The following is a 72,089-nucleotide window of genomic DNA, read 5'->3' on the forward strand; positions in this document are numbered from 1 at the left end:
AATGCGCGCGAACTATTGAACTTTCGATAATTATGTTGGTAGTGATGTTCTGACATTCGGCTCTTTATTCACCTAATGGTGGTATCAATGCTATCAAGTGTGTTGTACAATTCAGTTGGAAACTTTACTTTGTTGAGATACAATCGTTATAATTGGTGATTTGTTGAAAATTGTTAGTTCAAAAGTGGTGAATTTAATTAGTGAACTTCTTTTAAAAAAAAGGTAAGTGAACAATTGTCTACTTATAATTTGTTGGTTAGTTTTACACTGTTTTTTTCTCGCCAATCAACAACTATGAATAAAAAAACCTTTTTTTTATAAAACTTTTATCTTTTACATAGGCATAACATTTATGTCAGTTGTAAGTAGTTGTTACATTCCATCATATATCAATTTGTACACATGAGGTTATTAAATGTGTTATTTCATTTCAATGTTATCAGTCTTGAACTAATGCATCTAAGTACATGTTCCATTAGGGATAATTTTATCCTATTGTAAACCATCAGATCTATGATTATCTTTTATGCTCAAAATTTATTTATATTGAGAACAACCCACTTTCAATGAAAGGTTTGCTAGCTTAAAGTTGATTAATTTTGAGTCCCTATGTGTAAGTTAAAGTGCCATTACATTGCAATGACTTTGTTGATCTGCAAGATTTGAAATATAAGTCTAAAAATTTTGAATTTTTTCTCTTAAATATATTTCTGATTGTGTGCATAAAGCCATTTCAATGTAATGAGTCTGAAGTGATTTAAGGTAATTAATTTATACATATGTTTTGGTTCCGACAACTATTTTCTATATATTCTTTAGTAATATATATTTATAATAATTTCAATAATTATATAATAATACTATACTAAACTGGCCAATTTATAAGTATTTGCCATTTCAAATATAATATATTTTATCCTTAGTAATAAACTATATACAAATAATACACAATCAATGTTCATATAGTAACTTTCTTTTATATCATCTTTCAATCTCTCGATTCAATTTTTTTAGTTCTTTTTTCCATTTTAATTTAAAAACTATCATATTTTTGCACTTTCATTCATATATCTTAACTAAATTTTATTTTAAAACTTGTTGTCCAACGCTATCACACATTTAATTTCTTATTCACATACGGCCAATACTTTACATCAGCAAATTTTATGTTTTTTTTAAAAAATTGTTATAATTAGATTCCCCGGGATTATATAAGATTCACTAGCATCGTACTAAAAACAATTGTTTCCCAGATTTTGATATAGCTTAAGGTGTATTCTCTATCTCATAAAAATGTTTTTGAAAATTTTTCATCAACTTTTTATAAATAAAAATATTTAAAAACTCATTTCTCAAATGCTAGTTCCATTTGTTGAGAATTCTATAAATTTAACATTTGCCTTATTCTAGTTTAAGATTTCTTAATAATTTAGAATAAACTTTAGATATTTCTTGGAACTATATAATCATCAAGATAATGTTCTTAGAGTGCTGTTGAAACCTCACAAATAAATCTGCTTATTTATTCACTATTTTTAACTTGCTTTAGTGTCTCAATATAAACTTAGTAGAGGAACTGTTTCAATTTTAATAATCATTGCCATTGACACATATGATCTTGAAAAAAAATCTCATGAAAATGTTTTTGTAGTGTCATACTGCATTCTTTTAACAAATGCATCATGAAACGTGGTGTGATTATATTCTTCACATATCCTTAAATTTTCAATAATCACATCCAAAACACTGTTTTCCACTTCACATACCTTTGATTAACTTGGACCACAATTTGTGACAACAATTATTTAATTCTGTGTCTATACATATATAATTATATCACAATTACAACGAGAGTTGAATACTCCGTTTGTTTTATTTTAAAATCTAAAAACTCACAAACATTGGCAGTTTGTGTTGAAATTAAAAATGGATATATCCATTGAGAAATGGCTGTTCATCTATTTACAAAGGTTTTCAATTCCTCAAACCTGATCTCAAAATTTGTTTAGATGTAGTAAACTGGGATCAAACCGATTCTTGGCTTCGGGTAGATGATTTCTTCGTTTATATTAATATATAATTTACATAAACAGAGCCAATATATCATCACATTCAGCATCTGTGATGGTCTTTGTTTTTCTTTGATCCCTGAGACCAGGTTTGGGACTCAGTCAGTCAAACAGAGCTAATATGTCATCATTGGTCGTATTGTTTCCGTTGCTTGAGGCACCACTTGATGGAGGTGTATTTAGGTCTGGGGGATCTAGATATGACAAAAGTTCCATCGGGTCCACAACACTGTCAGGTAGCAACTGAAATTACACATTCTCATTAAGTTTTAGCCCAATAGCTCCTTATAGATTAAATATATTGATTAGGCTGGGGTTTTAAATTTGTTAGTTTTATATGCATTTGAGTCAGAAATAAAAGAGAAAAAAAAGAAAGATAGACTTCATAATATGAAGATAAGATTTTATAATATGAATATTTCTTTTCAAAATTAAAAAATGCCGCAAATAAAGAATACAAGTGTTCTTGTATTCATAAAAAGACAATTTGAATAAATAAAATGAAAAGTGACATTTTTTTAAATTATTGAATTTATTATATTAGTTTGTTTTTAGATTCTTCATATATGTTTAAATTATCCATATATAAGCACGATGGTGTATTTCAAAATAATTATTCACCATGCATAAAACAAAATTTTTTTACAAAAAACTTCAGTCTTTTTATAAAACAGTCTTGCTCAGATAATATATGAATAGGTACACATGAATAAGGTCTGGAGTTATAATCCAACTGCATTTTAAAAATGAAAAAACTCACTAAATGCCTTCAAACTTTAACTTTGAAATTGTAGTGTTTTTAACAATTTTTTGGAAATAATCTTGATATTTTTAAAATTTATGATTACCGTGGTTTGCATTAAAATGATTGTTGGAATATGAAAATTGTGTTGAAAGTAGGCCCTTATATTTATTCTACCCAGCACAATAATCATTACTTATACTTCACATGTACAAATGTACAATTACTTATAAATACTCACATTCAATCCTTCATTTGTTCCCTCGCCATCGATTACAGCAGCTGGATCAAAATTCAAATCTGACGGTATATCATCATTGAGCGTGTTATGATTACTAGCTGGACCTTGCTGCGTGACATTGTTTCCATTCACGCTACTTGGATTTCCATTGTTGCCAGAATTACTGCCAATCGAGTTGCTAATTATCGCTGAACTTCCATTATCACCAGACGCCGAGGATGAAGTTGAAGTTGTAGTGTTGTTTCCTCCCGCTGATTGTGGCGGGGGTACACTAGGCGGTCCCGAGTTACCGCCACCAGGCGTGTGCGCCGATCCTGGCGTTCCTCCTGGCGTGTGCGGCGTATGAGGTGTATGCGGCGTATGAGGGGTATGAGGCATCTGCAAGTTGAATAAAACCTATTAATACTATATTAATGCATGGTACATATCATCAGAATGATGATCAAAAATATTTTTGAAGGATTCGTAATGTACTATCTTATAATACACATAATATGAGAATCATAGAAATATCATCATAAGTTTTTTAAAGTGCAAAATAATGTCAAATACATGGAAGAATACTAGAGTTTAATATAATCAATCAAATGAAGTGAATTGTGAAAACCTACCTGATCATTCAGACTCTTTTCCATTGCATTCAGTGGATCTAAGGAATTCACAGAGTCGCTAAGATGAGACAGAGGTCCAGCACCTGCGGCGTATTCATTACTTCCAGGACCAGAACCAAAATCACCATAACCAGAAGATCCGGTGCTTTGATTCAAGCCATTTCTGTTCATCTGGCTCTGGTTGTAGGATGGTGGTCCAGTTTGGTTGTTCATCATTGATCCACTGGCTATTGAATTCATATCAGGTGGTATGTAGGGGGACATGGCTTGTGTCATATCCCAATTGTTCATGGTTGGTAATGTCATTGATCCAGGAGACATAGCTTTATTCATGCGTTGCTTTGCACCATTACAAGTGTCTCCACTATCATCTTCCGTCTATTAAAAATAAGAAAATAATCTTAAAATCCCAAATATTATATTACTACAAATAGTTTATATAATGATTATAATACTTACTTTAATGCCAGTAGACATATTTTTAGTTGTTTTCCAGTTAGCACTAGAATCAATTGTTACTTCATCAACATCAGATGAATTTAACGTATTCAATATACCCCACATATATTGGTCTACTTCCAGTCCTTCTAATTGGGCAGGTTTACTGAAAAGTTAAATGATTGTTTAACATTGGAGTAACCAATATTTAATTTGTATTTAACTAATCTATAAATTCAAGACAATTTTATAAAATTTATCCAAGCATTTTAAACTTACTTGCATACAGGGCATCTCCAAGAACCCCTCTCACAATTCAATTGTAAATAAGATTCCAGATCAAAACATTGAATGTGCTTGCAATCATGTCCTCTTGCTGGCAATGTTATTCTCTTAAAATTAATTGGGCATTTGAGTGATACCTTAAGAGCAGTAGTTTCGATATCGCGATCCCGATCATTAGATAATCCACCATTGGTATTCTGCGCCGTATTACTAAAGTTTCTTTTGATTTTGGATATGCACAATTCAGCATTTAAAAGCCTCTTGCGTAGAAGGCCCTGCAGCACACTTCGTACACTTGGCCTGTGCACTAATTGCAGTACAAACAGATGTGACTGAAAATTAATGAAGTTGAAAATAAATACCTAATTCTTATTGGATTTTTATATAGGCAATATAATGTGTTCTTCAAATATTATTTTGAACATTTAAAGCATACTTACACAGCAACAAGCTGACACTGTTATTTGTATGGTATTTCTGCCAGGTTGACAGACATCCTTGAGGTATAACGGTTTATGTGAAGTTTTATTTTCTCCTCGATCTATTATCAAAGGTGTTGCATTCACTGAAACTTGAACACTAGCAGGCCAATTTGTGTTCATTTGCCTATCCTCATGATGGAAACATTTCAGTTGTAATTCTAGATCGGATCTGAATCAAAAATAGGTTTATTATATTTTCATAAGAATCAATAGTCACATTCATTAATGTGAACTTTCAGGAATAAATAAAATTTCATTGCAACCACATACCTCCACATGAGAGTTTGATGTACGGTGGGTTTAAGTTGGAACACATGATTGCTCACTGCTAAGTTATGCTCAAGTCGGAAAGGAGCTAAGATGATCCCATCACGAACTGGGAATGTTAGCCTCAATTCATCATCTTCTGGAAGAGATACAAAATGATATAATATGAAATACAAGCTACAGTATCAATCACAATATGAATGTGTGAAAAGTCTTATCAATCATACTCACTTTGTATAGGTAGAGGAGGTTTTAAGTCATTAAATCCAGGTTTCGTATCCGCATTTGGACTAATATACGGTGGCATGCTTCCGGCAGGCGTAAGAGGAGGCGTTGGATTTCCCGGAATAGGACTATGCTGGTAATTCATACTCCTCATTCCGGATGAAACATCTTGCTGGAATCCGCCAGGTCCAGCTGCATATTGCCCTCCGGGATACTGTCCCGTTTGATGCGTGAATTGACCTCCATTGAAGTATTGCTGCTGCTGTTGTTGTACCGCTGATTGCGTTGGTTGGCCGCTATAAGGGGGTGTATTCTGACGCATCCCAGTGCGAGCCACGGGTCCTCCAAAACCAGGCCCAATGGTTTGCTGTTGAGCAGGATATTGACCAGGACTGAAACCAGGTCGACCATTTCCGCCATAGCCTGCTGCAAAACATGAAATAAGATTTATTTAATTATAGTTACAGGAATCAATATTATGTTTACATATTTATATATAATTTTAACAGCGCACTTACCAGGATACTGTGTGGCGGCAGGGTTAAATCCGGTGGGGTATCCAGCTTGCTGCTGCTGCTGTTGTTGCCTCTTCTGAGTCATGTGCACTGCGGGGGATGGATATGGTGCCAATCTCCTTGGATAACCTGCCATACCCGCCGCTTGTTGCTGCTGCATTGCTGCCATTTTGTTATTCATGCCGCCCATTGTTCCCATCATATTTCCTGGTTGCATTCCTTGCATACCACCCATCCCCAGACTAGCCATTTGAGCCATTGGATTCATGGAATTCATGGCCGCCATACTGGCCATTGGTCCACCCCGCTGCTGGCCGCCTGGTTGCTGCTGGGACCCATGACTCTGCCCATAACCGTTCATGCCATTATATTGTTGCTGATTTTGCTGTTGCATTACCATACTCTGCATCTATTTTGTAAAAATCATATTTACAAATCGAAAATAGATCAATGTAAAAATCGAATTAGATCAATGTAAAAATTATATGTAAAAATCGAATTAGATTTTAAAAATATTTAAATAGATAAATTACTAATTTTATTTTGAGTTCTAAGTAGTCACATAAAAACTTATTTTTATTGTTATAATTCAAAAATAACTTTTGGCAGTTAGAAGACAATTTACTGTTAGTTGCGTTAGAAATATTAATTGTGATACTAAATTAGTTTTGTAAAGAATTTCAAAGTTTTAATATTGTTCGTAAATGATTATTTTTTTACCTGACTAAATTCGTGACTTCCTTGCTGCATGGCCATCCCGGCGGCTGGTCCGTTTCCGGCGGCCACCATACTCGCGCTACCTGCTCCTCCTGAATGAAACTGTTGGCCGGATACAACCTGTTGTTGTTGGACTTGGCTAAGAGCCGCCTGAGCGTCAGTAACGCCGCCACCGTTCATTGCGACCACGCCGCCGCTACCGGACATTGCTCCATAGTTGCTGCTGTTAAAAAAAAACACTTTAAGTTAATAAATACATGAACACGTCAATAAATAAAAAATATTGTATTCTCAGACGTTAGTACATTTTTCATAATATACGTTTTTTATTTAAATTTTGTAACGAATCTAGTCTTAACAATTGATATAATATCTACATGTTGTTTAGTGTGCTTATTCTCGTGAAAGACACTTGCCTGTTTCACTATCTAGTTTACATTTTTTTTGTTTTACGCTTAATTAACGAATCAAATGAAATGCATTGTAAACTATGTTTATAACTGTATTGCTGCAAAATGCGACGCATGTAATTGAGCGGTAATAACATAAAAATACATGGCTGCTGATTGACCTACAGTGCTAACGGATACAACCTAGTATTACAGTGCAGAACTATTACAACTTTTGCATAGCGTATAATAAGCAATATGTACTTTCACAAAATTTATGGATGTATATACATACAAGCACACAGTTATATATATATATATATATATATATATATATATATGATTCTATTATACATATATTGTTTTTCTGCTTTTGTGAACATAGAAACTTCGAATGCAATCAACGATCTGATTATATTTGTAAAATATAACAGATCTGTATTGTTCTTTCAAAAACCTCATTTCACAATATCATTATTAAAACACAATCAATTAACTTCATGCTGGATAACAACAAGCGCTTGTTAAATAATATCTAGAAATTATTTATTAATGAGAAGTGTGTATATTTTTCCTTATCTATGGTGTATATCATATGATGTCGTTCTCAGATTTGATCAGATTGACCAAATATTTTTTAAAATGATTATATTTTGTTTGGCCAGGATAAGAATGCAAGACAAAAGACATTGTAACTGACTCTTACTGATATAGAAATATGTTGACTTAGCATTATATATTCCAATATGAATACAAATCTCTACGTACTTTTATACTCTATGAATTTACATAATTTGTTCGCGGCGATGTTAATATCGCTACGAGTAGACTGACATGTGTGAATTGCCGTAACAATAACAAACGGATTCACACGAGACGTTTTGCTCGTATTAAAATTATCCGCTTGTTTAAAATTGCAAGCAAAATTTTTTATTACAACTACTGCCGTTTTGCAAAAAAATCATCTATAGGCATCTTATTATTTCAGTTTTATATAAATATCCACTGAATAATTGATTTCTGTTTCGCCTCCCCAATTCATTTTGTCTGGCATGGTATATAATATTATTAGTTAACAACATACAATTCGTTTTAATTTTCCTACCGATATGGTCTTTGCAATTCAGAATTCATATAAATATGTGGGAGTAAAAATATACATCACATTTGCTCAACATCTTTTAATTGGTGGTAATAATTTAGTGACATTCATTTTTCTATAAAATCAACTTTCTTCAACAATAGTTGGTAATTTATTATGTATATACGTAATGATGTACACAAATGTGTTTTCGTGGTAAATAATCAAACTGCATATTTTTTTCGAAAATTCTCGCGTTTTCTAGTAAATGTGCAACATTCGTAAGACCAGAAGAAAGTCCAAATGAACACATAAATACTAGACTAAAGGGGCAATCCTATGCAATGAACAGGCTTTCGACAATTAAAATCGATCGTGCTATCAGTAGTGGAATACAATTTTACTTTATGCTATCGCCAATATTGGCTGATCGTATCGAGATCGCACAAACATAATGCTGCGTTGAAGATACTTTGCAACGCGAATAAAGTGAGCATATAACAGAACTAGTTGTTTTAACGGTTAAATGCTTCGATTCGAGTGCTACTAGAAATTGATAGCATTAGATATGTAGGTGATTTGACTTTATTGTTAGGTTCGATGGTTACTGACCTACTCATGGGACATGTGACGATATTAGAGTTGTTACCATAGATTTTCACGATCTTCCACGCACTTTTTCTAAGCACCATTTGTAATCATAAAAAATATCTCGGCTTACTCTTATTTAGCCTCTCAGTAACACCCTCTTCTTTTCCATTTCGAGGAGCATTCATCATTGAAAGCATTTCATAAACGCTTTTTATGATCTTAAATAGTTTTTATAATATCCACGTGCATCGCCTCAAAAATTATGAATGATTATATTTTATCCTATTCATCCTATCAAAATATACAATTAGTTGTTTTCATATTGAAAAAAATATATCTATATATAAATATAGAAATCGCCATGTAGAAGTCATATTCCGACTTTTTTCATATGCATGCACTTTATTCTGAAGAGAGGCATTCGAGCATTGAGCATCAAGCGGGTCAGGGCGAGGCATGCTTGCGTAGGGGACCCGCGTTAGCCTTCAACCTATCGTGTAAAGCCAGTCACACGCAACTCGAGTATGATTTGTTTGACACACGGCGTACATAAAGAGAAAATAATGAAATAAAATAATGATAGTGCGTAGCTTATTAAGCATTATCAAAACTGATAATGATTGTTCGAAACTCATTTAAACTAAATTACTTAACAAATTCAATTGCAATATTGCTTATGAATTCTTATTTTTAACTACATCTAAAAGTGTATTTTATTATTTAATGTATGCCTTAATTATCTGCACTTTTATTCATCTTGTAAAATATTTTTTTAAAAACAATCTAAGAAAATAATAATTGCAAAAACAGTTTGTATTACAATTTATATAAAAATACAATTTATACAAAAATATAACAATGAGTGACAGACACAATATTGCTTATGAATCTTTTTTTTATTTTAACAAAAGATTATCATTAACATACTCAAAAGTAACAAATCAAACGCTTTTATATGCCTACCAATTGTGTTTATCGATAAACGTATATTATAATAGCTTAATAAATCATAGGCAGTGTCTTATATCAACATGTTTATAAATTATATGTCTAATAAAAGTCTTATAATAAGTCTAATAAAACGACTTTAAATACTTGTATGTAAATTGATTGTTATATGTCATAAATGATTTGCAACATTTTTTTATGTCATTAATATTGCGAATAGGTTTATTGCCATTTTAAAATATCGTGCATGTATATTTTCCGCTTCAATTCAACATGTGGCATTTGATAAGAAGTGATAAGCGAATTTAGCAAATAATCAAATATCGTAGTTATTTATTGTTTTAAATTGGAGAAGGGAAAACTGAAACCCAACGGAACAAACAATTGAACAGATTTTTGCCATCAACTTCTATTTCATTTCCTATCCCAAGCGAAATTAACATTCAACTTCTATTAATAAGAATAAAAACAGAAATATTTAAAAAAAAGGTATAATAATTTTTATGGTTTAATTGTTTTTATTAAATTAACTACTCGTTGATTGTGAATAAGTTCGTAAAAATAAAGATTTTACTTCCGACAATTTCGAATAACCAAAATGAACTAAAAACAATGGTCCACTGGAAATAAATTCTTTATCTAATTTTTTAAATATCTGAAACTTTTTAATCATCCTACCACAATATCTTCAATTTTATATGTATATGTGTGCGTGTTTGTGTACGTAGAATTCGTCAATAGGTCAGATATCAATATCATAGAAATATTATAATTCAATTCTTGACCGCTATTGTGATGAATAAAATTGTTCGAACTACAATATTATCTTAATCAGAAGTATCTTTTCTGATAGTCATTACAGAACACTGAATCAATACGCTTGCTAATGGTTTGAAATGACATCAATCCGTTTGAAGCTCGGTGAGTTCGGGCTTCACCAAGAAATTACCCTAGTCAGCGTATAGCAGCACATCTATCGATTGTGCAGCTGGTATGTTAGTGTTTTGCAATCAGCGGTAGTGTGCCGCATAATAAAACGGGGTAGTTGCTTTAGACATGGCGCTAGTGTTCCAAATAGCTCTATTATTTGCGCTGTCAGTCAAAGCCGTCTGCTTTAAATTTCATGGTCATTTTTCTTTAGAAAATTCAAGAAAAAAGTAACCGAAAACGTAATACGTAATTAAATATAACAAACAAAATGATATATGTATAATCAATCATAAGTTTCTAAATTGCCAGTTATGGAGCATATTTTTGAATGGTATGTAAATCTAAATTTTCACGGATAAAATCAAATACTATTTTTTCTGATATGCTTGCAAATATATTGGCCCCCATGTATATACTACCTTACAAACTAACTCGAGCTTTCTCATTAAATGAACTATTCAAATATATATGTATTGTATTTATGACATATCACACATATTACTAGAAATATCCCATACAAATGCATATGCTTCAACTTGTACTTTCATGCATGCATAGACACACGCACGCTTATATATATAACTTTAAACATCACTCGATATGTCGCGTTCATGATTCTATCACATACTATTGAACGAGTTTAGGGTGTCAAGATGTTATTGATTTTTAAGCCATTTATTTAGTTCTATATTGACTTCAAAATAATGGTACACTTCACAAAGTGTAATATTTCTAGTGGAGTAATTTTTATTTAAATTGCTATATTTGCATTATTAGTAGCATTAGTGATAATATGAATATGAACATAAAATTTTTCTATGTATTGAAATCATGCTCAATTCTCTTTCAAAAGATATGAACTCTTTATAACTTTATGATGATGTATTTGTTAATATTAACACGCCAATCGCCACGATAATATCAGAAAAATTAATTATCAAAGAAAAAAAATGTTGCTAAAATTCCCGGAAAAACTCTATTTTTTATATCACACATATATGATTGATATGACCTTATATTGAAACTTTTCTTCTTCTACTACCAAATTGCGTACGTCTGACATGGCTCAAGCAGAACGTCTTAGCGTCAGACACATATGACTAACATGGGAATTAACGTGTTAACATCATTAGAAATTAGGGAACAACCATTATCAACTACTCCAGATTCAGTTATAGTATTTTAAGATCGGTATTTTACAGTGCGCATGCTGCCGATGAGTCGAGAGCTTTTTGAGGGTCTGATTTTGGTACGGAAGTTACAAAGCATGCGAACAAAAAGCTTCTCAGTGTGGGCTTGAATTCAACTTACGCGCTGTATATGCATAAATGTATTGTCGATATATGCATTAATATATATATATATATATATATATATATATATATATATATATCCCTTTCTGTATTACGAAACAGGGAAAAAGATTTCGCACGAAGGGTGTGCGATAAATCGGTGGGAAACCCCGCTGATTTGCGGAGGGCGCGAATACAGTGTTGCCCGAAGCTCCCGGATATATGCCCAAGCACCAAAATGTGGAATGAGGCTTAATGCGGCAACATTGGAATCTATTGACTACTAAATTCGGTTATTATTATCGGATGATTAATTGTAAATATACTAGAAAGTACACCATTTTATTCGTTAACCAATAACATTTTGTTGGAAATTTTAAATTAACGAGAAGCAAAAATAAGTTTGCTTCTTATTGCATAACAAATGTATTTAAAACAAGTCATATGAGCAGGCGCCAGTTATTTATATTATAGTCTTTAAAAAATAGTTATTTCGTTTAAAAATACCACGTTACATAACGCTATAGCCGTCGTTAGCCTCGGATATGGAAAATTTTCCGATTAAATAGACCTAATGTTTTAATAATGTAACGTACGTCACACTTTTGTTCAGTCTCTCTTCGAAGTCTGTTTACAATGGTCTTCCGTTCTTTTTTTAAACACGTGAACACCGTCGCTGATGGCCGGTTAAGATTGTACACTTTAATCATTTGTTTGTATAATGTATTCTAATAAATCGTGAGTACACACTGCCGCAATGCGCTGAGTTGTACAACATTATTATATCGGCAAAGAGATAAATGTCTTTTTATATAAAAAAGGTATTTAACGATCTATAATGAAATGTTTCCGTTTTGTGAACATTAAATCATAAATACTGCTATTCAATGTACTTATAATAAAAGCATGATAATTAGAATGATTTTTAAACATAAACAAACGCTATAAATGAAATGTTGGCAGTAAAAAAATCTGAAGTTATGTGCATTTTATTTTAAAAACATAACACATTGAATTTAAAATTTGTCTTAATATTTTGATAAAAGCAAACGAGGCATGTTCAACTGTTGATAAATCCAATGTGAACATCTTCCACCCGACTATGAAATACGTATAAATTTCCCACAGTTGGCCTGTCGACTAAGAGTATATATATATATATATATATATATATATATATATATATATATATATATATATATATCACAGGCGTCTATTGAGTGAACCTCTAATAATGTAGGGAGTAGCGCGGGAGCTTCTATTGTTTAGTCGCTTCAAAACCCTATTCATTTTTCCGTATATTTCATACCGGTACTAGTATAACCCCTAGTATAACATAAGTGTGACGCAACATAAGTCTCATGCACTGATACATAACATTGACGGTTAAGCTTTCCATTTTTATCGAAAAATTGATAGCCAACATAACTTTATATAGAAAAAATGTTTTTTTTTTGTAATAATAGATAACTGCTATTAACTTGCCTCAAATAGTATACACTTAAACAAAACTTCTCTATTTTAAGGTAACTCGGCACTTCTCAATATAAAAAATAATTCAATTAATAAGTAATTATCCATAAGTAAGCATACAGTTAAAAATCCTTCAAGAATGTTAACAAAAGCATGAAATGATTTATCATATCTCAATGCTCAATTGAAATCTTACAACTTGTTTCATTTTGAAACAAATAACTATTATTAACGAATATTTATACCATAATGCCATTAACTACTACCCAACTAACCAAATATAACTTGGAACAGTTCAATTCAATACCTCATCGTTAGTTCAACCGGGCATCGTATAAAGTAAATTGAATGATATCTCCCTTTAACTGTAACTCATACTCATCGAACCCTCCAGTGAATATATATTAATATTACAATGGGGGCGTTGAATACAAATTTGTACCAAAAACTGACCCTGTATTAGCATTACTGAACTTAGTGCGCATAATAACTTAGAGGGCTCGTACTACAAAATTCAGAATCCTACAGCCTAGCCAGCTCAATTTCCAATGCTATTTTCAAACAGTAAATAAAAAAGTGTATGACTTGTCATAAAGTAAAATTATTAATATCTCTAGATTATTGAATTTTTTTGAAAATTGAATAAATATCAAGATTGAAAAAACAATATATACACTTCGCCTTCGCCTAATTTGTACGTGCCTTGAGGGAATCTGACCAAATCTCAAGTTTTGTTTTCCTTTTTTTCTTAAATCGATGCGTATCTCTTTAGTATGTTATCATGTCTGTATTTGGATCTGGATCATAATTTAACGTTTAGACGACGCCAGTTTTCTTCAAAAACTCAATAGAGATAGAAAAAATACTACAAAAATATAAAAGAATGTTCACGCTAATTGTATCCGATCAAATTGAACCATTCCTCGCGATCCATACGCGCTCACGTCTCGCACGGCATGGCATACCTGCTCTCACCAGTGTGAGCGCTACGAACAAAACAACAAGTCGCCGAGAAAAAAAACTATAGGTACGTTTGAAAGATATCCAACAAACAACATCGTGTTGTATTTACGTTTTGCTTCTTCGATATCTTTTATCTTCATCTTCGATACCCATCGCACAAAAACAACGGAAGAAATTCTTTCACCTATTGACTATCCGCAGAAGATCAGAAATCGCTGCATTAGGTATGGATCTCCTAGAAATAGAATCAAGGATGGGAAGTACGCAAGTCGAAATAAGCAAAGAGTGTGTGGAATATGTGAAAGAACCACGTATTAAGAATTTATTGACTTTGTAATTAAATATTAAAAATAACAAACTCGAAACGCCAATGAAATATGACAAAATCGCCGTTTTATAAGTCAAATATAACTATGTAGCCAATTCTCCGATAAAATAGAAATGTTACGGCAACGCTATGTTACGGTCCTGTCTTCATATGAATTGGAAGCAAAAACTGTCAAATTGTTATGTATTTGCTGTGCGGTCAGGCGTTTTACACACAAAACCTAACTTCACGTATGTGTCTTCGACTTCGACGGCACTTCAGGAAGATGTACTTATGATAACATTGCGCGTTTTATAGGTTAGGTTTTATGTCTGAAAAGCCTAATCGCACCGCAAATAGAAAGCTTTTTGACAGTTTGTTACTACCAATTCAGGCGCAGATAGTACCGTAACATTGGCTCCATGTGTGTCTTCGGCTTAATTCATCTGCCATATCTTTTAAAGTTAAAACCACGAAAGCTCCTAGTAATATGATTCCATGTAATTACTGTTGAGCCATGTCGATGTCGATGTCGATGCCGATGCCGATGCCGGCAGAAATGAAAGGCGCCAAAGAGAGACGTTTTGTACTATCTAATTTTGTGGGACACTGACTCGTATCACATCGTGCTGCTTACACATGTATCTATGAACGAGCAAATGCAAAACAAAGTAATATAACAGACGGGAACAGAAGAAAACGCAATAACGCACCAATACCCACATAACCGAGTGCGCGAGCGCTGATTTTACACTGCTCGAGTATATCGATGATCTGTGCAGATCTGTCCCTCGGACGTTGTTCTCATTCGGACTGAATGAATAAACTTCATATCAGTGATTTTAATGCGCGCAAGAACATTATAAATAGATACGTTATAGACTAGTTTGAAGCTATTGATAGCTAATAATACGTAATAAATAAATATGCAATATTTATTCTCTTAACTATGCTAACTTTATTAGGAAAATCCTCATTAGAAAACAGATTTTTAATTATAATTATAATTTACCAGCAAAGTCGCTTGGGTATTATAATGAATTTTAAGCCAGGCAGCTCTAGTTACTGCAATAATATTTTCATAAATTTAGTGCATTACAAAAACTTCATTTTGGCAAAGGACTACATCCCATACGTCAGCTATCAAAATCTCTGATTATGGTCAGGAGATTTTGTATTTAAAGTCATTTTTTGAAGTCATTTTTTTACCCTACAATTTTACATGGTGGCCAATTCAGGACAGGTATAAAAATTGCTATACAATAAAGAAAAAAAATGACAAACTAAAGAACAAAAAAATCATCGAAAGTATGGCGTGGGCAACATTAGGATTTTTTCTCCAGAAATAGAGCGCGTGCGGGGCGTTAAATTCATAAGCAACCAAATAGTTTGTCGTTAATATTATATTACAAAGGTTGCATCACCGCTTATATTGTTATATATGATAATAAATATCACTTATATTTATTATGTTTTTTCGAACAGCCGCGGTTGATACATTGCAAAATGATTAGTTTATGTAACCTTTAGACAATGGAGGAATAGATTAGTTATGTATCTCCAGCGTTTTGCCAGGTTTGCTGTATTCTAATTATAATCATTATGCAATACCGGTTGCAAAATTATTAACTGCAGATGTTCTGTCGAAATTATCGTCACGATCAAATAATGAAATAATATGCTTGTGCGTCATTCACAAATAATCGTCAACTTAATAATAAGTAAGGCTTACTTGTTAACAACATATTAAAATTTAATTTTTTTAACGAACTGAATAAAAATTATTCGTGGCGGGCTTAGCTCAGTCAGTAGCATGTCCGACCCACACGCGTTCGATTCCTGACACTTTCTAAAAAAAAATAGAGATGTAAATATGGAAGATGTGTGGAGTAACCCAAAATCATGTAAAAGTTCGACAGATTTAGAAGTTAAGTAAAAGAAAAAGAAGATGGATCCAGAAAAGAAAATAACCCAGAAGAAAAAAGAATTAGTAAAAATTAAGCTAATTTGTATTAAGATACTATTGGATAGAAAAAGGATATAAAAATAAAAATAATTTATGTGGCTAAATGCTAGTGCAAAAAAAGGAAAAAAACTATTCAATAAACATTAAACGTTAAGGGGGTTGTTCTTTTTTTATTTTTATTTGTTTCGGTTTTGAGATTTTTTGATATTATGAAAGCTAAAAACCTTAGAATTATTTAAAAAAAAAAATCATCTCAATATCTATTTTTTTGACGAAGTTATAGATATATTTATCTCTATATGTATGATCCTCTGAAAGCGTTTTTTTATCGCTCCGCGAGCTATTGTATGCCAGCTGCCCCTTTTTCATTATAATACCTCATGCACATGACCGTTTTAATGTGTCAGCATCTTTGAACACCATGGTGTATTTCGTACATTGAATTAAATAGTGTATTTAGTACATTATATCAAAAACTTTAAATACGTTTTTCTCAAATTGACTTTTTTCAATGCGGTGCCACAAATTAAAAAAAATTACAAGTCGGATCGACTTGCATTTTTTTTAAATTTGTAAACCACTGCAATATCTAGTCCCCCTACCTCAAGCAACTTCATAACATTACGCAAAAAAAATTTGCGAAGCTTCTCGTCCCAAAAAAAGGCTCTTTGTAACACTTTTTTCTTAAAATAGCTGCCATTTTTTTTCTTCTTGCTTTTTTTCTTTCATTTTGGTAGGGGGACTGGATTCAAACTTCTTCTTCAACGTAGTTTCGTTTTTTTTTGTTTCAGGCGATGCGCAATGGATTTGTCTGTGGCACCGCAAAAGAGATCGATTTTGCAATGTGCACTTTGGCGCCCCCTGGTTAACAAATGACGGCGACAAAAAAAAAAATATAAAATTTCTTAATATTCTATGATTTTGTAATTTTTGTTTAAAAAAAACCGCACGTCTCTATAATAAATACATTTCGAGAAAAACAAAAACAAATATCTTGCATTTTTTGTGACAAAAAAAAGAACAACCCCCTTAATAATTTTAAATTATTTTACAAATAAAAATAAAATGTAATGTAAGTTATTTTTATTTTTTATAAGTTAGTTTCATACAAAACCTATTACCTGAGTTGATTGTTAAAAAAAATCATTACATTATCAATAATAATATAAAAAAAAGAAATTTATCAATTTCTTTTGTTAGCAGTTTATTTAAATTAAATTCAACAATCCAATTGAAAGAAGAATGTATAGTTAAGTTGCTCGATCGCTCCTGAGATCGACACAATAATCAACAAATTAGTGTTTCTCACAAAGAATGATTTTTTTTATGAAACGCTCAAAAGTGATGATTGAAGTGGTGATGCGATCTTCACAAAACTTCGTTTCGAGCCAGGAGGTTATACGATAGTACATTGAACGCGCGTGCCTCTATGCCGCCGAACAGTACAGGAAGTGAACGGGCTTACGATTCCATGCGAGAAGTGTGTATAGAGCGTGTACATATTGAAACTATATTCACTAATACATCAATTGCGCGGTTATAAATTGTTCACTGTGAACTATTCCTATATGATTCAAATATAACTGAAAGCACGATCATCAACATCAAGTAACAGAGGAAGACAAATTATGGATTAATCACACGGATTAGTACGCTCATTAGCCAAAATTATATTCATTCAATTGACAAATACCATTTTATTTCTGGCTCATGTAGCTCAATAACAACGTTAAATTGGAACGATCAGAGAAGGATAGATAATTTAAGTAAATAGTTGAATTTTAGGTAAGATAGAGCAGGGCTTAAAGGTCCACGGATAAAAAGGTCTACCACCGATATCTCAAAAACAAGTACAGATTTTTTTAACAACAATATTTGAAAGCAGAGGGAAAAATATGTATAACCAGCCATCACTTTGATATCGGGTAAAAACGACAAACTGAACCTTTACCTTGGCAAAGGAGTAAACAATAAGAAATAGTAACTAAAAAAGTAAATTAAGTAATTAAGCAATAATGGTACAGATGAGTTAAATTATTAGTTATTACAACTCTCTGATGATGATAATTCTAACGAAATACCACAACTCTGCTGATGAATAATTCTAACGAAATACCAGATGGAGGTTTATATACAGTTGCCCCTGTAAAAATGTACTCATGAAATTTATATTTCATGAATGTACCCATGAAATTTATATTTTGCATTGGTTGAATAATGTAACTATTATTTCGCTAAATCCCTTTAAAATTAAAAATATAACTAGGTAAGATAGAGCAGGGCTTAAAGGTCCACGGATAAAAAGGTCTACCACCGATATCTCAAAAACAAGTACAGATTTTTTTAACAACAATATTTGAAAGCAAAGGGAAAAATATGTATAACCAGCCATCACTTTGATATCGGGTAAAAACGACAAACTGAACCTTTACCTTGGCAAAGGAGTAAACAATAAGAAATAGTAACTAAAAAAGTAAATTAAGTCAATTAAGCAATAATGCAGATGAGTTAAATTATTAGTTATTACAACTCTGCTGATGAATAATTCTAACGAAATACCAGATGGAGGTTTATATACAGTTGCCCCTGTAAAAATGTACTCATGAAATTTATATTTTCATGAATGTACCCATGAAATTTATATTTTGCATTGGTTGAATAATGTAACTATTATTTCGCTAAATCCCTTTAACATTCGACCCCGCCTATGGGATAAAAAGAACCAGGTGACAAAATTTTGAAAAGCAGCAAAAAAACGCATTGCTACAGTGATGAATTAGCTGGTGACGAGTCACCTGTATAATTTAATTGAAAATAAGTTTTAAAATATAATTTAATAAATATATTGACTTTAATCAACATAAATATAGTAAATTTTGTGATTAGTAGGGTAGAGCGGGGCACTAGGGTTCAATTTGACTTTGAATAATTATATTATGAAAACCAAAGAATTTTTTTTACCTTGGCATTATAGCTATTTTTTACAATCATACATTATTCTCATAACAAGCCCTACGCATGGGAATCTAGCAAGTGAGCACACCACCTTATTGGCCGGGGACGTAATCATACATATACTTATTTATGTACACTCGATTTTATGTGATGTTGTTTGTAGACAAAGTTTGACTTGTGAGGCGAAGGAATGATCTGTCATGAGCCGTTATTACTTGAGGTTTTTGACTGAGAAAACACACTCAACGGTATCATATAGATGGCACAGTCTGTATAACAGCCAAGTAAAACGGTGTATGCGTCATAAAATTAAATTAAAAGTATATACCTAATGCGATTAAATGCGCGTTCAATTATTATTCAAACCTCATTTGGAATAACCGCTTTTTATGAAAACATATGTCATTTTCACACTTTAAAAGTTAAAAGTTAGGCATAAAATTTGGCTATATTATATATCTAAGTAAATTATATTTCATTTTTAAGGAAGAAATAAAGATAATAAAGCTTCACCAAACAACATGCAGTCAATGTAGTCATACTTATTTACTTACAAGAATATTAAGAACAAAAAACTAAATATTACTCATTGTTTATAATTCAATGCCTTCTTTGAACGCCGACGAAAAAGAGTTTTTGTTTTAATTACCATACAATAGTTGACAATGTCGTTCAGTTTCTCCGTGTCTTCTGAACTTATGAGGTTTCCAAATATCCGGTTGGTTTTGACACATTTAAGCATTGGAGAATATTCATAATGTATCGTGCGATATTTGTAGAACTGCATGAATAATCCGTATTTGCCCAATTCAAAAAACTGGTCTATTAATCATTAACTAGTAGAAAATAGTTCAGTTGAATGTTGTCGTTGCCATGCATTTAATAGTAATTTTCATGTTATTGTTATTTATAGTTATGTATTTAATAGATATAACACAGGGTCAGATTAAGACTCGAAATGTATGCATAATAAATAATATTTTGCTATCTATATTTCCACGTTAAAACAGATGTCACTACTCCTTGACATCAGGTATGAAATTTAACCATACATCTATCATTTCTTCGCTCTTATCACTCCCCACGTGTGTGTCAGTGATAATTTTGAGTAATGATCGTGTGTTTTCGTTTTGTTTAGCAAATTTGTCGTGATTTTTTTTGAGTAATGATCGTGAGAATGAAAATTTATAGACGATATATATAGCTTTATTTGAATAGGTATGGAAACTTATGATATCAAATACTCGCAAAGCAAAATTGACACATTTGTCGTTCTATTATATCTATTTTTATACTTTCATTCAGTTTGACGCCACTGTCAATATAACAAATATGCGGAACGCATACATCAAACAATCACGAGTACAAGGACAATTTTCTACACTTATGGGTTGTAATAGATCCCACGCTTCAATGACACATATTTCTGTATAGATTTCTAACATGTGTACATTGACGACAGCAATACCAATCGCTTATAAAAAATAGATGAGCATATCATTACATCGCAATATTTAAATATCCGCTGATCACGACGAACTATGCATTACTGTTATATCGCCAGTTCAAAAAGTGGTTAATAGATCCGATAATAAAAACAAAGTGACCGATGTAGTCAAAGTTTATAATAACTAAAATAATCGGAAGAAGAATATATAATTAACGGTTTGGATATAAAATGTTTTCACAAATATGTCACTAATGATGATAGTAAATATATATAATGTCAAAACACGAAATTTACCGATGATAATATCAGTGACATTAATTAGACCTGCATAATGTAAGAGAGCGCTTAAATTAATTATTCTTATTAGCTATATATTATTTAAGTAACAATTTAGAAAACACCTTTCATTAATCTTTTTGAATTATAAAGTGTCAATGTAACATTCTTCCGTCGGAATTTAAATTCTAAACTATGTTGGTTACTGTGAATGAAGCAAGCGAGACCGCTCTAAGGGGTTGGTAGCTTTTCAAGTTTTGTCAAACTACCTAGATGATTATTTCACGGGACCGATTCGGACGCATTTCATACGTATATATTCTAATTGCATACATAACCGTACATCCGTTTACCGTAAGTTCAATAAAACGTTATTTGTGTGTGCTAGGATGACTATGTGTACGTCGATAACATCATAGAAGAAGTGAAATGTCTTCTTCTTTAACAGAATTCAATGTCGGATGTGCTGAACTGGCATAATAGAACAGATCGACAATGCAACGTTCCTCTCCTGTCGCCTTCCCGTGCGACAACTCGGCGTTGTACACCGAGCGACTTGCGGGATTTGCATAGCTCGCGATTTTACAGTTTTAATCATATTACAGATTCAATGTAAGCAAGTGCCGATATCAGTACATTGTCTTAGGTCTGTTTACAATAGACTAGACATATACGATATACCTTCCAGAAATTTACCGAATTATTCATCTTTTAATTATGAATGCGTACTAAATATGGCGGGGCACAAAGGTCCAATTGACTATGAACAATTATTATGAAACACCAACCCCCAAAATACATAACCATCTGACTATGTTCAGTAAAATTTCCAGCTAATTCATCATTGTAGAAATATGTTTTTATGTTGTTTTTTTCAAAATTTGTCACCTGATTCTTTTTACCCCATAAGCGGGGTAAAATGCAACTGCCAGGGGGCAAATAGACTCGATATCTTACTTTTAATTTTAAGAGAATTTACGATATAATAGCTACATTATTCAACCCATGCAAAATATAAATTTCAAGGGTATATGTTTTACGAAGTTAACACTTTATATACCCTAGATCTGGTATTTCGTCAAAAATAATTATCAGCATAGTTTGAATAACTATTTAACTTATCTCTTGTAAAAACGCTTTTGTTAAATTAATTTATTATTTACTATTTTTATTGTTTACACCTTTGTTATTGTTTTCAGAAATAATCAAGTTATATCGTAAAGAAACATCCAAAAACGAGTTTATTCTAAATTAAGAGCAATTTACATTAACAGAATTATGCGAATATTATAGGCAATTTTATTTGTATCTAGAAAATTGGTACACCATTAAGGCCTCATTGTCGAATAATTTTTTTTCATTAGAATTCATATTTTCTTATAATTGTGTGACTTTATAAACTGTAATTATATGATACCTTTCACATATTTATTGATATAATATTTTCCTCCGTTGAAATTTCCGATAATATTGCGTCCGTTTTATGTTCTTATGATGTTAAGAATCAAGATCGCAGAACATAATCTGTCATTAAAATATTTTTAAATCCATTTGTCATAAAATAAAAATTTAATTTCCATGCTTGCAGAATATCGCCATAAATCACATCACTGCTCTATATAAATAAATAAAAAAAACTTTTTTTGTACTATTGAGTTCATATACGTATAAAATATCTTAGTAGTCCTCCACAGAACAACACCCTTCATAAGAAGTGGTATTTGTCAAAAAAAAGTCTGTGCGGAACCTTTTTTTTTTCTAAGAAATTTGGACTTGTGTACATCTCGGAGGATTAGGCCAAGAAAAGCTCGAAATCTAAAAATATGTTTGGCAACAATGATCAAGAAATAGTTTGCTTTACTGATACGTGGGTATAGAATTAAAGCCGTCTATATAATATACCTATACAAATTTCTTGTGGTATTTTGTCGGACATGCGTTTCTCGAATATACCCAGAATTTTAAGGGATGATGCGGTATATTAATGTGTGTGAACTTTTTTTTATTGTTGTCCGTAGACGGAAGTTCAAGTGAGCTGGTATTTGAAAAAAAAACTTGGAGAAATGATGAGAATTCGTGACGAATGATCTTGATGTTCTATCCATTTATTTAGGTATGGCAAATTCGTGTTTTTTTTAAGTCAAAACTTGAGTTTAGTTGTGGAGATTATCTGTTATACTAAGCTTTTAATTTTATCATTTATTCTTTTTGAAAAATTATATATAATACTCAGAAAACTTTAATTTGAGGTACATTATCAACTCAATCAACATTATTAGAACGGAAACCATAAATTAAAAACACTATCAGAATTTTTTGACGGCATAGTAAATGTTACGATTGTTTGATTAAAATTCACACTGTGCACAATAGGCCAATTCATTTTTCAATAATTGTTTCCGATATTTTTACTTGATATGAAGCGAAAGAATTGTTATTGTTAAATTGTGTGAATCATGTATGCATATATTTGTATATTGCCAAAAAGCTTGCAGATGATGATGTGTGATGTGATCGTAAGCATGACTAGTCAAATCGTGGTTATCAATAGGAAGATTCATTGGGCAAATTAATAGCAAACGCCTTCTTAATTTTCATATAAAATTTTTAAGTCAAAGTAAGCGTTATTAAATTTTTATTATATTGTTTTATTACATTTTAGATTTGATTATTAAATTATTCAAATAAAATAATCTGATAAATAATGATATGATTTATTGATTGATTATTTTCACATCCTGCTCAAATAGTTAAATTCACTTTAATACCTGCGTTGACGTTAGTTACGTGAGCGTTATACATATTAGACGTTAGCAGTTTTTATATTGTCGCAGATTATGAAACACCTGCATATCGCACACGGTTATTAAATAAACAATGCATTCAAAGCGAATAATACACATGCAAAACTGTATTACTATTAGTTTTGATACGACGAAGGTCAAAGATGAACACGTGCAGCGACCAAGAATATGTGATATATGTGTGAACCAAGCAGTGACTGCCATCGAAGGGGAGGAAAGAAAGTTTTGAGAAACATATTATGAATGATAATGAAATTCTGTCTTTTGTGATTCCTGGCCAAGAGTAATTCATCACTATACACTAATTGTTATAATAGAATTATATGCCCAAAGGTGAGACAACTGTTTGGGTTGCCATCTATAAAACCGAAGTCAAATCAGCACAACAGCTTATAGGATACTTAAGTTCTAATCGCTGTTAAAATAATAAAATAAAAGGCTTATGAGTTGCTATATATTACCGATATTTAGAATAAATATTATTGTGTAAAAAATGAAGATGAATTTATTTGATAGTTGTTGACTGATCTGGCGGTTCTAAAAATAAAAAAAAAGATAGATTGCATTTTGATTTAGTATTCGCACACTACATACACAGTTTCATTAATGACATTTTCTGTTTCTCACAAACATTACGAAATGAATACTTGAACGCCAATGCTCTTCATAAATATACAAGTTACATGAATATATTATACACACGAATGTGTCTCATATATGTAATAAAGATACACATGTAGATACTAGATGTATATATATATATATATATATATATATATATATATATATATATCCATAATATAACTATAAATAATATAACTAAATAAATATGCGTGTTACCATCAATGGATGTTACGTCCGCACGCCACGTTCGCAATCAATTACATACACGGCAAATACAAGCGCTAAGTGGCTAGAGTTATTGATATATTACGCTTTATGCAATAAATTTAAAATTAAATTGCTTATAGCTATATATTAATTAAATATATTGTAATTGATAATCTTTTCTCTTTTATCTTTGTTACCTAGCTGCTAATGATATGGTCAAAGTAGATCAAACTTATAGCATAGGGTTGCAAGCACGTGCTTTGCTTCGGGAAAGCCCCGAGTATAACTGAAATAAGAGGTCGCCCATTATTACGTGCACAGTTTAGACGTTCATTAGGTTTAGACAATCAACCGTCCATTTGGAGGTGTATATGGAGGTAGATGGAGCCCAGGTACGATAGTGACAGATGACAGTTGTCATTACAGCTAGACTATTTGGAGGTAGAGTCCAAAGCAGAAAGATGAAGTATAATTGTTCGAACAGGTGCCCAATATTGCTTTGAATCACTGCTTTACATTAACATGCTCTGTAGACCGCATTGCTGTCATTACATTGCAAAGAGTCAAAAGTAAGTTTTCATGTTCGAATTCATAACAGATAAATCACTTTGTTATTTTGCAAGTTGAACATTAGTAGTTATTTACCAACAATTAGTTTTTGCTTTGTTGATTTATCTCAGTCATAATGATGTTTTGTTTTCAAAAGTGTGCGTTGGGTACGGTTGTGACAAATTTGGTGACGGTTGTGGCATTATTTCTTGTCCTTTTCGGGTGACGTAGACAAATTTCAAATTACTATTTAATTTACTTTTCTCACAGCTAACTGGAAAATTAACAAAATTACTGCTGATCAAAAAAGTGGCACAACCGTAGCCGGTCTCCCCATACACTAAAAGCAAAAATCTTATAAATATCTCAATTATACAACTGGGTCTCATTATTGTTTTTATCCGAGTTGTATTCTATAACTATCACATAAAAGGAATCGCTTTTCACGCTCCATAATATATACCAAAATAACGTTCATAAATGACAGTACAAAATATATAACGTACTCGACTCGATTCGATAGCTCTTCACAATCTTTCAAAATATCGGTGCATCAAGTTTGCTTGTAATGGGACCAGAGCCCTATTTCAATTCTCTTTGTGTTAATACAGTGCTTTGGGTCATATAATACACACAATTTCCACGATGCCATGCTGAGCACTAATGTAATACCCAGACATAATTTTGTTAGCCAGCTCTATTGCTCCTGTATTTTATTGTAATATGCTCGTGTAGGGGACAATGACTAAAAGCGATATCATATTGTTCTTTTGATACAATGATTAATTCTAATACACCTAATATTATCACGTGCTGAAATGTATTTGTCCAATTTATATAAAATTGCAAACTTCAAAAACGATTATGTACGATAATAGATCTGATATGCTTACGGTCGGTACTTAAATGGAACTTTAGTAAACAAAGCTCATGTTCATGAAGTAAAACTGTTTCAAAAATGATTTGAATTGTATTCAGCGTAAACGTATATTGACAACACTACCATCTCAAGTTTATACTTATTAAAACTCAATAGTACATTTAACTTTAGATATTATTTTTAATGTGAAAAAAATTAATCATGCACAATAAGCGCCTAAAAAATTTAAAACGCCTTTAATTGTTATGCGCTATTATTCTGGCTATAACAATAAATGAAGTTAATATGGCTCTAAAAAATTATATAGTAGGGAAAATACGGACAAAATGGAATATATGACATAGTGACCTTATTTAAAAACTGACTGGTTTTGGTAACGTTTAGTAACAAAACGAATAAAACAATTATTTATTTTGCGGTATATATTGATCCTTAAATTGCATTACTTATCTTATCCCTTTTCTAAACTTACAATAAGATACAGGTATTTATGTGCACACACCTCGAAGGATCATCGACCGAATACCAAAGTGCGGGTCAAATTTTGACCAGCAGTTCGTGCTTGCGAATTTTCTTATAAATACAAATTTATAATGAAAATTATGCAGACTTATCTAAATTGTCATTGTTTCAGCAATAAGTTGAATTTAAGTTGCATCCAATTTTTCATCTCAAAATTGAATGGTATCCGTTCAAAGAGCCCTATATCCGAGAGACATATGCATTCCTTACTATAGCGAGCACGCGCTACGGTTTCCGTTCAGAATTATCACATGTGTATAATAACGCACAGCTGCCGCACGTGGTTGATGATGGGAAGTTTTTTAGAACCATACTTTCTACAGCAAATCAAATATTATTCCCTCATGACATACTTGCGTGTGATATTCTGATTTCAATTATTTGGTTCACAAAAATGTTTAATTTTATGTTACAAAATGTCAGTAATTACATTTTTATAATTATAAATTGAAATATTTAGAATTATTATTATATACGAAATAATTAGCAAGAATAAATATATATTAAAATTAGCATTAAATAAAAATAATTAAATATGCATATTTATTAAAATAAATACTTATTATCGTATTGTTGTGACATATAACTATACAAAATGAATCTATATTTACATATATTTTATTTCAAAAATAAAAATATTTTACGCAATTATTCTTTTTTTGCTATATAATTTGATGATACAGGGATTGCGTTAAGCACACACGCGTACTTTTATTCGCCCGTAATTCAATAATGCAGCAAAAGCTCACACACAGATTATCTGTCGCTCGCCGCATTGGAACCAATCTTGGGTAAATATTGACGTATCGTTTGCATGAAAACGCATTAAATTCAATTAGGATACCTCGGCGTTCCTATGGTTTTTACCCCTTTCACATAATAACAACATATTATCTCCTATGAATTAAATATTGCTTCTGTAACAAATTTGTTTTTGCAAATTATTTATGGATCTTCGTATGAATATAAATCTAAAATCAGGCATATATTGAGTATTTTGCACTAGCAATCATTATAACCTAGATATTCAGATGCGATAACTTCGTCTGTAGAAGGCGCTACTTTGATTTATTACGTACTCGACTCGCCTTCAATTAACACTTGAATAATAATATGAATGGCCGTAGAACCGTAGAGGTATGGACTTCATAGTTCAGAGCACAAGAAAATGTTAACGCGCTTGTGCGAATAGTGCGTTTACAGATGTATAACACCTAATTTAACCAATTTCATCGATGCATTTTTATATCCCAAGTTAACATATATAGGTTAGGCGGGGCTTAAAGATCCAGGGGTAAAAAGGTCCACCAGCGAGATCTCAAAAACAAGTAAAGTTAGGAACATGTGACAATTTAAAAAAAACAGCAAAGAGAGTACACATTTCTACAATGATGAATTAGCTGGCAGTTTTACAGAACGTAGTCAGATAGTTGTTTGTTTGATATGTGTTAGTGATATGATTGATATGGTTTTTACAACATAACTGCTCAAAGTCAAATTTGATCTTTGTGCCCCGCCATACCCTATTATTAACTTCCCGTAGGGTAAGTTATAGTAATCGCAAAAAAATCGAAAATGAAAATTTTTATATATCTTTACGTTTCAGAGGTTTCTGAACATTTTGGCATACCTTAGAAAAAATGGATGTATGTGTGTGTGTGTGTGTGTGTGTATGTATGTATGTGTGTGTATGTATGTGCGGATACAAATTTTCGTCGACGATTTCGGGAACACGGATGAACCGATTTGAATAATTCAAAAAACATTCGATTCGTACTGATAAGGAGACGTGCTGATTAGTTTTTGGCGAAGTTAGGTCTAGCTGTTCCGAAGATACGGGGCAAAAAGTGCCGAAAACGGTAACTCAGTTTTCAAGAGAACGGAGCGTCCGATTTGAATAATTCAAAAAACATTTTACTTGTATTGGCAAGATGAAGAGTTGATAAAATTTTCATGAAGGCAGATCTAGCGGTTTCGGAGATCTAATGAAAAAAGTAAAAAAAAATGCCATTCGGCGGTTAAAAATGATGATTAGACATATGCACATCAAATTATCAGATATTGTATAGAAATTTTAACAATAAGTATAATTTTTTTTTACATTTCTATGGGTTCCGTACCAATGTTTATGCGTTAGACGGCGGCGCGGCACTTGCGCTGTGACAATTCGTCTCTATGCAGTTCAAGCACTACGATTGCTTTGAAAAAAAGTTCAGAATTTCCAAAATATGTCAAAATGAAGAAAACATTTTTCTTTTCAAAAAAATAGTTTGTTTTCAAAAAAAAAATTTTTTCTTTCAAAAAAAATTTTTTTTTTTCAAATAAAATTTTTTTTTTTCAAAAAAAAGTAATTTTTTGTCATATTCCTAGTTTCTCAATAATTATTTCGAAGTAATTTTTTTTTTCAAAAATGTTAATCGTTTTTAAAAAAAAAAATTTTTGGTACGGGAAGTTCCCGCAATTTGCCTTAAGGCACGATGCCCTAATTGCCTTAAGACAGAATTCCACTTACAGCTAGTATTTACCTTTAAGTTATTACCTTTTTTAATATCAGTAAGTCCCGATTTTTTTTATTGAAAATCTTAATGTACAGATCATATTTTCATAAAGAACACAATATAACAAGTCTTTAAGGATATATGTATCCGATCAACAATAACAATACAAAAGTCAAACTTCACTTTTGGAAGTATTATGAGGCGCTTCCCCTGCAAGGTTCTGCCATGATCACATTGCTATAAACACATATACACACGTGCGTAATTCAAATACCAATGCACCCGAGTTTCAGAATCACAGCAAAGTAAATTATGGCTTCCCTTTTGCCACTAATACTATTCCACAAAAGGACACAATATAACGGGTTACTGACTGACTAGAGAAGGGCTGACAATAAGTTACAAAGGGTTTCGCACGGCAGCGGCACGATCTCATCTCTTGAAACGAATAAATTTAAAGGGTCAATATAAGCTTAGTAGATGAGAATGTGACAGCATGAATGTTAGGAATAACCCTAAATAATATATTCCTTAGCATAGCTTTGTAATATGTTTAACGACAATTAGGATATCGGCGTTTATATGCGTTATCCTTTAACAAATTATTGTTTGAAGCGAGTGATTACATTTATTTGGAAAAGTTTATTACAATAATAAAATAATGATAATTGTATCAAAATATATTATATATAATGTAATATTATATAGGGTAGGGCGGGGGCACAAAGGTCCAATTTGACTTTGAGGAATTATATTGGGAAAAACAAACCAATTATATCACAACAAATAACAAATATATAACAAACAACTGTCTGACTATGTTCAGTAAAACACTCTGCTAATTCACAGTTCAATGTTTTATTTTTAATTTTAAAAGGATTTTACGAAATAATAGATACAATATTCAACAATATTAAGATTTCAATATCAACAGTGCTTACAACCAAAAAACTAACAATGAATGAAAATACTTTTGTGGATTTTCAAATATTGCGGATTATTTTCCGACAGCAACGTCGTTAAGAATCATGGTTGTGACTGATTATACATCTTTTCCTCCTACATTCATAACTACTATTGTTGTTAAACAGTTCTTAACTTCACTTGTGTTTGAGATATCGGTGGTGGACCTTTTTACCCGCGGACTTTTAAGCCCCGTTCTACCCTATATATAAATCATAAAGTTTCCTAGTTAATGAATGTAAAAATAATTACGCAACAATTGAAGAAACATAATCGTGTAATTATAATAAATAAACAGCTAATTTTTCAAAGTCTCAATTTCAACATTTTCGAGTACAGTATATGTTGAGTATATACCTACAGGAAAAACAGGTTTTTAAGATACATAAATTATTTCATTTTCAAAATATTTCAACAGGCGCACAGATAAGAGCGAAACCTCTGGTAATTGTTCATTTTGTTGTCAGTACGTTCAGACCTTTTTTGCATGGTTTAACCACTACGCAAACACAATTGTAAAGCTTTTGTAAACTTTGTCGAGCCGAAAAGATCATAAGAAGGCGCGCTTCGGTATTCAAGTCTTTACGGCAAGTATACACTTGTCAAAAAGGTATTTAAGGGATGATTGAGCTACCTGAAGGCCTGCGATTGAAATGATAAAAAGGGTATTTTGCAGTATTCATAAGACCCATAGTGGCACTGTTGGCAAATTAAAGAATTATTGTGCATGCAAACAAGTATGTTTGTATTTTTATTAGCCTCAGGTATAGATGTGGTTAAACATATTTATTATATTTTATTGAATATTAATATAGCAGTATAAGTCAGATTCATGCCAATCTTTTTGTTCTACTATTAGCACTGTATAAGAAAAGTTAGAAAATGTGTCATGTTACAAGTAACAAATATTAAATACTTAAACGTCCGTAAATACTTAAGATTTTGTGAGATATCATGTTCCGTATGAGAACATGAAATATCGCCAAAGGATCGGTATCAGAGTTGTATCCTATACCTGGTAATAGTTTAGCATGAGCGCAGGATGTTGCCCTTTTTCGTTTATGTGTGTGAATTCGTACACCTATTTTGCAACACACAATACGTTCAGAATAGGTTTGCGACCCATACATTCGTTGGCGTATTGCCTTGTCGGCTTGTGTCTATAATATAAGCTTTACTATGTGTGGCTATATTGGTGCATATGTGTATAGATAGTTCTCTCGGATTCCCACAAAATCAATAACAGGGACCCGACACACTACAGCACAGTATGTGTAAGCACAGGGTGACACGAAATTATCGCCTTTGAACGAAACCCGAGAGGTAACTGTGAAGTACCGCCTGACACCAATTAGTTACAACGAAACAACCATAGGCGCATTTCCGTTCGCAAAAACAAGTATTATTTAGGGGTGCTTTAATAACGTAATTCACTCCTTACAGTGAACAATAAATCTTGACAATCTACAAGAGTTGAACTAACATTGTTTTATCAATAATTGTTATATTCGTTAATGAAATAGAGTCAAGTGTTACGAAATGGGATAGTACCTTTTTCGCAAGCAAGTTTCTTTAAATAAGTTCTTATCTTCATTAGCATACCTTACAAATGCGATATTTCAAGTTAAATTCACTTTCTTTAATTCTGCATTATATAAACCCGAAGGAAATAACTTATATATACACCCATGTATTCGCTCTATTCTGAATATATTTTAAATAAAAATGTTACTATAGAGTTTATGTTAAATACAAAATATTTTTCAAGATTTATGAAAATAATTGCAGTTAAAATATTCACGGAAACTATTTTGTCAAACCGCACATTATCAATAAAAAATAAACTTATCTATACCGTGCTATGCCGTGCCGCGATATGTAGACCAATATATAGATATTTTTGTGGTTCGTAATTGATACACTTATTATATTTGAAATGAACTTGTTCGTGAGAATGGCACGATTGGTATTATGCCGTGTGATATATTGATAAATTACGTTATATGCGTCATTGCAAAGTATTGAACAAAGTGTTGAACATATCGAATTTTTGTAACATGTAAGAATTATAAGCTATATAAACTAACTATGAATATTTCAGCAATAAAAATTCTAAAATATATTGAATGCTTATTATGCATAATGATCTAGATAAATTAGCTTTACGCTGCAGGCATCATAAGAGTTTATTGGAACAAAATACTATGAGAGCTGGATGTGATTCGTTATTCTCAATCGATGAAAATATGCTTTCAAGGAGGCATGTTATGTATCATTAATAGAGCTTTTGATTGACAATCGAAGCACCCTGTATAATTTTTTTGAATGAACTAAGCGACTCCACACTCTCCTCTAAAATATTACCCCTAGCTTCCCGACCGATGGTATGCTACGGGGTGAGAACAGTTGGCCACTGAAACTACGCTATTCAATATCCTCTTGCAATCTACCCGATTAGAACATTAGTATTTAATACGAGAATGCACACATAGAATATATATATATATATATAGTATTTATAAGGGTAATATTCTTGGTACCGCATATAATGCATTTCTAAAAAATGTTAGTAAATATTTCTTAAATGTATCTTGCATTTTTATACAATGTGTGTATGTATATACATATACATACATAATTAGAAAAGGTCGTCTACCATCGTTTTCAATCTTTGCCGATATTATAGCTGTCATAAATTATTTCTACCTAAGTAGATATTATCTAATTGTAAGCAATAATCCTTAACATATATTGCTCAGTAATCGTTTTATTGTCGGTATAAGCTATTTTACAAATAATGCCAATGGAGCCTGACACATTGTACTGTTTAAGTAAATAAAAAAAATGATTTTTTTTTTTTGAAAATGCATGATTTTGGATGTTAAATTTTTCACCAAAAAATATTAGTGCATTTATAATATTGGAGCAAAAAATTAAGAACATTACATTTACAAAAACGTTACGTTTGTTGATACAGCTGTGCGAAGCATTTCATAAATTTCGCAATGTTTTTATTTCGTTATTTTGCATTTTGCAATAATATGCAATAATTTTCCGCAATATTGTTTTGAAAATGCAACACTCTTCCGGCTTGGTAGTTCAATTTTTATATACATATATGTAAATAATTACTATTTAATTAATAGGTTCCATATGATTGCAAATATACATTAGCACAAATCAGGTCTATTTATAGATTAAAACTTTCTCAAAAATGACGTTTTGAACTTTGTTTTTACGGCATTAGCTTAAAATTAAACTGATATGATATTGCTGGTTGCGTTTGAGGTCATTTGTAACAATATATTATATTGCCTCGAATAAGAGCTCTAGCAGGTATTCAAAAGATTTATTTGGACGAAATTTTCAGCACATTATTAATTTATTGGCAATCGATCTCTCTTGCTTGAAATATTTGGAGCTGTTTATTGCTGGAGGTTTGGAGCTGAGTTAAAAATATTCGATCACGTTTTTGTTTATCCTCCACATGGATATATTTGTAATTAAGACTGTTAATATTTATGACAACTGTTTACCTTTATATTATTAAAGGTGTGATTTGTTTAATCTTAAGCCTGTTAAGTATATTAGATACTTAAGCAGTCTAAATGCATATTGATAGCGACAAATTGGCAGCTTAGTAATTTTTCAATGTGCCGAGCGTTCCTCAAATTACTCGGCACGTCGGTACTACTAACAAACGGTCATCAATTAGCCAGTGTTGGGTCGAGCCAGCGGCAGGTGGCCAAAATGAGCCGAGATCGGGACTGTTCAACATTCATGCTTATGAACTACCGGTTATTTGTTTGTTTTTTTTTTTCTTCTTTTTTCTCTTTGTTTTGTTACTTGAAACGCGTATGTAGAATCGATGAACACGTGCTATGAACACAGCGGCTTAAAAATTAGGATTATATGCCTTGTTGGGACTTTTTATTAGGCAAAGGGCTAAACAAGCTGACCATAAAATTATAGTAGATTTTATGAGTCTGAGTACTTCGCTGTATTGAAATTGTCTTTAATTAAGCTTGAATTCGTAGAAATGAACTAAATTCTATTTTATCGCTATAACATGATTCTATAATAGTTGAAAAGAAAAAGCTCCGTACACTTACCCAGGTCCGGCGTTCCGATAGGCGGAATTAGCAAATGAGTTTTGCTTGACGGTGGCCTGGGGCCCGAAGCCCCCTGCGTTCTGCTGCTGCGGACCCGTCGTGCTGAGCTGGGCCCAACCCTGCTGCTGCTGCCCACTCGCCGGCGACCAATCCCTGCTAGGGCATGCACACGTCAATCAAAACTGTTTTATTTAGTGTAGTGGCCTCCAAAATTGATCACTAATAAAATTTTTAACTCACACTTAACAAGAGCGTACCTCGTTGGTATATATTAAAAGAAAAAAATATTTTTAGACTTAATAAATATACATTCTGTTAAGCTTCGATTTTTCCTTAATTCGATTAATATCATATTTAGACCATAAAATTTACAATTATTTAAAATATTTTTTGTTCTGCTTGTTCTTATGACTAAAATTTTACAGCTCAGAATTTTGGAGACCACTGTCTAAAACACCATGCTCGAGCAAACATGTGTACAATAAAATATCACTTATTTGGATTTTGACTTCAAAGCGACAGATATGGAATACGCTATTTGCTTTCGCGAATTACGAATAAATATTATAATTTGCTAGATACTTTAATGAGTATATATACGTTTTTACTATATGTGAACTAGATAATTATATAAATGCTAGGTTCGGCGATTATATATTTTTTAACATTGCGCATCTAATGTAAAAATTATTCAATAAAATGAAAATTGCTATTTTTTAATGTATTAATTTAATATTAATTATAATATTAAAAAAAAACAATAGGGTTCATACCGTATGGAAGCCTTTAAGCTAGCAAAATGTTTAAGTATTAATTTGTATTTTATTTTGCCAATATAAATTTATCGCATTAATTATATATTAATTTACTAATTGACGCATAATTGTTTTTAGATTTTTGTTGATTTGTCGATTTAATTTGTTAGATATTTCTTAAAATTCAATAATTTTAAGTAAAGATATTTATTGGTTACAGGATTCTTTAAATTGCTTAAAATTTATTATTGTAATTTCGGTTTATTATTATTGTATCATGTTATAAAAAATCGTTTTTTGTTCATGACCTGATTTTTTTTTAAATATTTAATTTTGATAAGGGTTTTGCACGTGCTCAATAAATATATGTGTTACGTGCAAAAATGGGAATACTCTTCATATATTAATAAATTGAATATTAATGTACTTATTTAAGCTCTTGTTGATTTGTTGATTTAATTTGTTTCAATTATTCCAAACATTCAAAAATTGCACATGTAGAAATAGATATACCTAATTCCATGCATCAATTTTATCTTAGGTGCAATAGCTTGCCTTATGATATAAAACGTCTCGCCGTTCAATTTTTAAGATTTGAATGGCAATATCGTATTCTGCATAAGTGAAAAAACGCTGGTTCAATTACGTTCCTGATGTAAATCGAATGCATAAAAATAGTACGCCAAATAATTTATGATTTCGTATCCCGTCCGCCTTGATGTGTTATAGCACCCGTCGAGCAAGGTGCAGAAGGTCGGTCTGCATATATATTATATCTTTATAAATTGTGTTAGGTATGATGATTTAAATAAATACACATATTAATATTGCATTCATCTTTTTCTGTAGTAAAATTGTTAGAGGAGCGGTGATAGTTCAAATTTATTCAACAATATTCACTTTTTAAATATTAAATTATGAGGCAATCTACTTTTGAAAAGTCAGTTAATATTGCTAGATCCAATTATTTCTATTTTCATGCAAACATTAAGTTAGTACCAGACTTGGCATAAGTAACTACGGCGACTGGGACTATATTGCATTTTACTATTATTAAATTATTGATATATACATAAATATATATTATATCATGCGGAGTTTATATTAAAGGATAGTATTTTAGTACATAATTTTCTTGTATTTATAATATTATTTTCTTGAAGATTCAATATATTGATTTGATATATAATAGGTACTGTAAACCACGAAAACAACGGCTATAATTTCACAAGTTATAAATTATTCATAGTAGAAGTAGTGTATCGACATACAAGTTTTGTACTAGAAATTGATTGCTTTTCATATGAAGAATATTGACATTAAGTGGATTTTATTTCAAACCCCAAGTTCACTAATTATATACAAAAGAAAATCAAATGCGTTTAGAATATTTTAATCACTAATTTTGTTTAAAATCACTAAAACAACAATCGATATTTGAGTTTTAAAATTTGAAATGACCATTCATAAAAAATGTAAAAATTGATGATAATTTGATAATTTTAATAAAATATTATATAGTGCAAAAACTTTTAAGCTTTTTTTGTAAAATAAGTAATAAATATGAGGTAGCAAATAAAAAATATGTTAAATTCGTATTTGTAATCTTTTTATAAATCTCTCAATTTTGCTTATATTGGCATCGTTGTTGTTTTGTATTAATTTTAATTTATTTATTTTATATCAGTTGTTTCAATGCACCTAATTATTTTGAATTTATAATTATAATTATTATTTATTTTAGTTATCTCACATACTACTGAAAATTATGAGGTGGTTTTAATTTTTTTTCACATTTTAACTTATTCAGTGTCTTACACCGCTGGCAATTATAAATGAACTGATAAAACGATCACAATAATTTAACTGTAATGTATACACTATCTTTTTGTAAAATAACAAAACGGTATGTTTGTACAACGAGGTGAATATTGTATGTTATCAACAAATTAGAATACCGCTACTATTGCTTTTTCTCACTAGTTAAATACGTTTAATTCGACAGTAGGGTTCGATACTCGAACTGTTTCGTAAGATTTCATAAAATAATAAAATTAAATAATAAAAAAATAAATAGTACTTAGGGGTGTTTCGGATAAAACTCTGTTTACATTAGATGTCGAGAAAATTAAATTTAAATGTACTTCTCGAATTTTTAAATTAATTAAAATAAAAAATTATTAAAATTAAGTCAATGAAACATTTCCAACTTTTTAAGATGGGACTTCATTATATTTTAAAGGGGTATCTGTTCTTGAATTTTTAAAAAATCATTTTATTTTTTTCAATATTCTCAACCTCTATTGGACCGATTTACTTGACATTTTTACAGAGTCTTCTTTGTAGACTTCTCTTCAGGGTGAACTAAGCTTATCCCCAAATCCCGTTTTTTTTACCATTTAAAAAAAACTAATTTTATGACAGTATTCTAGATTAATAAATAATATATATATACATTAGGGTGGTCCTTAAAATGGTCATTTTCGAATTTCCTTGCTCCCAGGGGCTCAAATGGTTCCAAATAGATAAAAAACCATTCTCTGAAAGTTTTACCTCTTAATATTAACGTTTAAATAGAGCGCAATTCAATCAAAGTTTTGTATGGAAATAACATGAAAAAAATTTCAAAAATTTTAAAAATGGTTTTTAGATGTAATTTAGCAAACTAATGAATGAATAAAACACATTCATTTGTCGCTAAGTTATACCTAGAACATTTTTTTTTTAATTTCAAATTTTTTTCCATGCTCTTTCCATACGAAGTTTGATGGTGTTCAAACCTTAAGACAATACTCGATTTTTACTTATTTCTTATATTCCCAAAATAATAAATAATATATTATAAAAAATATAGTAAAAATAATGTTTGCCTATTTTTACAGTGTTACAAAATTCGCATAAAAATCGTGCCTCTAGACCAGAATACCCCCTTAAATTTCGACGTTTCTAACATAATTTGAAAAACTTAATACAAATAAGTTTCAACATATTTTTTATTGTTTGTTGAACGATTAACAAATACCATGAGCTTACTATTAATATAAAACGTATAAAACGAGTATATATGTATTAATATTGCTTAGGGTGAATATAGTAATATACATGATTCTAGCATATTTCCACCCACACACAAGCCGAGCGTGAAGACACCTTCTCTTCGCCGCGTTCGCGGTAGTATTGCGCACTGACACAATCGAGTCGCGCGAGAACGAGCCATGCCACCCGCCCCATACTCAACATCGTAGTTCACGCTGTGTTTATATTTGTGCAGATAGAAGATATTAAAAACGTCATGCCGCGCGCTGTGTACATCTTTAAGGCGACGTTAGACTTCATCCGATGATGAGAATCGTTTAACTTCGACAAAATATTTGCATTAATAATAATTCGATTATATTTATTTATTTTATTTATTCATTTATCTATCCCCCGTTTTACACGGTAATCGTTTTTTACGTTTACGGTTATACACTGTTTTTGAAATTATTTTTTAATGAAATTCATTAATTTTGCAATTACAAGAAATTATAATTTGCTCATAACTATAATAACATTTTCAATTTTTAATTGCCTATGTTATGATGGAAATATGTAGATAAGATGGGAACTTTTCGTTTCATGATCAAAGTAAATTTTATGTGTGTATATTATTTGTTTGAAAAAGCAAAACGAAAATAGAAAGTTAAGTCTTTTTATCGCAATCAACTTAAATGAATTTCTAATTTTATTTTTTATTTATAAAGAATATGCCATATTTAAAATATTATTATAATTTATTAAATTTGTTTGATACTAAATATAATATAATATATATATATATATATATATATATATATATATATATATATTAGGGTGGTCCTTAAAACGGTCATTTTTGAATTTCCTTGCTCCCAGGGGCTCAAATGGTTCTAAATTGATAAGAAACAATTCTCTAAAAGTTTTAGCTCTTAATATTAACGTTTAGATAGAGCGCAATCCAATCAAACTTTGTATGGAAAGAGCATGGAAAAATTTTTGAAAATTTAAAAAAAATGTTTTAGGTCTAACTTAGCGACAAATGAATGAGTTTTATTCATTCATTTGTTCGCTAAATTACATCTAAAAAACATTTTTAAATTTTTTTAAAATTTTTCCATGCTATCTTGATACAAAACTTTGATTGAATTGCACTCTATCTAAACGTTAATATTAAGAGCTAAAACTTTCAGAGAATTGTTTTGCATCTATTTGGAACCATTTGAGCCCCTAGGAGCAAGGAAATTTGAAAATGACCATTTTAAGGACCACCCTAATATATATATATATATATATATATATTGATATTAAATATAATTAATACTTATTTTTTGTTCAATGTGTTCGTTATTCATCATATAAAAAACTGAAAAAAAAAGGGCTTTCAATAGTGATTTTTGTTTAGCTCTGTTTTTCCCTATAAGAGTGAATTTTTCGAGATACACCTTTTTTCGTGTGAAGCGGAGGTAGGTGTATAGTCTTTGAAAGAGCATAAAAATATAGCAAAGGTCAAATCGAATAATTGATTTTTTATTTCCTTAAAAATAGCAATCAAGATACAATGAAATGTTATAAGCTATTGCTACATGAAAGAGAGAGGAAGCAAGTTAGAATAGAAGAAAAAATAAAAATTTAAAGTTCACTCTAAGGAGTGAAGTCTAGTGTTTTGAAATTGTTTTATATAAGTTAAAATCTTTCACACATACACATAGAATATATATATATATATATATATATAATATATATATATATATATATATGTATATATATTGGGGTGGTCCTTAAAATGGTCATTTTTGAAATTCCTTGCTCCCAGGGGCTCAAATGGTTCCAAATAGATAAAAAACAATTCTCTGAAAGTTTTAACTCTTAATATTAACGTTTAGATAGAGCGCAATTCAATCAAAGTTTTGTATGGAAACAGCATGGAAAATTTTTCAAAAATTTTAAAAATGTTTTTTAGATGTAATTTAGCGAACAAATGAATGAATACAACTCATTCATTTGTCGCTAAGTTATACATAAAATATTTCTTTTTGATTTTCAAAATTTTTTCCATGCTATTTCCATACGAAGTTTGATTGATTGCGCTCTGTCTAAACGTTAATATTAAGAGATAAAACTTTTAGAGAATTGTTTTTTATCAATTTGGAACCATTTGAGCCACTGGGAGCAAGGAAATTCGAAAATAACCATTTTAAGGACCACCCTAATATATATATTAATAATAATTCAAAATGTGCATTAATTATTTACATAATTCCATAAAGTGAGAATAATTAAATTTGAATTGAAGATGATTGAAAATAATTGAAATAAAAAAAAAAGAAAATTAAAAAAGTTTTTTCCAATTTGGAACATGAAGATAATAAATGAATAAATAAATAAATCTTAACAATTTCCATTACAAAATACCTTGCAATCAATGTATAATGTCCGAAGAAACAATACCTTATCAAAACCATTCGCAAACATACAGATCGAATAAGTGACTGAGTCTAAAGTCTAATATCAGCTTTAGTCCACGATTACACTCGTTTGTGTTTGAACGGGAACGGTTTGTGAACAGTTAACGCCGTGAATGAGTGCGAGCGAATCGACGAAATGAAACACATATATTATTACATCCGAGCGTGTATAAATTGAACATATATGTATATATTTGTTATAGATGTATGTACAAGCTCATGTATCTACATACAAACATATATATGTATATATATTGAAGCGAGACGATTTCACACGACCGAACAGTGAAAGAGGGTGACCGAACGATATGTTCACATTTAGCGACGACAGACAATGCAGACAGAGCAAGAACGATGTTTGAGTTTGTGTTTTATGCCTGACTGTCAGCGGTGTTTCGGGGGCTTGCATTGCATTTCACTGTTTAGTGTTTACGCATACGATTATTCATTTCGATGAATCAAACACTTAATCTAGCTAATAATATTTATATTGGCCCATATAAAATTATATATATATATATATTTATATTATATATTATATTATATATTATATTATATATTATAATATACTATATTATATATTATATTATATTATATATTACATAATATAATATATTATATTATAATATATTATTATATGTTATATATATTATATTATATATTATAATATTTTATAATATTTTATATATTATATATTACATAATATAATATATTATATTATAATATATTATTATATGTTATATATATATTATATTATATATTATAATATTTTATAATATTTTATATATTATATATTATATTTTATTATATTATATATTATATATCAAATATAAAATATATATGTCAATAGTATTATGAGTGGTTATATATTAATTTTATGAACACAGCACTCTCTTTGCACTTATTTATTAATTAATTTTAAATTTTATAAACGTTTCGAGACTAGATTCGTAACATCATCAGTGTATTATAATTTACAATAATTTAAATGTTTATTACTCTAATAAACATTAGATAATGTAAGAGTTAACATGTATTCTATATCCATAATTTAAATATTATATTTTATATTACACTGAGGATGAGACAAACCTAGTCTTTAGAGTTTAGTTTGCAAAATTTAAAATTATTATTTAAAATATAAGTGGAAAAAATGCTTTTATATATTATTTATTTATTATTTTATATTATTATTTCATTTATTTATTTATTTATGACATTAATAATTTATAATAATTTAAGTGTAAAATTTTAAAAACTTGTCGTGAATAACAATGAATAATTAATAAAGTTTTAATTTTTATTAAATTTATCACCTGTGTTAACTTTATAGGTGCTTGACTTTGTATTAATTAAATTAATGTTTAATTTTAACATTTTTGTTGAGTAGTGCATTTTAATTGCCCATTGAATGAAATTTAATTCAACTTTATTGAATAAGTGATTACAAGTATTTATTAATACTTGTATTAATAATTATACGTTTATACTATTTATATTTAAACAGATTTTATGTTTAGTTTATTTGGCTTTTTTTTTTAAATATTGTTTTTAAATATTCGTAAAAACTAGATTAAGGTCACATTAGATAGCCACGATGTTTACAATAACAAATTTATCACCACTGAATGAAGTTTAACTTATTAGCAGGTAGCTTTAAAAATACGTTTGAACAGCTTTTCGCACTGATTTCGTTCCGTGAAGCGCATTTACGGTGGAGCAATTTGCTTAGCAGTTGCAAGTATATGATTGAGTATGACATTTATTATATTTTAAAACTCATTTAAGAAAAATATTGATGGTTGTTCACTATAATATATATATATTTATATATATTAGACCGATATTTTTTATAGGTTTTTGCACTGATATTAATTTAGTTATTTTGTACATTGCTTGGGAAAATTAATATATAAATAAATTATATTAATTAATCTATTGAACACAATTAAATTCACTTGATTTAAATGTCAGATACGTTTTTTTGGCACAATATTATGAACATAAACTTTCACAATGCTATCGCATAAAATCTTAGATAATTTATTAATGAAAATTATTCATCAGAAACACCTTGTATATTCACTTTTTGATTATAAATATCGAACTTTTATATTCACTTATTGTTAGCTAAAAAAAATCTCACATGTTTTATCAAATATGATATAATGATTATTTTATGAATTAAAAATATTTCATACAAAATTGTAAATTGACACCATTGTTTCAATGTTGCATGCACAATTGACATGGTATACTATACTGTTGTTAAATATTAATACGTGCCCTTTATATTATCACAACATCAATAATATTAAAAAAAACTATATAACCGCTAAACAATTAACCCCCGGTACTAATCTACGACAGGCCGTTTCAAGCAATATAATAATATCTAATAGCATTTATAAATAATAAGTAAATGGTTTTATAGTAGCCGGCAGTGAGAAGCTTAAATGTTTTTATGACAATACAATTTATTCATGCTCGTTTTCTATCAGACAAGTCTCAAGAAAATATTATTCTTGTCCGGTATGTTGATTCGAAATGTTTGAACACTTTTAAGGTGAGCGCGTTTATTTAGATCGGTGTCTAGAGTCGATTCGATAGCTGGCATTTATAATTAGGTGGTCGTGCCATGTCATACTGATGTTTATTACACCGGCCAATGTTGTATTTTGAGAATTGGGATTGGGAATTTCACGAGTGTTTAAGTTGGCAAATATATGGAAACACGTTTCAAACTGTCACAAATATTATTTTTTTGCATTATCTTATAAAACGCGATAAATAAAACTAAAAAATAAATAAATTGATATGCAAAAATTTTATTTTAAAATTTTTGTTTTAAAACATTTCTTGCACTAATTTTAGTAAATTTGTCAGATACATTTCTATATGAAATACAAATTAATAAATAATTTAATTTTATGAAGAATTATAAAAAATTTTTTTTTGAATATGTCGATTACTTGAAATATTTCACTTAGTATTTAATATTATTGCTCGAAAAGTGTTTCCACAGTAAATTTAAGAGAAATTTCACAACTATGTTTTTTAAACATTGGTAGTTTTTTAGATCAAACAACTGAATACTTTTGACGCCAATTTGTAAATCACTTTAGATATGTATTATGAATTCACATCACAGTTCACTTTGATACATATAAAAAACATATAAAAAATAACACGATACGATTTAGTCGTATTTTATATGTCGAATTTACACAAAGATCTAAAAAACTACCAGCATTTTCAAAAAAAATCTCGTTCAAAAACTATGCACCACCATCATCACAAATTCATTGCCAAATGATTTTTAATAAAATTTCGTGAACTCTCATTTCTGGTGTGTTCAGGAACTTAAAAGCGTTCTGCATTTAGTGCAACGTTAAAAATTCGTGTTTGCAAGTCCGCGGAGTTCGTAGCGCTCAGCCTAGCACGTGCTATTTGACGTTTGCGAACACATGCGGCCACACACAATGGGGGTTGCAAAATTGCTACAAAAGCATAACACTAGTTTTATCACCTCATCATCACGTCAAATTCGAGAGCCTACGCCGTGGGGCAAGACACCCGGCACTATATTACTAGTAGCACATATAGTCCAGTATTCGCCAAAAATAATCGTAAAATAAAATTACCAACTATGGTACAATGCACGTACGACATCTAAATAATTTAATAACAATATTGGAATTTACTTGTACACAGTATTATCCGTTTAGCTTGTCGTATCCTATTGGGTTTGTCACAATAGGAAAACTCTTGTTTAACTTCTAACTCGTATCTTAATTTAACGAGTAGCGTAATCCATATCCGCGGTTTAGAGCACACATTTTTTTTCAAAAAATACAAAATTTAAATTTTGGTTTTTATTTAAACCAAATAAATAAAACTTCACACAATCACATAATCCATTGACAATGATGAATCGCACCTGTAGGATGTATATCCCAGCATTTGCACACGGACATAAAGACACACGGATGCGTAATTAGTCGAGGACGATTTGTTGTCTGGCTGTCATCTACGTCAAAATACAAAACGCGCACGCTGTACAACTGTGATCCGTAAACGCTGTCGCGTATATCAGGTCAACACCGATACGCTGTCCGCGAACGACTGTCGAGCGGCCGATCGTTCTGCGTTCGAGTCGGAGCGGCGCAAGGGAACGCTCCCGAAACTACGTTGTATTGAACAACGAACAAGACAAGAGACGGTCGTGCGGCGCGAGAACAGGACGGCGATTGTTGCGGCTCTGCGACGTTGTCAAGTGGCACGCGGGCCACGGGATCGGAGCACGGAGCACGGAGCACGGGCTTTCGTGTCTCTCGCTCGATCGTCCCGTGCTACGGCGTAGCGGGCGCCGTAGCCGAGTACTCGCCTAGTGCCGATCCGCAACGGCCGACACCGAGTTCACATTCCGCAGAGCGGGGGTTGCGGAAAGCTCGAACACGCCGCTCTCGGCGCTCTTGGCGCTCTCGGCGCATCCCGATATCCACAGCGCGCATTGATTGTGTTGTGACTGTTAAAACGAGACAATGATACACGAATGAAACAGAGCGATCTATGAGTGAGGACGGTTCATTGCCTCTATACTCTACTACCACCGCTTTCAGTGTGTACCGTGGATGTCTATGCGAGCAGTCCGTCACGCGTGAACGAGAACATACGATGTATTCATCATGTTCGCTCCCTCACTTTTACAGAAGCGAATCAACATTTTTATTTAGCCACTAATTGATCGATTATCGATTACTATTGATAAACAAGCGTTCAATGAGCATCTTAGTAATGATTGGGAGAAGGGGTTATTAGTTTTTCGCAAAGGCAGGCCCTGCCATTTCGGAGATACAGAGCTAAATGTACAAAAAATGGCAGTTTTTGAAAGAACTAAGCGTCGGATTCAATTGATTCAAAGAACTTTCTGCTTGTCTTAACAAAATAATTGATATTGGAAAAAAAATAATTTTGTTCCATTTTTTTTTTTTTTTTAATTTTTTGTATATCGAAAATAATTCAGATTTTATTTTTAATTCTAACTATAGTTCTAATATACTTTAAACAAATAATTTCAACTCTGCAATTCAGTTTATATAATTCTTATGAATATTAGACAATGTTACAATATTTTTAATAATCTATTTGAAAACATTCAATATTCCTCGAACATTTCGTTACGGTACGGGAAGTACCAGCAATTTGCCTTAAGGCACGATGCCACCCATCCTACTAGTTAAATTTTACATTGATTTATATAAGCCAAAAATTCATCACACAGAAAAATAGTTTTTCACACAGATTTTTCTTAATTTTAATTAATTTTTTTTAGGTTTGCATGGAAGCATATACGATGAAATTGATTTAATGCTGTTATTCATATTGGTTCATTTATATTCTTATAATACCAATTAAACATTTATGGCACAAAGCATGAGAACAACACTTAATAACCTAATATTCTAAGCATGTGAATTATCTATGTTATGATGAACATTGTAGAAACATTTTGACGAAATTCTTTCGATATGATTGTTTCTGCAACTTAGAGCTTCTGTTGAGTGGCATGCGATAATTGCCAGATCACCGTCTGGCGATCGAGTGGATCGCGCGTGAACCAAGTCAGTTGCTCAATGTTGAGCTGTGTGCGAGCTTATTACGGTCAGGGTAAAATGACGAGGGAAGCGGGATACGCAATTTATATATGTATATATATATCCGCGTGTGCGTGTGTGTGTGTGTTTTTATTATGATTTGTATTTTCATTCATGTACTGCATTTATAAAAATACTAATATTTTTATTAACAATGCTTGGTACATGACAAAATTGTATGTATTTAAGAACACAAGTATGTGAGTTGGGTTAACATATTCATAATTATTTTATTGTGTGAGATTTTAATAAGATTTTCTATCTTTTGCATTATTTAAATAATATAAAGGCCCCAAATTCCACAAGATGAAATTTTTATATGAAATAAAATGTTTATAATTTCTTTCACGGAGATATCGGTCGATCATAAAATCTCTGTAAGGCCCACAAAAACAATATATAATTTTTAGGCAATTGTTACTTGGTTTAATGTTGACATTTTCGACTAAGCCTTTTAGAAGGCCTAACTCTGCATCAGCATCTGGCCCTAGCCTATTTCGGAATGCGTGAAAGAGTGAGTGAGTTGTGTTAGTGACAACGCTCAACAATGCTCACCATCGCGTCGTAACTGTAACGCACAGTGTTCACAAATCCCCTCCTTTTGCCTCTCTGAGCTTAACCGATCTATCTATGTTTCGTTTCTTTCGGGATATGATCTTCTCACGTTTTGTATGGATGACTGTGATGAGTGCGCGAGTATTCAGGAAACCGGTCCACTGAACTTAGGGTTGTGAGATGTGTATCGATATTAATTAAACATCGACAATAGTTACATAAATATTGAACGCAAAACAATATAATATAAGTTGTAAAAAATATTCAAAGCATTTTATTAACTTCTCGTAGGGTAAGTTATTGTAATGGGCCGAAAATCGTAATTGAAAATTTTTTCATTTCTCGATGTTTTGAAAGTTTCTGAATGTTTTGGCATACCTCAGAAAAAATGGATGTGTGTGTGTGTGTGTATGTATGTATGGATACAAATTTCCAGTCACGTTTTAGGGCGCACGGATCAAACGATTTGAATGGTTCAAAAAACATTCGATTCCTATTGATAGGGCAAAGAGCTGATTAGTTTTTGGCAAAGGTAGGTCCAGCCGTTTCGGAGATACGGAGCAAAGAGTGCAGAAAATAGAAATCGAATTTTTGAGAGAACGGAGTATCCGATTTGAATGATCTAAAAAAACATTCAATTAGTAATGATTTAGGAAGAAGTGTTTATTAGTTTTTGGCAAAGGCAGGCCCAGCCATTTCGAAGATACGGAGCTAAATATGTAAAAAATGGCAGTTTTTGAGAGAACTAAGCGTCCGATTTAAATGATTCAAAGAACTTTCTGCTTGTCTTGACAAAATAATAGATTTTGAAAAAAAAATTTTGTTCCAACTTTTTTTTTTTTTTTTTAGTTTTTTGTATATCGAAAATATTTCAGATTTTATTTTTAATTCTGAATATAGTTCTAATATACTTTACAAATAATTTCAACTCTACAATTCAGTTTATACAATTCTTATAAATATTAGACAATGTTACAATATTTATAATGATCTATTTGAAAACATTCAGTATTCCTCGAACATTTTGTTACGGTACGGGAAGTTCCAGCAATTTGCCTTAAGGCACGATGCCATAATTACCTCAAGACAGAATTCCACTTACAGCTAGTTTTCATATAGTTTTATGAGACTAGGGATATTGGTCAGTAGTTTAGAACTTTTCATACTTTATACCAAATTTGATTTTTTATTATACATTGCTAATATACGTATTGATTTAATATCATACCTAAATATTTCAAACGGGTTTTATCTTACTTCGTATACGTGCAAATTCTTGACAAGGATAATTATTACTAAAAGCTTGGTTAGAACCCGACGTTGCTATTTGTTTAAGAGAAAATCTTTATGTAATTGTCGCGGCATGTTCGATTTTTGAAATTTCGAACATCATCCCCAAGAATCGATATTGATCCAATAAGGTCCATCCCTAGCCACATACCACCGATTTGTGACTTCTGCGCGCTCGCTTGTGTGAGTGGTACCGATGCCAATACAGTACAAGGCCTTTGCCTGTATGCGTTTTACTATGCGCCTTGCGCTCTTTCACCGAAACATTAGCGGCGTTATAGCGAGCTCACTGTAAATATTGTTCGTGAACACAATATAAGTAATCACGGCATAGCATCGCAACGGGAAAGGGTAATTGATTAAGCGCGCATTATACAGTAGGACGGGATGGTATTATGATTTGAGTAGATTTCCGTTGAATTCGAATGCCGATTTTCAAATAATGAGTTGAAATGACAGTTATGGTGTTGATTGGGTTCGTTGTTCAGGGTTTTTCAAAGTCTAAACGAATTACATAATCTTGAATTAAAATTCATTACATATTTAATTTACTACATAGTAATTTTGTCATTATATAATAAATTTAATATGTATTAATTAATATTATATTCTTATCTTTACATATCTTTACGTTTCAAACAATTTGCATAATTCAAAAAACATTCGATTCGCATTGATGGGGAGTTTTTGGCAAAGACAGGTCAAGCCGTTTCGAAGATACAAGCAAAAAGTGCCAAAAATGGTAATTTCATTTTTGAGATAAACGAGTGTCGAATTTGGATGGTTCAAAAAATATTCAAAAATAATTAGGTCCAGCGGTTTCGGTGATAAAAAAAAATAAAAATAAATGTCATTTGGCGGTCAAACGCGATCATTAGACATATGCACATCAAATTACCAGATATTTCATGTAGATTTTGATAATAAGTACGAATTTTTTTTATATATATATTTCTATGAGTTCCGTAACAATTTTCATTGGTATGTCTGCGACGCGACGCTTACGCGCCTCGATATTTCCTCTAGAAAACATCTACGCAGCGCGATCTAATCTAATCTGAAAAAAGTCTTTTTTTTTTAAATTTCAAAATTGACAAAAATTTAATTTTATCAAAATTTACCAAAAATTTTAAATCATTTTTAAAAGTTTTAATCTTTCGTAGGGAAAATTTCAGCAATTTGCCGACACGATGCTATGCACTACTATAGTTTTATATTTATAGTTGTATTTATAGTTTTATCAATAAATTTAGCCTATTAATAATTTAATGCTAATATATAAATATTTATTGATACGCTATATTCCTAGTATCAAAAATGATTTTGATGTGGTTAATTATATGGTTTATTGGTTAATTAGTTTGGATGTATTATGTGAAGCATAAAGCACATAGTTTTTTTTTGAATTTTACAATTTCTATGAAGTTGTTTGCAATGCTGTTTATCGATTACGTTTCAAAATTTATTTGTTTATATTATTCATTTTCTAAATCGCTTTATGTGGCGGGATTAGCTCAAGAGTAGCGTTCCCGATTCACATGCTGAAGGTTCCGAGTTCGAATCTCCGGCAGGAATTTGAAAAAATATTAACTAGTTAAGTTGGAATAATAATAGAATTATGAATTGTAATAAAAATATATGTATGTAAAATCAAAATTTATAAAAATTAGAGAATTAAAATTAAAAATGAATTGAAGTAAGAAGAATTTAGAAGAAGAAATGAGAAGTATAGAAGAAGAAGAAATATGTGGTTAGAAGATGAAATGAGAAGATAGTAAAAGAAGAATGAAGATAAGTTAAGAAGTATAGAAAAAGAATAGGATTATATGGAGAAGATAGTATAAAATTGAAGATTGTATAGGATATATGATTGTATAGAATAATGTAGGTGGCTAAATGCTCGAGTAAGCGAGGCCAATAAAAATTTAAAAAAAAAAAAAAAAAAAAAAATCGCTTTATATGATATTTTTGGCAATAGTTTTTGGGGTGTATGTAAATAATCTTTTTGAAAGTCGATCACATCAAAATAAACAATTAAAGATAAGTAGAATTGTGCTATTTTGATAGTATCTTTATTATAGTTAATCTTATAAATTCATAAGAAACTATTAATGTTTTAGAGATTACTTTTGCATAAATATTGTTTAAATAATGTATAACCTGTTGAATATACCTATATTATAAACCATAGAGTTGATATTGGTAATAATATGTAGTTGAATATTATCGAATATGGCAAGATCATTAAAAAAATGAAATATACAAAGTTTACTGCCGTAAAATTATAAATATTAATAATATATTTCTCAAAATTTCTCGCGATTTACAATTAAATTTAAACTATAGTGAGAGGTATGAGATTGTTGAACTAACGAAACAGCATTTGAATGTAATAATATAAAATATCAAGTATTTTTCCGATATTTTTTAAAATATGATGAATAATACGATATCATATATAAAAGTTACAGTTAACTATAATAAATGAAATGCTTCATTTTGCGAGCAATTAGTATATTTCCGGTATTAATATAATTTATTATAATATAGCATTATTCTTCTGAACTTAACACGCTTATGGTATTTATGTATATTATTTCTCTTGAAATAACATTGCTTATAACTTATTTCATTCGGAAACATTCTATTCTCCTTGATTTACTACGTGTTATTTGATTTAGTTTATAAAGAGCTCTGATGTTTTCATTCTAGAAGAGGTGAGCGTTCTTCGACCATGACATCTGTTTCCTGCCAATCTTCATTCTACCGTCGATTTGCATAAGACTGGCAAACAATAAAGCTTTAAATGTTTGATATTTACTAGTTATTTCTGTTATTTACTAGTTTTTTAAGTTGTTGTATATTAGCTTTCTCACTAATTATATAAAAGTGATAAATTAAAAAAGAAATTGTCATTAAAACGCGGCATATTAAAAAAATTGATAATAATGCGGCTATTACATAAAAATAAAGTAAATATAAACATAGGGTAGGGCGGGGCACAAAGGATAAATTTGACTTTGACCAATTATATTGTGAAAACTAAACCAATAATATCACAACAAATTACACATATCGAACAAACAGTTATCTGACTATGTTCAGTAAAACCGTGAGCTATTTCATCATTGTATAAATGTGTTTTCTTTGCCATTCTTTATTTATTTGTCACCTGGTCCTTCTTTTTTCATAGGCGGGGTAAAATGAGACAGCCAGGGGGCAAACAGGTTCGATGTCTTATTTTTAATTTTAAAGGAAATTTACATAAAAAGAATAGCTACATTATTCAACCAAAGCCAAATATTATTTTTATGGGTACTTTGTTTACAAAGATAACACTCCATATAACCTTGATCTGGCATTTTGTCAGAAAAAAATATCAGCAGAGTTTGAATAATTATTTATTTAACTTATATATTATAAAATAGCTAGCTTTTTTAACTTAAGTTACTTTTTTATTTACTAATTTTTAATTTTACCCCATCCACATGTATTAAGTCTCGTAACAACATTGCTTACAGTAAAAAAAAAACTAGCAACTAATACTTTTGCTGTGGATTTTTAAACATTGCCTTATATTATTATCTCCCAATAGCGACGTCGTAGGAATAAAGTTGATGGCGGGTTAAACATCTATTTTTCTCTACTTTCAAATATTGTCGTTAAAAACTGCTTAACTTTACATGTTTTTGAGATAACGGTGATAGATATTTTTACCCGCGAACCTTTAAGCCCCGCTCTACCATATAACGATTAAATAAAAACATTTTAATTAATCGAGCTAATTTTTGTTAGAGAAATATTCGATAATTCGAGAAAAACTAGTATTCCATGACAAATTTTGCAATGGCAATAAATTAGAAAAGAGAGTTTAAATGTTATGATTATATTGAACTTTGTTATTATTTATTACGTATTTTTTGTAGAAATTACTATGGAAAACACCCTGAATGATTTTCTTATATAAACCTACGTATTTTTATAGATATTTGAAAAATAATAAATTGAATTGAATGAAAAACATTAATATTTGTACTAGTCAAAATCTGGGCCTCGAAAATGTTAAAAAAATTAACGCATTGTAAAATTTAGTGTTAAGTCTTTTTAAAAAAAAATGAATTGTATTGTCTTGACGTGGTAACGCTTGTTCACAAATGTTTAATCGACTATAAACATTGGTAATATATTATCAATGTTTACATAAAAAATAACGTTAAAAAATTTATATAATTAAAAAAACTGTAAATTTTTATAAAACCTGGTATTTTTATTCAAAACATAATCTAGAGTCAGTTTGTTGTCAATGATATATAACTCTTTAAATTAGCTATCAAAATAAAATATGTATCAATTATCTCGAGGCGCTGCATCTTTTGCAAATGTGTCGTCAAATAATAAAAAATGACTGCTCTGCGGTCAAATCATCGCAACGCTTACAAATCGTTCACAAATGTTTAATCGACTATAAACATTGGTAATATATTATCAATGTTTACATAAAAGGATAATGTTAAAAAAATTATATAATTAAAAAAACTGTAAATAATTAAAAAACCTGGAATTTTTATTCAAAACATAATTTTGAATCAGTTCGTTGTCAATGATATATAACTATTTAAATTAGCTATCAAAATAAAATATGTATCAATTATCTCGAGGCGCTCCATCTTTTGCAAATGTGTCGTCAAATAATAAAGAGTGACTGCTCTGCGGTCAAATCATCGCATCGCTTTCAAACCAACCCTGATCGGGCGCGAGTGGGCGCTCTTCTCTATCCGTAGTCCGGCGGTGGCGATCGATAGACTCGGGCTATAATACAAACACGTATGCAGCAGATACATATACTGATACACCAAATACACTAATACGCTTACATAAGCGCTGCGTCCTTCTTTCTATCAGATACGTCTGTCTTTCTCTATCTGTCAGTCTGTCTGTCCGTATGGTTCACCATTCCTATACTACGAGCAGAAGGCTCTCAATCTAATCTCATCTTTTTTTTCTATGAACTAATAAATGGTATCCGACGGCAGGTTTACGTTTTTCCAAGAAAAAAGTATCTTGCTGTAAAAACTTTAATAAAAACTTTTATTTTGCGTCGAGGAATATTTTTAGTTTTTCGTGTTCTTTTTCATAACTGGTTTTAAACTTATTATTTAATATTTATAATATGAAACTAGTAGTGCATGACATCGTGCTTTAAGACAAATTGCTAGAACTTCTCTTACCAAACTTAAATTAAACTTAAAATTAAAATTAAAAAAAAACTTTAAGTATGTATCATATTTGGTACTGTTTGCCCTGTATCTTTGAAACGATTGGACCTGCTTTGGCCAAAAACTAATCAGCTCGTCTCCCCATTAATACGAATCGAAAGTTTTTTTTTAAATTATTCAAATCGGTTGATCCGTGTTTACGCAATCGTCGATGAAAATTTGTATCCGCGCACACACATACATTTTTTCAAGGTATGCCAAAATGTTCAGAAACCTTTGAAACGTAAAGATATTCAAAAAGTTTCATTTGTGATTTTTTTACGATTACTATAACTTACCCCGCGGAAAGTTAATAAAAATTGACTATTTTGTAAAAATGAAAAGGTTTTTTTCGGTTATTAAACATATTTAATTACTCAAGACTTGTTATATTAATTATTAGTTATTAAAATAGACTTTGTTAGAATGTTATAATTAGGGTATATATATTGGATATTGCTTTCAAGTTTCAAAATACTTCTTTTAAGGACTTTTTATAAATGCATAGCAAATCTAGTCACCTCTAGCCATAATTTCTCCTAAGCCACGTGAATTTGCAAACTGTTGAAATTTTCTTCTGGAGTTCGATGAGGTCTTACTTTTATGTATTTAAAACATTTAATGGCACAAATATTTTTTAATATATTTAATCGACTTACAATCAGTATAAACGAGACATGCTTGTAAACTGAAGTTTCCTCATATTGACAGAGCCAAATTTAAATTTTTGTTGCTCGAGGGTACTGACATTTTGATAGTTTGTTTTTACTTAAACTTTCAAAGTTTTATTCTGATACATAATGCATAAATTATATTTCTTGAAATAAAAAATTATTAAGAAAAAATAGTTTTGTTATATTGCTTTTTTCTCAATTTCCAAATTTTTCCGCTCTAGAAAATTTACCGCTTTGGGCATTAGCCCCGACTTCCATACTGTAAACCCACCCCTACATATTAGTACTAATTTATTAAAATAAATGCATATTTTTCTCAAGCATTGCAGCAATCGTTTCATTTTTCACAGCTAACGGCATACGTGGAAAACGTTCAGAATTCTTATTAGTTCAATTTAAAAATATTTTTTTTATTCTTTGAGACTTTTGATTTGTGGGAGCAAAATTTTGAGAAAGTAAAACTCACTTTGAGAAACGTTTTGAATACCTATCACAAATTTGGAAATAGATAATTTGGATATAGCTGATGGATATATTTTTCTATGCTTAAATGAATAAAATGAAGAACTCCTCATTAAATTCGATTCCTATGATGTAATTTAACTAAACTGGATATTAACTTGTACATATAACTGTGGTTTTACTACTTTATAGCAATGTCCCTAAGTGATGAAACAAAATGCATTTTGACATAGATTGAGAAGTTCTCTGTGTATTACCCTACGGACTAACTTTATATGTGTGAACGTACGTATCATTGTGTCCGCTTATGTTTGCGCAATAGTAGTGTAGGGTATAAAGAGCCGGTGTGTATTGTATACACATTCCGTGGGTCAAGTGATACGTCACAGGCCCTTACGCCAAGGGTTTCTCCTGGGATTCAATCCGAAAACAGGGCTGTTTTATCTCACATATGGATGTAGATATAGTATTATATAGTAGATATAATCGAAATACATTATGTATTTCAAGTATTACTAAATATATAAAATCATTTTTAAAAAATTAGTTTGATATTGCGCGTTATGGCTTAAGTTTTTCTAAAACTTGTAATTTTTGCAATTTGCTTGTAATTTGTTTCTTCCTGCCTGCTATACTACCTGTTATTATCTTACATTTTCTACTAGTTTGCCTGTCAATCTGTTTACTTGGCTATTTGTCTTTTTGTTTATCTTTCTAGTTGCTTACCTATCTATCTTTCTACTTGCGTATTTTTTCTGTTTTTTTTTTTTTATCTTTATTTGTCCACTTGTGTATCAATAATTCTATTTGTACATAAACAATAATAGTGATTTGTATTGATCATTTTTGACTGCCGAACGTCGATTTTTAATTTTTTATTGCTAATCCCGAAACCGCTGGATCAGCCTTCGAAAAAGTTTTATACATTCTTTGTTTCGTCAAATCAAGTGAAATGTTTTTTGAATTATTTACATCGGATAATACCTTCTCTCAAAATCGGGCATTTTTTTATTTTTTTCTCTGTATCTCCAGAACGGCTGGACCTTTCTTTGCCAAAAAACTAATCAGTCTCCCCATAAATAACAATGGAATATTGTTTGAATTGTTTTATTCGGATGCTTCTTTCTCTTCGTTCAGAAACCTTTGAAACGTAAGAAAGTGTTCTATGGCACTGAGCTCATCAATCCGACGTTTTACACTGACTACTTTATTTGTATATTTTAACTAAAAATTACTAGTTTGCACATAGCTGTAAATGTTACTTAAGTAATTTTTTATACTGAGTACAGAAACGGATTTTGAATATCTCTATTATCAACATGAAAGCCGAGTATCAGTAAATAATACACATATAGTTAAAATATCTTTAAAAATTTCTATAAATGTGCATATGTCAAATTTTAAAACGGTCGCCATTTGCTTACTTTTTCGTTTGATCCTCTAATACGGCCGGATTCGTTGTCCCAAAAAGTTATTGAATCTTTGAATTGTCAATGCAAATTTAATATTTTTCACTTTTCAAACCGGAAGATCCTTTTTCTGAAGCGTCCCATGACAGATCTTGACATACACTTTTCTTACATATCATAATAATAGTAATCTTATCCTGGTATTATGTTATCAAACATTACATCCATTACATCTTCATCAATTTTTCCATTTGACCATATTAATTACTTAAGTTGCGGAAAGTTAATAACTTATGTTTTAATTGTTGTGTTTTATCTTGCACTAAAATTTTATTACAAGAAAGTAAAGCAACTAAAATCTTAAAACAGGTAACTATCAAAAATAATGTTAAATTTTCTATAAAATGTAACGAACAGGAACAAAAGGTAAAGCTTCAATAATTTGTAATTGCCAATATCTTAAGATTGGAAAAAATAAAATTTTTCTTAAAAATCCAAAAGATTACGCAATTAATTGATCATTTTGTTCATGGCATTGCCAATTAATGATTCTCTTTCTCTTTCTTGTTTATTATTACCATTACCATTTTATTACCACTATTCACGTTTTTTTATACACTTTTAAAACGCTTGCTTGCATACTTTCTGGTCCAGTACTACTTTGCTGTCAGTTTCCTACATTTTCATATTTTTCATATAAATATTTTTAATATCTTTTGTAATTAATATCTTTGTCTTTTAGTAATTTTGATAATTAATTATAAACTTATGCAACATTCATACTTACAATTCGAATATTGATTTGTGCAGGATATTTGTAGTTCCACCAAAATGGTTATTGACATTCAACAAGTTGCCTCCAGTTTGAAGCAGCAAGTATTCAGCTTTCCGAAAGAAAAAATTCTTACTCATGAATATGAGTCACTAGAAAATGTAAAGTTCACCGATGATTTGGAAGAAGTCATATTTCAAATGACTAAAGACTTGCATCAAAAAGTTTATGTCTTAAATCAAAGCCTGAATACAATTCGAAGACTTTTTATAATTACTATGGTAATTTGTTTCCTGATGCTCATAGTTGTACTGATCCAGAGTATCATGCATTTAATGAGCAAGAAAGATCAAGAATCATTCAAGGATTTAGAGCATAAAGGAACCAATACAGAACGAACAAAATATATTCACAATTTAAGTCCAGGAACGTCTAGAAAAAAACATGATCCATTTAAGATGCTACATTTGTCATAAATTCTAAATTATTTATTTGCCAATTTTTGATTAAAAAAAGAAATGTAAATGTATTAATAGAAATTTTTAATAATTTATAACTATAATGTAATAAATATTTGTTTTTTTAATAAATAAACTGACACATTGTGATTAGCATTACTCATTCATAATTGGTATAAAAATCCTCTTAGGTATAAAACTTACTTGTAACGATATAAGTTTTTTTATATAATGTATATATATGCTTATATATTTATCTTCTTTTTAATGAAATTCATCACATTCTTTTACTGATGAGTATAATTATTGACAATTATTAACAATTGATTGCATAAACTTTACTATATTATTAATATTAAAAGCTATCAAGTGTTGCGCGCATTCCTAATATTTTAAGAAAAATGTATATATTTGATTTTATTTAAATATACATAAATGAATATATTTAGTTGTTTTTTTTTTAATATTTTTTAATATCTTTATCAAATTTATCAATGAATTTAAAAAATGATAACAAATTGCGATGATTGCGCGATATAAATATGAATATAATTTTATTTTTTTAAATATTTGAAAAAAAAATCCTAAGCATTGCGTTTTTTTCATTTTTAGTTCGTTATATTATTTACAATTGCCCGTTCAGTTGTCTACAGATAAATTAATAAATGCTTGGAGAAATGCACAGTTGCATTCCTCCCTTAAATTAGAGTAAAAGATACGTGGTTTAAGAGTTAAATACATTTAAGTAGATAGTTTTTCTTTTCAATCTCTTGGTGTAGTTTAATGTCGTGAGCACCTTTGCGAGCACATTAGAATGGTCTTCAATTCGGTGTTTATATTTGATGGCATATCTTGTAATTTCATGACTTACTGTGTGTAGACCTTTATCCTGATAAAGCAGCGGTACGTATTTTGGGGCATTCAGAATAGTACTTAGCATCTTATTTTGATTTTTTTGAATATTGCTTTTGCATGCTGCATACCAAAGAGCCCAGTACACTGCTTTTTGGAACACCAAACCTTATTTTTCCGAGGGATGAATTATCGTTTGCTATACGTACATAGAATCTTTTATCAGTTAGATCTGATTTTAGTATTAGGAATAAATGTAACGTTAATTATTCTTTAGTTTGTGTAGTAGTCCGTTATGCCAAACCTTGTCCAAGGCTTGGGATAAGTCAAGGAAACAAGCTGAGCAGTATTTCTTTTCATGTAATTTTGTGTTTATTTGTTTAACGATTCTATGTGTTTGCTCTATGGTGGAGTGAAGTCTTCTAAAACCAAATTGATAATCTAGAACTATGGATTTATTATGAAGTATTGTGAGATTTTTTTGAGTAGAAGCTCCTCAAAGATTTTTGAAAGGATTGATAGTAGGCTTATGGGCCGATATGATTCAGTAAGCATTGCGACAATAATCAGTATTCTCATAATATATATTATATACATATACAGATGTATATTAAAATTAAATGTAGATATGGATTTTCTTTTGATTTTTATAGATTTATGTAACTCACTGTACTGTAGCATGTTTTGCCAAATTAATGCTTTTAATTTGATTTATGCAGGTTTTCATTTCTCAAAATGGATTTGTCTGAATATCTAGATAACGCACATAAGTATTTAAAGCAGCAAGTTACCAACATGGCGAAAGTGATTGGAGAAAGGGTGGACACCGGAATCAGCAATTCCAATAAAGAATACAAGGATGTAATACAGGACTTTCTTGTGGAGGAGATAATAGAATTGAAAGTGAAAGTGGAAAACGTGGAAAAGAGTCTCACCAAACTATGGATATATTATTTACTTGCCATGGGTTTCGCCTGTATTTTTGCGTTTGTGTTTTTTGTGATTCCATTTTTCCGTAAAATTAAATCAAATAAAAAAAATCCAAAAAAACTTTCAAAGACAATGTTAAATCAAGCAACAAACACGACCACAAAGCCTATATACATTAATAGAATAAAATAATTAAAACATTTTAAAAATTATTGACCTATTAACGGTTTTTATTAACTAACCTGTTAAAACTTTTATTAATACTTTATTGATGAATAATTGTTTAAAGCAAATAATATGATAAGTGAAACTGAGATTATGTAACCTATTAAAATATCACATGATACATTTACATATATGCTTAAGAAGAAATTAGAATACATCTTTCAATTAAATAACAATTTTTATAGAGTCTGAATTAACAGTTTGTTTTAAGTATAAATATTTGAAACAGAACATATATATCCAATAATATTGAATAGAGAAATATTAGTTTTACGACTGGTTTTTTGTAATATAATCTTTGAATAGAAAACTGAATTGTCAAATGAAATTAATTTGATATTTTTTTAAGAAAACTGTTAAACAAATAAATGCACGTATAAATCATCATACAATCTTTTATATACAACACACATACATCTTCTAGAATAGACCAAGGCGAGAATCCATTTCCAAAGCCATCAATAAATTTATCTGTTGATTTGGCAGTAAGAAGAACTTCATCCCCCACAATGTTTTATTTATACTTATACTTTGAATATATATATATATATATATATATATATATATATATATTGATAAAAATTATCCAAGAATTACCAGTGGCTGAACGAATTTGTGATTATTCATATGCATGTCATCCTGATTGGTTAAGTCGTGAAATTTCCTACTTTCTGATCGGCTTCGCAAACATCACTGCCAATAAGTACTAAACATTCAGGTGGTGGGGCAGAAAATGCAATTTGGCGAATTGTTTCTTCAATTGCGTATTCGCCATAGCTGATTTTTTTGATTTCTTGTAATCAGGTGTAGTCCCATTTTTTATTCCTGGATTAACTTTTTTCAAATCTGCATTTTGGATACAAGATTTTCTTTAAAATAAGTTCTGCTTTTGTATCTTTGTGGGTGTTTGTTGGTGTTTGTATGACTTCACCTTATTCCAATGGTCGGAAAACCGGGGAAAATTACCCCAAATTTTTGAATATAAAAAGTATGTATTTTTAATTAATATTTACTGTATTTGCTATGTGTCTATATAGGCGTTATCTTTTTGGTAATATCAACTTAGACAAAAATATTTGGGGGTAATTAATAAAAAAGTATCCTGACCGCTGCCTTATTCTAATGATAGTTGACCAGGAGCTGAACGATTCTGGTTATATACTGAGAATAACTATCTTCATAGATGACGCTTTTCGAAGTTTTTAAACTTTGCCCATAATAAGAATTGGCATCAACTGCATCTGATGATTTCCAGCAATCGCAATAAAGGCAAGCAAATATTCTAACTGATATTGTTAAATTGTAATGCATTTGGAACACATAACAAATATTTTATATAAAGAATCTTTATAATTCACTTCTAATATTGGGCCATTAAACTTGATTAGCTACTCAGCCACATCTAATTTTTGAGCGACTATCTTAGAACTAGTTTTAGTGACACTATTTTGTGACTAATTTTAAATATACGTTTGATGCTATTTCTGTGCACTCACTAAATAGTATTTTCTCTCGTGTATATTATATTTAAATATTTTCTTTCGATTTATTAGTAAATAAACAATCTGACGATCATCGTCTATGACGACGTCTGTTAATTCGCATCAAGAGTTTCATGAATACTTTCACTTTGGAAAAGAGGCAAAACTATTAAGTGTGGCACTTTAATACAAGTGTACTGCCTACGTTGCGATTGTTTTCTCATATTGTGTGCTGACGCAGTGAAAGCAATTTATCACGAATGTGATCGTGCGAGATCCGATCATATTATTTGACACCAACAATGAAAACTAGACAGACACATTGCACTCTATAACATTGTCGTACCAAGAAACAGACAAGAAACTATCACAATTGTTGTCATTTTTCTGTATGGTATATCGACATATCGAGTCTTCGTAATATTTTTAATAAAGGATCAAACATAGAAAAAAATACGTCTAAAATTTAGTGAAAGGTAATTTACACAATGATAGTTGTCTGTCATAGCTATTTTTTGGTGTAAAGAATTAAAAATGTAATAATCATATTAATAAAGATTGTAAACATACCATGCCTCTGAAATTTTGAAGGTTTTTCAAAATTTTTCATATATACCATAATACTAAACTTTTCCAGATTTTCAAAGTATTTCATATAGGCATTCAATTAGTTTATTCTATTTATATTTATTTTTTATATTGTTGTAAAGGATAAAAAATGATACCTACAGAAAAAATACTTCTTCGAAATATTTTTAATAAAGGATCAAAAATAAAAAAAACTACGTCTAAAATTTAGTGAAAGGTAATTTACACCGTGATCTTTGTCTGTCATAGCGATTTATTAATTTAAGGAATTTGTAAACAAACCATAATTCTGAAATTTTCCAGGTTTTTCAGAATTTATATTGTTTACTTTATGGATATATTTTTGTTACAAAGATTACCTCAAAGTTTTCTTAATATTCTATTCGTGAATGATTTATGCACTAATTATTGCACAACATATTAAATGAATTTTTATTGAAATAGTACTGTATACTTCATTGATACGGTTTAAAGTTTTTGAGTTTAATTTTAACTTGTATTCTTCACAATTTAGTAACAGAAAAGTTAGAAATATAGTAAATCAGTATTGCATTATAATTATAATTTTTAAAATATTTTTTGCTAACAATGACAATTACTAATATAACATAAAATATGCTTATTCGTATAATGTTTTAAATAATAACTATGGGTACGGTAGTGACACTCGTCATAACAACTAAACTATACTGATTTTCAGATAGAGCCCAAGGGGAGAAAGGTGTAGTATGTTTGTTCGAACAAGTTTCCATACTCCAGTCAACAGTAAGTTTTTTCTTATTTTTTTTTAATAGTAACTGTTACTTGCCTACTGATGGACTGATCACAATAATTTACTTATTATGTAATATTAGTAATTAATAAAGTAAAAACTTGTATTTAAGTCACAACTTGGAAAAGGAAAATATTGAAAAAATAGTATGTGCACAAATATTTGGTACTTCACTAGTGTTCATCATTACAACTCGCAGACATTTATTTTATTGATGGAATAAATTGCCCATTGTATTTGCAGCCATGCCATAAGTCTGCCAGAAGAATATAATTCTGAGAATTTACTTCAAGAATAAACGATAGAAGTAATAATGGTATTGGGTAATTCTCGTCAATCAAAGAACTTTCTGCGCGCACTTTCCTTTCGGAAAGTATACTCGTATATGTAACAGAGGTTACGCGCCATGTGCACTCGTGTATTGAGCACGACAAAAACTACATAGTTATATTACTTAATCATCGAGCAATCTAATATAATTTCAATCACCTCACACCTCTGCCGAAAATGATTGTTGGACAGGTTATTGTACTCTTTCAGCAAAAAATTAATACTTGATCATTACGCAATTGAAATTTATTCCACGGAGTCAGAACTGGAAAACCAACCGCACGACTCGGCGCGATTATTGGTAAGATTATTTCGATAGATAAAAACAGATGATAATTGATATAATTACATACCTGCTTCTCTGACTCGAGAATATATATACATATGAAGAGTTATTTAAATCAATTAATAAATCTTAGTAGTGAGCATTTGGTTAACTTAATTAATTTACTTAATCTTATATACTAATTAAGATATGATAAAAACTTGTTTATTATATATGCAAACATTTAATATTTTCTTCTGCAATTTAAATGATGTCATTATATTTTAATTTTTTACTTAGATTTTCTCATAAATTATAATGCTGCTTACTGTTCTCTAATTTCTATTATAAACTTTGTTTGAATTATTTTTATTAAACGCTTTGAATTATTTTTTTTGTTTTTCATATACTTTTATAGCAGTTTGAAATTATGTATATTAGTAATAGATGTATGTTGTTTTTAGAACTTATATGATATATGTTTTTATACTTAAATTATCAAGTAGTACGTATTGTTAGTGTACCATTTTTTACCAATATATTATCATGGTTATATGTAATCTCTAAAGACTTATTCTTTGTATGATTTTGTAGGCTTTTATTGCTTTTCCAGGAAAGGTAAATATAGCCAAAAATCTGTCATATTTAATTTTTTATGTAGAGGCGGATTTTTTTTATAAAAATATTTTTATAGTCTCAGCTTCATAAAAATTTAATGGAAAGGCCTTTTGAGCGGTTTGAGGAGATCATAAAATTACATATTTTTCAACTAGAGTCTGCAATTTTCAATGAATACTGGTAATTTGATTTTTTTGGCGATTTAAATTATTGGCACAGGGATAGAGTTCAAGTTCTGAAGGAACATCCTAAAATTTAACAATAAGAATTATTGAAATTTGGAATAAAACATAAATTGCTTGTTTTAATTTTTGTGGATGAAACAAAATACTTTAATATCTAGTTATTATTAATTATTGTACAGCGCTGATATATTATAATTCAATAAATCAATTTTTAATTAGAATGTAAAGATTATATATATTGATACATTTCAATTAACAACGTGTAATTTGCATCTTCTATGAATGTTTTTTCTTATGTGAGTAGCTACTATGCACAAAAAGTGCACATTTTCTTCACGATGTTATTCATATGAAGTCTTGTAGTAAAATAATTGTCAGCATATAATGTAAAGTTTTTGAATATAATGTAAAGTTTTTAGTTTATGATACATTAATATAATTTTTAAGTGAACGTTACAGCCTCTATAAAAGCTTACATAATATGGGTGGGTAAAAGGGACCAACTGAATCTTCACACCGGTATTGGGATAAACAATAAGAAAATAGTAAATGAAAAATAAACTGAGTTAAAAAACAATTGCACAAGAGTTAAATTAAATTAATAGTTATTTCCATTTTTCTGCTGAATATTTCTAACAACATACCAGATCAAGGTTATATGCAGTGTAATATTTGTAAAAAATGTGTCCATGAAATGTGTTTATTTTGCATTGGTTAAATATTTTAGCTATTACTTTGTGAAATCTTTAAAAATAAGTATAAGGCTATGGTGTAAATCCAAAGGCAAATTTTAGAAAAATGATAAAAGACATTTTCACACTTTTCAAAAGTAAATTAGCTGGGTTTTTTACTGAACATAGTTTGATAGGTGTTTATTTGATACGTGTTATTTGTTGTGATGTATTTTGGCATGGTTTAGGCTATAGGTTTCCAAACTAATTAGCGTCGTGAATCCTATAGGTTTTGCTATGGACCCCTTATTTACCTGGTATCGATTTTTTTTAAATTTATAGAAATATACACATTTTTTTTTACTTTCTAGGTCCATTTATAAATATTCTATATGATTTTATTATAGATAAATTAAATATTTACTTGGTGTTGTGATCCACTACCGCAGACCTTTATTTCCATATCGTGGGCCCCTAATTTGGGAATCGCTGGTTTGGACAGTATAATCATTAATTACTGAAAGTCAAATTGGCAATGTCAAACATTTTTGTCCCGAACTGCCCTACGATATATTTAATGAGCAAAGAAAAAATGTATGCAAATTCCTTGCGAAGTAAAATTGATCGGATTGTCCGACCTCCCTATGACACGATAATAGATGCTTGAGTTATCCATGTATATGTTAGGTGTTTCTACTTTTGTGTAAACTCGGGTAGACGTAATATTTTCTGACCGACCAGTCAGAAGCGAGATAAGATATCTTTGAACGACTTTCTCGTATAGATGAGCTGTTTGTAAGAAGTCTGAAGACTTTTATGGTGAATTTTCAACTCTCTCCATACTACTACGGTTGATATTATACGTTGTTGCTTCTCTTTCGTCACTGCGTCGCGCTACGAAAAAATCGATGTTTGGCTTGATGGTTTAGTTTCGTACGATGTACCTACGTCTAGGTCAGAGCTCTTCAAACTTAAAGTCAGGATTAAATCTTCTAATTTTATGGGAATTGACATGTTTGAAGTATTATTACTTGCTGATCTAATATAAAAGTTTCACACCTTGCTGACCTTAAATTGTTTAATAGTGTTTTAGTATACGTAGGAGAACAATCTAGGGCTTGATGTTTTTCTATTCAGGCAGCATCTGTAATAACACTAATCGCAATGAATTTTGCACAATTTTCGATTTTTTAAAAGAGTAATAAAATAATTGCAACAATGAATTTTGTGTCATGCAATTGACCACTTGCATGCTTTTCGTGGTTTTTCTTTTATATTTGAATGATTTTATTTGAGAGAAAATTTTATTTGAGGTATCGTAATACCCTAGAATTGAGCAAGACTAAAATTATCGTCTTTAATTTATGAAATTAAATGCTTAGATAGATAGCTTAGATGGTAGGATGCTTAGATAATCATAGATCAAGTAGCTTTTCATCGATAATATTTATAGTGTCTAAATAAGTTGCATGTGTAACAATTTTATGAAAAAGAATCCACTAAATTTATTGAATAAATACGTCGATTAGCATTTTAATATAATATACTCATTTTTTTTTACTTTCTAGGTCCATTTATAAATATTCTATATGATTTTATTATAGATAAACTAAATATTTACTCGGTGTTGTGATCCACTACCGCAGACCTTCATTTCCATTTCGTGAACCCCGAATTTTTTTTTGAACTCATGGAACTCTTGACAGAAGATCTTTGGGAATCGCTGCTTTAGACTTTTATTATATTACTTTCTTATCTCAGATTTTGTGAAACATAATCATCATAGTTGATTATTTGCTATTCTAATGCGAATACTTGAAAATAATGAGTTAAGGAACAGCATTTTTCTTGGAAATGATAACTTTTTAATAAGTTTCCAGTATCCAGTTTAAACTATATTAAAAGTATTAAGAGAATAATTCAATTTCTTTTGATAGGTAAAATTGTATTGACACCTATTTTCATGGAAACCGTTATTTTCTAGTTCATAATAAATATTTTTTATTTTTTTAAATTCAGTTGTTAATATAGGGACATAATAATAATTATTTCGTTTTTTTTAAACAAAATTTTAACGATGATTATTAGATACAAAATTTATAAATTATTGAGACAAGATTTGGTTTAGGGGATGAGAAAAATGTACAAATGAATAGTTGAAATTTAAATATAAAATCTTAAATACGTTTTGCTGCAGTATTATATAATTGCAGATGATTTCTAAAATAATATTTAACTATCTGATGTTATAATGTGAATTATGCTTAATTGCTTTTTATAGTAGACTTGACGAGTCGGTGAAATTTGACAATGGTTTGTCTACACTCACAGACAGTCGTCAGCTAATATGTATCATGTAAAGGCAAGATTACTAAATTAAGTTTTTCATTCAAAAATCAGTAGAATTACTGAATGTAAATTGATTTAGAAATGGTCATTTAATACACTATTTACTTACTATTGGTTTTCAAGTGGAAAGCTCCACCATATAAAATAGAAAATAAATTCCATACACTTTACATTTTTTAAAAGATCACAATCTTTCATACGCCTACATTTAACAGGAAGATATAGATAGAATAAATTTAGAACCCTACGTTTGGTATTCAAAGCATCGAAGTGCGAATAATGAGCGGTATTTGAATACAAGTAGGCGTCCCTTCAATTCTTTTATTCAGATTGAGAAATATATATCTGTAAATTTTGAAATAAGGTGTTTTCTCTGTTTTCTCTTTATATACTAATGCAAAGATTATATTTTTTGAACCTAAATGACACAAAATCTAATCTAAGAAGTAAAAATCTTGTAAATTTTGTGTATTTTTAATTTAGATTTTTATGAAAATTTTGAGTTTTGAATTTTAGATACGAAAAATTATGATTAATATTCAGTAATAAGTCTAGAGTGATCTTATTTCGAATCTTGTAATTATTAAGCGAAAATCGTTAAATAAGAATATTTTTCACATTGTCACTTAACTTGGGTCTGTCCGCACAAAAAATGGGATGGGCATTGTTAACTCCGGTCAAATTGACCGTTCAAACTTTGTGTAAAACTTAGACATTTTTAAACATACCATTATCAAACTATGTGACAATTCTTAGAATATACTAATAATATTTTCTTCACTTGATTTTAGTTATTTTTTTATTTTTCGAAAAAATTGTTATGCAGCCTAACTACCGCGGTCGGTCAATTTGACCGATGGAAAATAATGTTATTTGGGGAATTGTTTTTGTCGAAATGAAGGTGCAGAATCTGCACCTGCACTGCAGAATCATAAGAAATATACTAAATAAACTAGACAAATTTAGAATAAAATTCTTAATGGCGTGTGAAGTTAATAGCAAATATATAATTAATAATATAATAAATGGGTTTCCCTATTTGGGAAGTGACAAGAGGAATGATTGTTCAATTCTTTAATTAGATAGTTTGTTATTATAAAATTGATAAATTTATTAACAGATTTTGAAGAATTTGTATGAATCAAATCTTATTACTCTCACGGTGTATAAAAGTAAACCGAAAAAATGCTTGCGCCAAGTTTCAAATATTATCCAATAGAAATAGAAGAAAGCAGCAAAAGTTTACCGAAAACTATTAGATTTTGAAGTCGAAAATTTGTAGGTGGCAACTTTAAGTATATTTATAACATTTTGAGCCTAGCTGGATGGATAAATGCGGAAATTGTATATAGAGAGAAGACGAGTAAAAGCACTGATTTTTGTTTTAGGTAATTTTTTACATTGACGATGCATATCAAAATCTCAAGAAAATCAAGTTTTTATCAACACTGACCATAAGTTTGGCTTTGTGTGGATAAAAAACTTGTCAAATAAAAATTCGTGAATGTTACGAAACAACAAATATATTTACGTCAAATATACATTTACAGTCTGAAATAGCTGGTAAACTATGTGAGCAATCCAAATAAAATATAATTTTGTATAAATATATTTAATTTATTTGGTTTTTTCTTATAATTTTTTATATTAAAATAAATTTAGATGAATCCTCATGTTTTTTCTTTTTTATGTATATTAAACAATATATCAATAATTATCTGAATTAAACAATAAAACAGGTAACATTTTAATTGTAGGTTAATTTGTCTGCGCGCGGTAGGTATATGTACATGAATTATCGGTAGGTTTAGTGTTAATATAAATCAAACGTTTCCAACAATTAGCATAATTAGTGTAATTAATACATACTTCAATTTATGTCAGTCCATATAAACACTTTAACAATTTTATATTTAAAAATATCTCCCTAAAAAGCAAGATAAAATAATTGTGCATTAAAAATAATTTTGTTCTATAATTTACCACCCCTAAGAAGATTTCGTTGAAGTTTAACTACACCGAGCTTCGAGGTGCGCGTGGGCTACGGTTTATGTTACTTTTGTGAGAGTAACCTTTACAAAGAGCGTAGAGTAGGCGAACGCCCGGGAAGAACAGAACGTAGCAGACGTAAACAAACTAGATACTTTTCTCGAAACCAATTTAATGGGGAATAGTATGCCTTGTAATATTCGTGAAAAATATAATATCATAAACTAAATGAATATACAAGTTCTATTCGTGCGCATCTCATTAAAGAAATACGTAGGTCTGGCAATGGGTAAGAAGTATCGAATATATATATAATAAACCATACAAGTGGTGCACATGTTTTACTAGTTAAGGTTATCTTAGAAAAGAACTTGATTTATATTTTAAATGCACATTCTTTAAATTATATATTTGTTTCTAAGCTAAAAACAAAAACAAAGTTTAATTCAGATAAATACTATTCAAATAGATGGTTTTAAAACATCATTGCTAAATGATAAAATCAAAAATGCTTTTAAAGTATATTTTATATATTTTGTCTGTTTTCAGTTATGTATAATGGCGTAAAGATAATTGAAAATGCTGATCAATTTTACGAGTTCTGCGAAACAGATTTGATTTTGAAAAATCTACTTACCAATATAAATATGATATGAATATCATAACTAGAATTACTAAAATTGATGATTTTCTTAGAAATACGACTGGTAAAATTTTCATCAAATTCATAATATATAAGGTAGGGCATGGCACGAAGTTCAAATTTGACTTTAAACAATTATCAAAACAAAACAAAACAATTATATCACTTATCATAAAAAACACTTATCAACTTAATCATACAAAACACTTATCAAACAAACAACTACATAACTATGTTCAGCAAAACTCACAGCTAATTCATCATGGTAGAAATGTGTTTTTTTTCCTGTTTATAATAAATTTGTTCTTTGGTTGTCACTTTTCACCCCATAGGCCTGGTAAAATGGGACGGCCAGGGGGTAAACAGGCTCAATGTCTTACTTTCAAATTTAAAGAGATTTTACGACATATTTGCTACATTATTCAACCAATGCAAAATATAAATTTCATTGGTACATTTTTATAGAGATAACACTGTATATAACATTGATCTAACTTTCTTTTTCATTAGAGTTCGTGGACGTTGGGTCTGTCCACTTCAAAAGATGGGTGCTTACAGGTATATTTAAGAATTTATAGCAAAAAGCAAAGTCATGTGTTAGGGTTTTTTCCCCGTATCCGAGTATGGCAGTACCATCAATTGACGCAAATGCATAAAGCCCCTAGGCCTTCCAGACCAGACAAAGCCAGAAGTTTGGGATACTTTGCTAAGCAAAGTTATGTTATTTTTTGCACCACGGTGAGTCGAAATGGACGTCAACGTCCAGTTCCAAAGGGTGCTACTGTTAGAAAATCAAAGAGTTAATCAAATTGAAACCTACTACGAACTTGCAATCTGCTGCAGAGGAGCGTGTAGGACGTCGTTGTGGTGGTCTAAGAGTTTTGAATTCATCATATTAATACTTCGAAGATATTTTGGCGGATCCATCTCATAATGCTATTCGTAGAGATTCTAAAGCTAACTGGATCTTACGTCTGCAGGCAAATCATATAGAAGACTTGACAAAGAGTAGGTTGCGTAGAGCTGCTTGCCTCAGAAGAAATTCTCTACGGTTACGAAGAAAGCATCAAATTTTTAGTGAAAATGTGTTGATATGAATAAATAAATATACAAGTCATGATCTGATCACAACCAAACCAAACAAACTAACAACGAAAAAAATACTGTTTTTTATATTGGTGGTGGGCATTTTTACCCGCGTATTTTTAAGCTCCGCTATAACCTATTAATGTATATATATGTATATGCATATGTATATATACATACATATATATACATATATGTATCGTATATATATATATATATATATATATATATATATATGTATATATTCAATAGATAAGTCCTGGATTTTTTCAATATATTGATTGTTTCTATTTCGAACAGTAAATCCAATAATAAAAAACAATTTGTTTTTTGAAGATGTTTAATAACGACGTTTCGAAACTAGATACGTTCCATCATCAGGTTTATTCTGTCAAAGACAATGTTTTTTAAAACTATTGATTAACATTAATTAATGATGGTTATTACAGATTATTTAGAAAAATTATAAAGGAATGTACAGGTGTAAAGAGTAATAAAAAATTAACTAAAAAAGTTTTTATATAAAATTAAGAAGCAACAATTATTTACCTGTAATAATTTATATATCCATATCACTAATATTTTTTCTTAAAAACACTCGAATTTTTTCACGAGAATATTTGTAGATGTTTCGACTTCACAAGACATTAACACACTGATATGGAGTTCTGTCGGCCAGATGTAAGGGATATGTACGGAATTTAGGCAAAAATACTTTTTATGGCTCTTGTATTGGTTATTTAAGAAAGAAGAGGAAGTATTGCTTTAGCAAATGTTGAGAAATATTATCGTTATTAAACATCTTCAAAAAACACATTGTTTTTTATTATTGGATTTACTGTTCGGAAAAGAAACAATCAATATATTAAAAAAATCCAGGACTTATCTATTGAATATATATATATATATATATATATATATATATATATATATATATAAATAAAAGTCTCAAGGCATGATAAGCGTTATTTATTTTTCATTTTATATTCAACCATATTCTTTTCTAAAGTTCAGTGAAATAATGACGTCATTTTCGTATTAATGAAATTTTCAGAGCTCGCGGGTGAGCCCCCAAATTGACGTCACAAATAGATGCAGCACGCGTAGCGTACAGCCCTTAAGCGTAGCGCCTACGCGGCTACGTCACGGGTTTCCGATCAGCAACGCGTAGGCAGCACGCGTGAGAAATGATATTGTGACGCTCTACCAAGAAACGTAGCGTCAACTTTATATTATATTATTACTATTCGCACGAACAAAGTTGTGTACTATTTAGGAATTACACCCTGATTTTGATAAACACGTGCGGAATATTAACTAGAATGTGGTAGCTTCACACATAGTAGAATTGCTTTTGCTTTATATTGTTTAATCTGAACATGTATTAATAATTTAGCCATATAAAACTTTACATATTTCAAACATAAGTTAGACTTAATAATTGTTAATAAATAAAATAAATAGAAAATAAAAAAAATAATTATGAAATAAAGTGTAAAGCTGCGCTTTTTTATACATACGAAAATTATATTTGCGATATTTTCAAATTTTTTTTTAATTCTCCATTTGATTTGAGTTTTTTTCTTTTTAGGCTTATTATATTATCGATAAGAGCTATAAGGTAAGAAGATCCAACTGAACCTTTATCCCGGTAAAGGTGTAAACAATAACAAATATTAAATAAAAAGTTTAAATTTAGTTTAAAAAAGCAATTTTACTCCAAGAAATTAAGTTATTTCAACTCTGCTGATGAATATTTCTGACAAAATATCAGATCATGGTCATATGCAATGTTATCTCTGTAAAAAATTGCGTCCATGAAATTTTAGTTTACATTGGTTGTATATTGTAGCTATTATTGTCAATCTTTCAGCGCGCTGATAGTATTTCCATCATTCTATCATACTGTTTATTTTTGTCAGCATTATTATAAATATTGTTTCATAACTAGTGTTTAAAACAT

The 72,089-nt window shown here is 30.1% G+C and overlaps 1 protein-coding gene and 1 pseudogene across 1 annotated transcript; one reads left to right on the forward strand and one right to left on the reverse strand.

The window, feature by feature from the left end:
• Positions 1-1,001: 1,001 nt before the first annotated feature.
• Positions 1,002-44,629, reverse strand: LOC113377207 (zinc finger MIZ domain-containing protein 1). The gene is made up of 12 exons (XM_026617437.1): positions 44,551-44,629; positions 34,373-34,525; positions 6,596-6,815; positions 5,879-6,284; positions 5,367-5,786; positions 5,139-5,274; positions 4,827-5,037; positions 4,381-4,718; positions 4,123-4,267; positions 3,664-4,041; positions 3,053-3,430; positions 1,002-2,312 (listed from the first exon to the last, which is right to left on the reverse strand). Exons 1-12 carry the CDS (start codon positions 44,571-44,573, stop codon positions 2,172-2,174), a joined length of 2,949 nt encoding a protein of 982 aa, XP_026473222.1. The 5' UTR covers positions 44,574-44,629; the 3' UTR covers positions 1,002-2,171.
• A 24,955-nt stretch (positions 44,630-69,584) lies between these two features.
• On the forward strand, positions 69,585-70,137 carry LOC113375040 (annotated as a pseudogene).
• The last annotated feature ends 1,952 nt before the right edge of the window (positions 70,138-72,089 follow it).

The sequence above is a fragment of the Ctenocephalides felis genome, unplaced genomic scaffold, assembly GCF_003426905.1.
Source record: "Ctenocephalides felis isolate EL2017-DRISC unplaced genomic scaffold, ASM342690v1 CF-g0.4_SCAFFOLD_01886, whole genome shotgun sequence".
Taxonomy (NCBI): Eukaryota; Metazoa; Arthropoda; class Insecta; order Siphonaptera; family Pulicidae; genus Ctenocephalides; species Ctenocephalides felis.

Excerpts from the sequence above, each read along its gene's own strand:
- LOC113377207 (XM_026617437.1), bottom strand. The coding sequence starts at position 44,573 with ATGCTGGGATATACATCCTACAG. Across the intron at positions 34,526-44,550 it reads CTGGGATATACATCCTACAG|GGATTGGTCGCCGGCGAGTG; the intron begins GTGCGATTCATC and ends ATGCCCTAGCAG. Across the intron at positions 6,816-34,372 it reads TATCGGAACGCCGGACCTGG|CAGCAACTATGGAGCAATGT; the intron begins GTAAGTGTACGG and ends TTTTTTTAACAG.